The sequence below is a fragment of the Anomaloglossus baeobatrachus genome, chromosome 2, assembly GCF_048569485.1.
Source record: "Anomaloglossus baeobatrachus isolate aAnoBae1 chromosome 2, aAnoBae1.hap1, whole genome shotgun sequence".
Lineage (NCBI taxonomy): Eukaryota > Metazoa > Chordata > Amphibia > Anura > Aromobatidae > Anomaloglossus > Anomaloglossus baeobatrachus.
The window spans coordinates 380,917,470-380,989,558 of NC_134354.1; positions in this window are offsets into that span (position 1 = coordinate 380,917,470).

Here is a 72,089-nt window from a genome sequence, read left to right on the forward strand (position 1 = left end):
AACGGTCCCCAGTGGCTCCTCCCTGCCCACTGACAGAGAATGACAAGTTTCTGTATTTATTCTGTGGAATATGGCAGCTCTTGTATCTGTAGTACCAAGAGACTTATTAGCTCGGGTCTGCTTATCTACGTACCTCCACCTATGGGTGTGTCTGATATGTTTTAATGGTGTCTGTTTGTTTGACACCTGGTCAGTATGAAGGTTGTTATACCTCTAAAAGGAACCTCTGAGAGAGAGAAAGAGAGAGAGAGAGAGAGAAAGAGAGCATTCCCTTATTCTGAATGGGCAAGGTATCTGTGGAGGCTACTACATCTCCACTGGGATACTTTTGGGGAAAGGTTAAATCCAAATCCGTATGATCATACCCACACGTTAAGTGGACTGTGATACCATGTTTATCTTCCTTAAAGCCACAAGAGGGCTTGTGTCATGTTCCTGAAGAGTGTTTTATGTGTTGTGGAATAAGCCTACTGGACTGTTTTAGTAAAGGTCTTCCTGTTGTTACCTAGAGGAGCATGCTGAGTGAGTAACCCATGCTATATCTGTTATCAAACAGCCAGCGGGTTGGCAGCATGTATTAATTAACAGGTCCCCTTTAATGCCTAATTTGCAGATGAATGAAAATTACTTGGGAATGCAGCAACAGATAGAATATATAAAGGTGGATACACAGTTTAAAGACCTCCATGACCATTATGAGGAGTTGGCCACAGATTAAAGACTGTTGGACCAATGAACCTGAAACTGACTTTTTTCAGCATGTAGTGCTTGTTACATCAATCTTATTGTTGTTTTTGATTGGAGATTTGCTTGCTCTTAGTTTGCGATGCTCTTAACTAAGTGTCTCAGGGGCTTCTGCTTCTACCCATCCAGAGGGCTAATCACAGGAGAAGGAGAACAATAAGCAATATGTTTGGTCAGTGAGTTAGTGCTGTGACATGGAGGGGCGAGGATCTGTTGTTGCGGCCAGGTCCTGGTGCCCATGGATGGAATATAGTGATTGGAGCTGGATACACAAGCTACGGTCATGGTGTCCGTCGTGTGGATCTGAGGAACTTTCCTAAGAATTGTTGTTGCCAGCTGGAGCTGGATACGCATGCTATGGTCATGGTATGTGATGTCTGGAGGAGTATAATAACTATGGTTGCTGTAAGACTGTGTACTGAAGAAATAAAAATTGTTGAAACGTTACCTGCCTTGGTGATAAATACAACCCACAACCTCAGATCTTCACAACCATATATGTAGTTTGGGAAGGTTGATCTTACAGACAGATTCCCTTTACAGGGGTATTCCAGTTGGAAGAAGCTACTAATCACCAAAATGGGGCACCACTATTTCCATTACGATAGAGGAGCAGGGTTGATGCTCTACCTCCTCTCTATCTATTGCCTCTGCCATAACAAGCGAGTACAGCACTTTGACAGTCCCCACAGAAAATGAATGGAGCTGCAGTGAAGGATGTGCACTGCCACTCCATCATAACAGGTTAACCATTCTGGTGACTGTAAGGGTTCTGTCAGTTAGACCCCCATCAATGTAAACGTTATTGCATATTTTATTGCTGGGTGATAAATTCAGCCAACTATCATGATAGTTATGGGGAAATACCGAGCCAATGGCAAAAATGTAGGGAAGGGAAGAGTGAAACCTTATGAATAGAGGAGGGGGAGATTGTGACCCCTGATAAAACCTGTGCTTGCCCCTGGCTCGCTTGACATCCCTAGATAGGTTCTGCACCTATGCGTCGAGCAGGATACCTTGCCCTGGCTGACCCTGAATTGGGCAGTAGCTAATGAACGGTGGGATGAGCACTAGTAAGGCTGGGTTCACACATAGCAACAGCGACAACGACGTTGCTGTTACGTCACCATTTTCTGTGACGCAACAGCGACCTTGTAAGTCGCTGTTATGATCGCTGCTTAGCTGTTAAACACAGCGACGCAGCAGCGATCATAACGACACTACATGTGCAGAGAGCAGGGAGCCGCACACTGCTTAGCGCTGGCTCCCTGCTCTCCTAGCTACAGTACACATCGGGTTAATTAACCCGATGTGTACTGCAGCTACATGTGCAGAGAGCAGGGAGCCGGCACTGGCAGCATGAGAGCGGCGGAGGCTGGTAACGAAGGTAAATATCGGGTAACCACCTTGGTTACCCGATGTTTACCCTGGTTACAGCTTACCGCAGCTGCCAGATGCCGGCTCCTGCTGCCTGCTCGCTTCATTTCGTCGCTCTCTCGCTGTCACACACAGCGATCTGTGCGTCACAGCGGGAGAGCAACAATAAAAAAACGAACCAGGGCTGTGTGTAACGAGCAGCGATCTCACAGCAGGGGCCAGATCGCTGCTCAGTGTCACACACAGCGAGAACGCTAATGAGGTCACTGCTGCGTCACAAAAACCGTGACTCAGCAGCGATCTCAGCAGCAATCTCGCTGTGTGTGAAGCACCCCTAAGTCTTAAAGAAGACACAGGGAAAACAAACAGGAGAAAGCCAAAAAAACAACTTATCTCCATAGAGATTTAACTCTATCACCAGCAACATACCAATGGAGAATGCAAGTATATTAAGACACAAAGGGTGAAAGATAATGAATAGCAGCTGAAAGGAAAGCATCTCAGCAGGGTCCTAAAGGGGGAAGAGTAAACAATACCAGAGAAGACACAAAATTCATTTTACACCACAGAAGAAAGGATGGAAAATCAAGGAGCAGTGTGTGCAGCTAAATGCAGTGACCTTCTACAGCCGAACACCACAAGGTTGTCTGTCAACTAGGACAGACCCATGATATCAACTTGAATATTGCTTATGAATATTTCTTCATATTGTTGTACAGTGCCAGGTATTAACACTTCTTAAGACAGAAATCTGGGAGACTTCAGCTTTGCAACATGGCGTAATTGAAAATGTAGCTCTGGATTCTAATATAGGATGCAATGCATTACTATTAGTACGAGTTTGGAAATGCAATTTATTTACTCATATTACTGAAATATATATTCTACAGTATACATGAACTATGAAAAATGCTCAAAGATGGACAAATACATTCTATAGTCTTAAAGTAAACCCTGTATGGCTATTTGAGTTTGATACATGTTCACGTTTCTCACAATTCAATGAAACGGTCTCTATATAAAGACTTGTAGGTAGAATTGTCCATAATGGTGTTAGTTCGCTTGGCATCTGCTGCTGTTGATTAATTCAAATTGATCTTATTGATCAGTCGGTGGCCACTCTGCTTTAAATTGACGTTACCTGATTACTATCGATCAGATTGGATTGTTTTGGCTAATTATCAGAAATTGGATGTCCTGCCTTGTGTGTAATGAAGCACGCTGTACTGCTGTCAAAAAGAGACGCTGCTAGGTAATAGGTATCTTACTAAACCGTGTAAGAACCAGACTAATGTTGTTTATTGATTGGTGCAGAATTGTATTAGTTATGTCTGTCACTCACAGCCCAGGAATAACATATGGTGTAAAACTATGATGCCTCAATGCCCACACCAGCCCATATAGAAAACACAATAGGCACTGGAACAATATCATGAAGTGATGGAGACCACTGGAATAATGATGTGCAAGACGAAATATTAGTATTTTCAGTACAGTGCATACATAACTATGCATGTTCGCGAGGCAGAGCCAAATACACATATTAGACTGGGATTCACAAATGTAAGTATTTGCCAAATATGTGTCAAAATTTCTGAGCATTATTGTCATATTATGCAACTATTCATTTTTACAAGGCAGAAAGTGGCCTCTAGGAGTATGCTTGTCTGTAAGCTGTAATAAATAAAAAGAACATGCTTGAAGTCTGAATGCTCAGTGTACAAATGTGAGAACTCTCAGACATTACAAAGAATAAATAATCTAAAGTGGGAAGGCGTTAACACTAGCTGCGGAGCTCTTCTGTCATGGTGTCATATACAATGCCCTATTAGCCATTTAGACACTTGCAAAACACCAAGATTTTGTTCATGTAGCATTTTACAGGCATTTTACGCACATATTTTATTTTGTAACATCTCATAGATGTACTTGTTTCTGCCATTTGTCAAGTTCTATGAAAAAAAACACCAGAAAGAAATGCCAAACCCAAAACCAGCCAAAAAAATACACAAAACAAAAGCATGGATGTTTTAATAATGTGCTAGGCAAAGTGCCCATAATAAGTATTTGGTGAGTTTTTGATGTTGCAGACTTTCAGATTAGGTAAATTTAGTTCCTTGCCTGCTTTTTTTCAATGCATTTTAATGCGTTTTTATCATATTTTTGATATTTTTTCTCTCTTTTTGTTATACCATATATTAACTAAAACTGCTTTTTTATACTTCCCGGTATTTGTCTTTGACAAAACTTTATTGATACAGTCATGTGTAGTTTGCATGTATTTAGAATGTGTGTCCACAACGAGAACACACTAAAAAGGAATATTTGTTTTTAAGGCTGGTTTCACATTTGCGGTATTTTGCCGCACTGCCGGATCCGGCACAAATGCGGTACAGTTCTATACAGTTCACAGGCATCGCGGCAAGATCCGGTCACATGCTGTCTCATGCTCTGGTGCAGCGTCAAAAACTCAGCAAAAACAAGTCATTGGAACTTAAAGGGAGCCTTATTAAACAACCATATTTTTAGTGCTATCTGGTAAAAAATTCAGATCGCACTTGGACCAATGATATTCATTGAAGCAGTGCAAATGTCTCGAGAAAAAAACACAGCACACACAATTTGCCTTAGAGAATTCCATGGCACTCAACCATTTCAGTCTATGGGTCCGTAAAAAAAAAAATCGGACCACACTCAGATGACATCCGTGTTGTCCTATTTTCACAGACTGACATATTGGAGAAGGTGGAAAACCTTTTTTTTCCCTCAACCTCAGAGAAAAACAGATCCCACTCTCATCAAAGTCTGTTGACCTTAATCGGGCCATTTTTCATGGATGGAGAAAATACATTCTTGTGAATATAACCTCTGGTGGCATCTGGCTGCAGTGCTTTTAACTTAAAAAAATGTTATTAAAAACTCACAAAATATCATAGGGAAATTAGCTGTTATGTGCAAATCTCATTCTGTAGAAGTCTTGCAGAAACGTTTTGTGATTGTCACATTCATCTAAAACCACCCCCTTCAGTTGAATGCACTGAAATGTTTGCAACGTGTTACAGAAAGGTCAGTAATGATGTTTTTTGGAAAAACAAAATTATTTTTGTTAAAAGGACAATCCAGGAAAAACGTATAATTTGTGCTATAACCTGTATCCAAGGAGAGGTATAATAAGATTGAAGGGGTATTGTTTGACACAAGATCTCCATACTTGTCACTAATGATGAGCGAGCGCTACCATGCTCAGATGTTCAGTACTCATAATGAGCAGTTGGATGCTCAAATGGGTGCTACTTGAGTGCCTAAGTATAATGGAAGTCAGTGAGCTACTGGAGCATTTTTCTGGGAAATCTGTAAAAATGTTCAACTTCCCATTTGAGTGCCATTATAGTTGATGCTCAAGTCATGCCCATCTGAGCATCAGCTGCATGCAAGCATGTGGGTGCTCACTCATCACTGCTCGGTATGAGTAGTGAGCACCCGAGCATGGTAGGGCTTGCTCATCACTACTCGTTACGAGTACCGAGCACCCGAGCATGGTATTGCACACTCATGACTAGTGACAAGTATGAAGATCTTTGTATCAAATATTACCCCTTCAATCCTATTATATGAAGCTCTTCTATTATAGCTCTTCTTGTCATTATTGCATTTAGTGCATGATAATCACGCAAACTATACCTAAATAGGAACTCGTATAATACATATAAGTGTAAAAGTAGTCAGGTGAGAAGGACCTTAGCATGTCCCATGATTTGCAATTCAAACATTTCTTAGTATGGAGTCACTCTTTGATATTCTAAATATATGCACCCATATATTGCACTAGGCATAACAATGCATGGTTTACATGGAGTGCTCCTTGGCCATGTTCTGAAATCAAACTCCTTTGTGTGACTCTGACTTTTTGCTGTCTATGTTGCTCTTATGCATTAAAAGATGTACGGTAGTCTGGCTTCCTTTTGCCATGAATTACTGTTAGGCCTCATGCACATGGCACTGTTCATTTCTTTATGTAAGGAGCTATAGTAGGGCTGAATGAATGCATAGATATGCATGAAACGTCTACTGTTCACTTTCCAGTTTTGTGTAGAGGCATACAAGGTTTTCTTCTGTAGGGTTATGTATAAAGCATGACATAGAGGTATTTTGTCCTTGAAGTATAGAATATTTATCCCCAAAAAACAAGGTTTTTACAAGTCCATAGTAAGGTGCTGTAAAGTGTTTCGTACTGCTAAAGAGGCTTTGTGCCCTTGATGCTTTTATAAGGTGACTACTCTTAACCCCATGGTTTGTTTACCCCTTTTTTCTTCTGGTGAGTCTACGTTGAGGTTCATGACATCTTCACATCCTGTGAAGTAATAATAAAAGGATACCGATGATCTTCCAAACCTGTGACCTGCAAGGTTTATACAAATGATGCAATCAGTTGATTTTCAGAATATAGCAATATTATTATTTATTTTACCTATAGGAACTGCTATGAATCATTTCTGCATACAGTAGGCTAAGAGTTTGCTTTCTATCATGCCGGGAAACATCTTATGAATTTTCTTATTTCCCTCACCTAATGTCAAATTACTAAGAAAAGTATTTCGCCTTTTCAGCAGCAAGAAAAATATCTCCTTCTAGAAAATCTTGTTTACTGCTTTTTCCGACACCAAATGTTAATTGGTTTTTCATAGAAGAGTTTACGCATCCCTGTTTAATCCGAAAATGCTGCACGCACAACAATTTAAAGTCTTGCTTGTTTTCGGCGTGCTATTGAAGCTCCATCTGCAGGAAACACACAAATACTCTCCTTATTAATTTCTTTGTGATGATAAAAGAAGAGAAAGGCTGAGATAAGACGTAGTTCAGAAATCCTATCCACATGAAAAGCTACACAGATAAATGTAATTTTTCCAAAGGCAAGAGACTGCTTTGGTCTTCACTAAAAAGACTGCAGTGGAGATAATGCAATAAGGCATCACTATGAATTCTTCGCCAGCAGCTTTGCCTGAAATATGTTCAAAGAGGCGGCAGCATTATCACAATTCCCAGTATTAAGTGAGACAAAAGAGGTAGGATTTGAGGCCTGGGTAAATGGGTAAACATTTTGCTATTGTTTTTATTATTTTTCTTCTTTAATACGTTTTCTTAGGCATACTAATCAATGGCATTTAACCCCTTTTTATGGTAGCTGCATATTTACAGGAATATGTTAATTAATTTTCGCTCGCTAATTCCTAAGGATGCATTCATTTAGAGTCTGCTTTGTTTAAATTAAAATATATTTAATAAAACTTTTAGGGAACAAGTGGAAACGATTCCAGCACTACACCAGCACAGTGTCCCTTTTCATCTAATGAACTGTGGGGGTTACAGAGGACAATAGCAAGCCCCAACGAAATGCAAAAATAGTAAAATCCCTTTAGGGTCAACTGGCCATATTCCTTCAATAACTATTCTTCACATACATTCATATACATAAAGCAGTCTGGATGTCTTTAGATGTCCTTAGGCTATGTTTCCATGATGAGCATTAAGTGAATTTTTAATATAGCAGATTTTCTGCAGCATTTCTGCTCAAATTATGTAAATTAGGTTATACCCAAGCTTTGGCTGTCAAAGACAGGGCCAGTACCGCCTCTGGTTGTTTAACACCTTAAATGCAATGATCAATAGCAATCTTAGCATTTACGAGGCTAGGAGAAAGAGGGTGCAACACTCACATCCGGTGTAGATGTGGCGCCCCTGCGGCTTCAGGCCCCACATGGTACTGCACCTCACTTAAGGGGCAGTATTCATCTTGGATGCAGAGGAGGTCGTCCCCAGTACCAACCACAATCACACAACCAACACATAACACGGGGGTTCTGTCACTGGGACTGGGCTAAGGTAGGAGCTGGGCTAGCCCACTAGTCAGGAACCCGGCAGGCGGGGCTTCCACAAGGAGAAGTTAAGAGCCATCCGACACACAATAGGCAGTCAGCACCAGACAGTGTCCATGTGAGGTCGCACTTGGGAGGAGCAGTAGACAACCAACAGTCCGGGACCCGTGGTCTGGAGCGGGAGGCTCGACCCGGGTTCTAGGAAAGGAAGGGGAATCCCAGGGTTCATGGAGAGTGTAGCAGACACCCGTGACCCATTCCACGGCCCTGGAGCTGGGGTGGAGGGAGACCATTGAAAGGAAACTAACAGAAGGGATCGCAGGTCATGACCTCCGAAGTATCTGGGATCGGCTGGAGCCCATCACAGTGGGGATCGGCACTTTCCAACGGATGCATATGTGAGCAGTGAGTAAAGAGACCTTGAACTGCACTGCTTGTGTTGTTCCGTTACTGCCGGCGCCCCCACCATCGTGCCCCCAGCACTATCCGTGTCTGACAGACTACCACCATCATCATCCTCCCTGGGGCACAGCTCTTCCTGTGGAGAGCTGAACCATCCAAGGTGCATAGTCATCCACCCCAGCGGAGAATTCCCATAGCGTTGGCTCATATTGGCCGCACACCACAGGTGGCGTCACGAACAACTACCCCCATCGTCCCCATCCCCAGCCATTTTATTGACACCTGGGGTCCCAGGAGAGGCATCGTGGCCCGGAGAAGAGTAACCCCTGACCCCGTGGGTGCATCACAGAGGCAGCGAGCACGCTTAGCGAACCCACTGGGCCACAGGGAGACCACGGTCTTACCCCTTAGTGGGAGGGGTTTGTCTAAGTGCCCACCATGAGTTGGACGCCAGGTACCACTCCCAGGGAAGTGACTGGGACTGTAGCAGCTGACCCCCAGAACAGGTGACGGACTCAGGTATAGGTGTACTTACTGAGACAGGCTGGACAGGTGTGTACAGACAGGAATGGTGGATATAGCAGGGGTACACAGGTATGGGAAGGCAGGTACTGGAGGCAGACACAGGGATAACAGGGTAGGAGCTCAGGACCTGACAACTAGCTAGGTAGCAGACTGGTGACTGACTGAATAACTAGAGGCAGTGAGCAGACACCTCCCCTAATGGGAGGCAGCCTTAAATACACATTGCCTCTTAGCTATATGCCTTTAAGAGGAGGGCCGTTGTGCATGCGTCTTAGGTGTACAGGGCCCAGAAGAGGAAGGAGGCAGCAGAGCACATGGATGGCCATGCTACAGTTGGGGGAGGATGTGACCAGGTCATGTCGGTGACTAAGTCAGCTTCTCTGCAAAGATGCTGGTGCTGCAGAGGGAGCTCCCTCTCTCACCCTATTGAGGCCCCCACAACATGAACATGAAATTCCAATTATTTCCCTGGCAATCCAAGGTCAAATGACAACCTGGCTGCGATGGCCTATTTGACCATGCCAAGAGTATAGTTTAAAAGGCGTTCTGTCATTGTTACCCTGACAGGTGTAATGACTTGCCACGCTTGTACATAGCATTCAGACTAGGAAAAGTTAATGTCTCATATAATGACCAAGTAAAAAAGGAAAAAAAAAAATAAAATATTTAAAAATAATTTTAAAAAATCACCAACTAAATAACAAAAAAATAAAAAAAATGCAAATAAACACTATATGTATAGTTAAAAACAAACAAAAATGTACACGTTTGGAATTGCCGAGTCCAAAACGACATGGTCTATTAATTGGTCACACTAGTAAAACTAGTGAACACCATAAATAAAAAAAATTAGGCTTTTTCATCAAACCACCAGAAAAAAAGTGGAATAAAACGAGATCAAAAAGTCAAATATAAACAAATATGGTATCCATGAAAAGGACATCTTGTCCCGAAAAAAGAAGGCTACCAAAAAGCTCAATCAGCAGAAAAATAAAAAAACTATAGCTGTCAGAATATAGCCATGAAAGACAAAATCAGGGTTTTTTTATTATGTGAGGGAGGCAAATCATAAAAAAAATCTATATATATAATTGCCTTATTCTGTCTGTCTGTCTGTCTGTCTGTCTGTCTGTCATGCTCCGAAATTGTGTCCTTACGGTGACACAAAGCTGATTGGCCGCTGGGCTCGCCATGGCCCCGCCCCCCCACACGGATTGGCCTCTCGCCCCGGCTCTCTGCAGGCCCCGCCCCCCTCACGCAATCCACGCTCGCTCTGGCCCAACTGACACGGAGCCCCGATTCCCAGGTGAGTACACACACACACATCAGATCACACTCACTCTCACACACACCTCACACATCACAACATGCTGGGATATCGCTTGCTTCTACACCGGCTCCGTCAGGATCCCAGCAGCGCCAGACATAACCTTGCGATGCTGGGATCTTCACGGAGGCCGTGAAAGCTGGTAACCATTATACACATCGGGTAACTAAGGTCCCTTAGTTACCCGATGTGTATCATAGTTACCAGTGTACACCGGCTCCCACTCACTCTCATACACACCTCACACACACATCACATCGCATCCACACATCAAGGTCCTGCAGCTGCGGAAAATACAGACACATAACAGCACACACATAACAGCACACACATAACAGCACACACATACACACACAAATCAGATCACACTCACACACACACACACATCACATCGCATCCACATACTCACAACATCCTGGGATATCGCTTGCTTCTCGGCGGCGATACTGTGCTGTTGTGATCTTCCAGGACCTGCCGGAGGATCACATGGCCAGAAGCATGTGATGTCCCCGGATGTTGTGAGTATAAGCGCGTATGTGCGATATCGTCAGTGTCTGTGTGTGTGAGTGTATGCGATCGGGTGTGTGTGAGTGGATGCAATCGGGTGTGTGTGAGTGGATGCGATCGGGTGTGTGTGAGTGGATGCGATCGGGTGTGTGTGAGTGGATGCGATCGGGTGTGTGTGAGTGGATGCGATCGGGTGTGTGTGAGTGGATGCGATCGGGTGTGTGTGAGTGGATGCGATCGGGTGTGTGAGTGTCGGCAGAGGAGCACGGCGTGCTGGAGGAGGCTGGGAGCAGAGAGGCTGATCATGGGGAAGGCTGGGAGGAGAGAGGCTGATGCTGGGGGAGGCTGGGAGGGGGAGGCTGGGACGAGGGAGGCTGATGCTGGTGGAGGCTGATGCTTGGGGAGGCTGATGCTGGGGGAGGCTGGAAGGAGAGAGGCTAATGCTGGTGGAGGCTGATGCTTGGGGAGGCTGATGCTGGGGGAGACTGGGAGGGGAAGGCTGATGCTGAGGGAGGCTGGGAGGAAGGAGGCTGGGAGGAGAGAGGCTGATCCTGGGGAAGGCTGGGAACGGGAGGCTGATGCTGAGGGAGGCTGATGCTGAGGGAGGCTGGGAGGGGAAAGCTGATGCTGGGGAAGGCTGGGAGGACGGAGGCTGGGAGGAGAGAGGCTGATCCTGGGGAAGGCTGGGAACGGGAGGCTGATGCTGGGGAAGGCTGATGCTGAGGGAGGCTGGGAGGGGAAAGCTGATGCTGGGGAAGGCTGGGAGGACGGAGGCTGGGAGGAGAGAGGCTGATCCTGGGGAAGGCTGGGAGAGGGAGGCTGATGCTGGAGGAGGCTGGAAGGAGAGAGGCTAATGCTGGTGGAGGCTGATGCTTGGGGAGGCTGATGCTGGGGGAGACTGGGAGGGGAAGGCTGATGCTGAGGGAGGCTGGGAGGAAGGAGGCTGGGAGGAGAGAGGCTGATCCCTGGGGAAGGCTGGGAACGGGAGGCTGATGCTGAGGGAGGCTGATGCTGAGGGAGGCTGGGAGGGGAAAGCTGATGCTGGGGAAGGCTGGGAGGAAGGAGGCTGGGAGGAGAGAGGCTGATCCTGGGGAAGGCTGGGAACGGGAGGCTGATGCTGGGGAAGGCTGATGCTGAGGGAGGCTGGGAGGGGAAAGCTGATGTTGGGGAAGGCTGGGAGGACGGAGGCTGGGAGGAGAGAGGCTGATCCTGGGGAAGGCTGGGAGAGGGAGGCTGATGCTGGAGGAGGCTGGAAGGAGAGAGGCTGATGCTGGCGGAGGCTGATGCTGGGGAGGCTGGGAGAGGGAGGCTGATGCTGAGGGAGGCTGGGAGGAGGGAGGCTGGGAGAGGTAGGCTGAGAGAAGAGAGGCTGATGCACACACACACACACACACACACGCGCGCGCGCACTGCACAACACACCACACACACACACACACACACACTGGGAACCACAAACAACTGCCCTACACAGACACCCACACACACAGACAACGCTGCACACACACAACACCCAACACACAAACACCGCGGCACACACAAATATACGCACATATCGCACAACACACACATTGCACAAAACATACCTCCCCCCAAAACACACCACACACACACAAACCGCGCAACACACACACAACGCTACAGACACACAGCGCTCCACAAACAACGCAACACACGCAACACACATACAACACCGCTCTCACCCCCCGTCACACCCAGACAACACCCAGAACATGTACAGCGCCCTACACAAACACTTGGTAACTACAGACAACAACATCTCTCTCTCTATATATATATATATATATATATAACAAAAATCATACATGAACTACACAATACGTAAATTCTAGAATACCCGATGCGTAGAATCGGGCCACCTTCTAGTATATATATAAAAGTGGTATCTCTGTAATCGTACTGACCTGATGAAGAAAGCCATGTTATGACTTATCATACAGTGACCGACATAAAAAAATATAGTTTTGAATTGTTGTTTTTTGTTCATTCTGCCTCCCAAGTATTGTAATAAAAAGCAATTAAAAAATATTATATGACGGATAATGGTACTAATAAAAGAGTCAACTCTCCAGGAAAAAAAAACAAGGCCTCACAATTGTGTTGTCAGAAAAAGTAAAAAAAAATATAGCTCTGAAAATATGATGATGCAAAAACGTTTTTAAAGCATTGTTTTAGTGTTTGATGGTAGCCAAACATAAAAATCCAATATAAATCTGGTATCGCTGTTATTTCACTGACTTGAATAATAAAATTATCTTACCACTTATATCACACGGTCAATAGCATAAAAAAATTCTTAACCTGTTGTTGGTTTTTTTATTCTGCCTCCCAAAGATCACAGTAAGGCTTTGCTCACATTTATCCTGAGTGCTAAGCTGACCGCTTACACTGGGTTTTCCATGTAACTTAGAAATACATGATTCAGATAGAACCTCAGAACATTCACTATAATAATGGAGATGGAGACCCTGTGTATTGTCTCTGACCTACAATTTTTGTCCATTGTCCATCTTTTTAGACGTTCATAAATGACAGACACCACTGAACAGAGTCCAGACGGAGTCCAGAGTAATTAAATATAAATCCGTGTCCACCTTGTACATAGCCATTATGTCCCAGTGACCCTACATCCTTTTGGGTCCACTAATGCAGTCCGTGGCTGTTTCCCTTGTGGTCACTGTGTTGCCTGCACTAATGTCTCTCGCAGTAAGACTTTTTCCACTGCCGATGGTAGTCGGACCTTTGACATCAGGACTTTTATTTCATGCGCTACTTCTTACGTTATTTATTATGCGACATGCAGTTGCCCTAAAATATATATAGGATTAACATCCAGGGAGCTGCGAGTAAGAGTACACGAGCATGTGAGAGACATTGGTGCGGCCAAGACAGTGATCGACGTCTCTACCCTTAAGACCCTCCCAAGACACTTTCGAAATTATCACGATTGTAACACAAAATCATTACGGGTCACGGTGATAGACGTTGTCCAATGTGGCAACAGAGGTGGGAACCTTAAAAAAATCCTAGCTCAGAGGGAAACAAAATGGATTACGATACTGGGTACATTGGTTCCGTCTGGTTTAAATGAGTCCCTTAGCTTCGCCCCCTTCCTGTAGTTCCTCATTCTCCATGTTTCCCCCCCCCCTTTTTTTCGCTCAGTGGGTTGTTCCCATTTTTTATTTTCCTTTTTACCTTACTTTTGCTATTTTAATGCACTATAGCGGCATTGGTTTTTATGCTATCTTTGCCTTTCTGTTTGCAGCTTTCTTTTCCTGTTCTTTTGGACCCTTGCCATCTGTATGCCTGAACACGTCACTCAATTATACATGCGAACATATGAAGACTCCCTTCACTGCAGCTTCGACTGAGTATTGGACTACATGGGTCCGATTATGACTACTATTATGTGTTACTGATATTATGCCATTCAGTCCTTTATATGCCTCTGTGTATTTCTGTTGTATAGGGAGTTTCCGTTCCCATGTGTTAGCAGCTGATGTGCGCGCATGCGTGGTCCGCTCCCTTCTCCTGGCATGCCTTACGGTGTCTGGAGGGTGGGGTTGCGCTCGTGTGGGGGCGTTACCTGACACACTGGATTGCCCCCCCTCGAGCGCTCCTCTACCTGACGCCGCTTGCAGTGGCTGGGGAGTCTGATGTGAACTGCGCATGCGCCGATGTAAACATCACTGATTGGCTACTTTTACCCATGTGACACCTCACATGGTGTACACATTAGGTCCTTGAACAGAGGAGTCTTTACCCCTCCTTCGTTCTGATGAATAAAATTAGAAAAGCTCCATGATACCATAATGATCATAACTGCGGTCAAGGTACCACCCGTGGGTCACATGCCGCAAGCACAAATTCCATATAGACATGTAAAAGACAGGAGAAAAATGGAATAAATAGTGCAAATAAATTTTATTATCAAAAGGAAAGGGGACACACAAAAAGGGGGTTCAAGTGGATATACATAAAAACATTGAGTGATTAAGAACATTCAAAATGGGAGCTGGGTGCGGGCACGGATAATACATTAATCTGGTAGAAAAAATGGGTACATATAAGTAATAAATACCGATGAAGAGTGAACATAATCAACAAGCAGAATACTATATTAAAGTGTCAGTGCATACATTTTCACAACAAAACGCTTGTGTCTCAAATAATTTAAAATGTCACATACATCAGTAGCCTAATTTGCAGAGCATAATAGCCATTATAAGTACCCACCAATAAAGTGCAGTCGTGCCAATGATAGTAGCAAAAAAGGCCAAGCAGCCAGGTCCCAGAAGGAAAAGTTCCCCCAAACCCACCAACACGTGTTTCGCTACTGGTGGGGGCTTGTGCACCCCACTAGCTTCATCAGGGAGGGAAAAGAAGACATGAGCGCTTTACTGCGAAAGTGTTTTAAATATGCCGCCCTGTATGGTTTCCGCCTACGTCATCGCATTAGATGACGCATGCGCAGCCGCCCGCAGCATCACCGCAGGCAGGGAAGCCGTCAGACAAACACGACGCATGCGCGGGAGCAAAGACGCGTCATTCCGATCCCGCGCATGCGCCGGCGTCACCAAGACAGCACCCGGCCAGCGGCGACACAGAGGGCAGCAGCGCATGCGTACAGAGATGACGTGCAAGGTAAACACAAATAATGATAGTAATAGTACAAGATGACGTGCACAGCGGATGTAGAGGGTAGCATATAGAAATAGATCTGAACAACCGAAAAGAAAAGGAGAAACACAAAATAAGTAAATCTAAAAGTATTATTGCAGAGTAATAAGAGGAATTGCCACATTATACATTATTATGCAGATAGGGAAAGAAAATATTCTTTGTCTGTTCTAGACTGATGGCAGTATCCATCTCATCCTTTATTCATAATATCGAGAGGCAGAGTAGTTCGGAAAGTAAGGTCTTCAGTGGACCGCTCAATCACTGCAAAGATAGGTGGATCAGATCTAAATAAAAATAAAAGATGTAACACTTTTAATACAAAGCATAAAATACGCTCATGCCAAGGGGGACAAACAAGATAAGAAATTGTTTTTAAAATCGGGATCGGAATGACGCGTCTTTGCTCCCGCGCATGCGTCGTGTTTGTCTGACGGCTTCCCTGCCTGCGGTGATGCTGCGGGCGGCTGCGCATGCGTCATCTAATGCGATGACGTAGGCGGAAACCATACAGGGCGGCATATTTAAAACACTTTCGCAGTAAAGCGCTCATGTCTTCTTTTCCCTCCCTGATGAAGCTAGTGGGGTGCACAAGCCCCCACCAGTAGCGAAACACGTGTTGGTGGGTTTGGGGGAACTTTTCCTTCTGGGACCTGGCTGCTTGGCCTTTTTTGCTACTATCATTGGCACGACTGCACTTTATTGGTGGGTACTTATAATGGCTATTATGCTCTGCAAATTAGGCTACTGATGTATGTGACATTTTAAATTATTTGAGACACAAGCGTTTTGTTGTGAAAATGTATGCACTGACACTTTAATATAGTATTCTGCTTGTTGATTATGTTCACTCTTCATCGGTATTTATTACTTATATGTACCCATTTTTTCTACCAGATTAATGTATTATCCGTGCCCGCACCCAGCTCCCATTTTGAATGTTCTTAATCACTCAATGTTTTTATGTATATCCACTTGAACCCCCTTTTTGTGTGTCCCCTTTCCTTTTGATAATACAATTTATTTGCACTATTTATTCCATTTTTCTCCTGTCTTTTACATGTCTATATGGAATTTGTGCTTGCGGCATGTGACCCACGGGTGGTACCTTGACCGCAGTTATGATCATTATGGTATCATGGAGCTTTTCTAATTTAATTCTGTGTTTATCTGTGTTTTTCACAGTTTTCTCCATTACCGAAATGGACTTTAGAGCCAGAGACCGAGTATGGCTCGACAAATTTGAGGACTGTCTTAAAGAAACGGGTGGTTCTGGTGCTGTTAATGGTGGTTGCAGCTCTCATGAGACTTTAATACCCAAATATAAAGAACTTTTGAAAAAACGTTTACGCTTATCTTGGAATAAGGCATTACTCATTAAGTATATTGAAAGGGATATGATCCCACGCGGTCTGAGGATCCAGGTCTTCCCGTCATTCACTATTGATGATGAGGAGTTTGTGAACAAGTGGGAAGACCTGGCCCAGACCTGCTCTAAAGGGTTTTTATCCTTATTGAGGGATCATAACAGCCAATCTCTAGCTAAAATGGAGTCCGAGTTAGAAGATATTGAGAAGTCCTTAAAGGATAAATGCTCTTCTGAGTTTGTATCCAAACTTAATGAGGAAATAGAGCAGGAGTTGTCTAAACTTGAGAAGGACATAAAAGAGTATAAACTTAAAAAATTGAACAGGGACATTACAGATTATTCTACATCACGGGCATACAAGTGGCGGTCTGGACAGAATAGGGAACGTGGCAGGACCAGACCTGACCCCTCTTCACGTGAAAGATCCTCATCAACTCACTCTCATACTTCCGGAGACGATTCCTCTTCAGGGGCCTCTGGCGGGACACTGGATATGGACCAGAGTGTTGGGGCAAGAGTCAAAAATGGCCGTAAAAGACAACAATCATCTTGGAAGAACCCTCGTAGGTGTGTCTCTAACCAATTACAGGTCATTAATTTATCCACTCGTGTCCTTACAGGGGCCCAGTTGGAGGTACTGTCATTGGGTTTGTCCTTCTCACCAACTAACAACTTCAATTTATTTTCAGCGCAAAGAGATATTAATCTCTTTGCAAGAAAGGTGATGTTGAGAAGACTCCATCATAGGAACACAATGGACGTTGAGAGTGAGTTGGAAAAGGAGGCTCTACAGGCTCTAGAGGATCTCCTACAAGAACAGGAGACAACTAATTCAGGTGTGTTCCCTAAGGCACTTTTACCCAGATCGACCAGGTTCCCACCTTTGTCCCTCTGCCCAGCAATCGACATCTTTACCAAGCTCGTCACGAATGATTTCAAAAAAATCTCCACGAGAAGGAGATTTGATAATCTCACACATAGACATCGACGGGCTTTGGAGGAATTAAAATCGTATAAGGATTAGAGTTGAGCGCGGTTCGTGGTTCGTGGTTCTCCAGTTCGCGGCTCGAGTGATTTTGGGGCATGTTCTAGATCGAACTAGAACTCGAGCTTTTTGCAAAAGCTCGGTAGTTCTAGAAACGTTCGAGAACGGTTCTAGCAGCCAAAAAACAGCTAAATCATAGCTTGGTTTCTGCTGTAATAGTGTAAGTCACTCTGTGAATCAAACTATTATCACATTTCAGTGTATAGTGTGCGTGAACAGCGCCTTCAGATCACTGCTGTTTCTATAATGGCGATCGCCATTTTTTTTTTTTTTTCTTGTCTTCCTTCCCTAAGCGCGCGCGTCTTGTGGGGCGGGCCAGCATGTCAGCCAATCCCAGACACACACACAGCTAAGTGGACTTTGAGCCAGAGAAGCAACGGCATGTGTGATAGGATCTGCATGTCACATGTCCCTGCATTATAAAACCGGACATTTTCTTCACGGACGCCATTATCTGCCTTCTGCGTCTTTGGTGTCAGACATCACTGTCGCAGCTCCGTCTTCCTGAGTCCTATAGCCGATACAGCTGTATGCGCTGCATACACAGCGTTAGACAGCTTAGGGAGAGCACTTTATAGCAGTCCTTTTAAGGGCTCCAACCGGCAGGGTCAGAGAGCCATAGGTGACAGGTCCTGCAAACAGCAACAGCGTCTGTGTAGCCCAGGTCAGGGATTTCCTACCTGCATTTCACCATTAGGAGGGAATAGAAAGGCAGGCTTCCATTCCTCTACCCAGAGCACCACAATCCTGCCACTGTACCCTCTTGTCCTCTGCACACTCCAACTGATAACTAAGCCATTATACTAGCAAACACTCAGTGTACCTAGTGGCATCCTATACGTGGCTATTGGACTTTGCTATAGTCCCACTAGTGCAAAGACATTTGCAGAGCGCGTCTGCCTGCGTTGCACACTACAACTCATTCTAACCAAGCCATTATACTAGCAAACACTCAGTGTACCTAGTGGCATCCTATACGTGGCTATTGGACTTTGCTATAGTCCCACTAGTGCAAAGACATTTGCAGAGCGCGTCTGCCTGCGTTGCACACTACAACTCATTCTAACCAAGCCATTATACTAGCAAACACTCAGTGTACCTAGTGGCATCCTATACGTGGCTATTGGACTTTGCTATAGTCCCACTAGTGCAAAGACATTTGCAGAGCGCGTCTGCCTGCGTTGCACACTACAACTCATTCTAACCAAGCCATTATACTAGCAAACACTCAGTGTACCTAGTGGCATCCTATACGTGGCTATTGGACTTTGCTATAGTCCCACTAGTGCAAAGACATTTGCAGAGCGCGTCTGCCTGCGTTGCACACTACAACTCATTCTAACCAAGCCATTATACTAGCAAACACTCAGTGTACCTAGTGGCATCCTATACGTGGCTATTGGACTTTGCTATAGTCCCACTAGTGCAAAGACATTTGCAGAGCGCGTCTGCCTGCGTTGCACACTACAACTCATTCTAACCAAGCCATTATACTAGCAAACACTCAGTGTACCTAGTGGCATCCTATACGTGGCTATTGGACTTTGCTATAGTCCCACTAGTGCAAAGACATTTGCAGAGCGCGTCTGCCTGCGTTGCACACTACAACTCATTCTAACCAAGCCATTATACTAGCAAACACTAAGTGTACCTAGTGGCATCCTATACGTGGCTATTGGACTTTGCTATAGTCCCACTAGTGCAAAGACATTTGCAGAGCGCGTCTGCCTGCGTTGCACACTACAACTCATTCTAACCAAGCCATTATACTAGCAAACACTCAGTGTACCTAGTGGCATCCTATACGTGGCTATTGGACTTTGCTATAGTCCCACTAGTGCAAAGACATTTGCAGAGCGCGTCTGCCTGCGTTGCACACTACAACTCATTCTAACCAAGCCATTATACTAGCAAACACTCAGTGTACCTAGTGGCATCCTATACGTGGCTATTGGACTTTGCTATAGTCCCACTAGTGCAAAGACATTTGCAGAGCGCGTCTGCCTGCGTTGCACACTACAACTCATTCTAACCAAGCCATTATACTAGCAAACACTCAGTGTACCTAGTGGCATCCTATACGTGGCTATTGGACTTTGCTATAGTCCCACTAGTGCAAAGACATTTGCAGAGCGCGTCTGCCTGCGTTGCACACTACAACTCATTCTAACCAAGCCATTATACTAGCAAACACTCAGTGTACCTAGTGGCATCCTATACGTGGCTATTGGACTTTGCTATAGTCCCACTAGTGCAAAGACATTTGCAGAGCGCGTCTGCCTGCGTTGCACACTACAACTCATTCTAACCAAGCCATTATACTAGCAAACACTCAGTGTACCTAGTGGCATCCTATACGTGGCTATTGGACTTTGCTATAGTCCCACTAGTGCAAAGACATTTGCAGAGCGCGTCTGCCTGCGTTGCACACTACAACTCATTCTAACCAAGCCATTATACTAGCAAACACTCAGTGTACCTAGTGGCATCCTATACGTGGCTATTGGACTTTGCTATAGTCCCACTAGTGCAAAGACATTTGCAGAGCGCGTCTGCCTGCGTTGCACACTACAACTCATTCTAACCAAGCCATTATACTAGCAAACACTCAGTGTACCTAGTGGCATCCTATACGTGGCTATTGGACTTTGCTATAGTCCCACTAGTGCAAAGACATTTGCAGCACGTCTGCCTGCGTTGCACACTCCAACTAATTATAACTAAGTTGCATTGTCAGGGATATTTATTCTTTATTATTCTGCTGTTAATAAAGCTAGACCACCACTGCAATCTTCACCACCTCTCAATTTTTACTACCACATTTTCAGTCCACAATCTTGTCGCAATCAACATGAGTGGCAAAATGACAGATGCTGGTGGAAAGGGGAAGAGGCGTGGTGGAAAAGGCAAAAAAGGTTTTGTCCGTGGGGAAGGTGGCAAAGCTCCATTATCATCTGCTGAAGATAGACCATCTACCAGCAAAAGTAAGATGTCTACTACTTACCGTGGACAATCCGATGTGCTCCCTTTTTTACGGACACGAACAACAGGAAGAAAGGTAGATGATGGGCAAAAAAGGAAAATGCTTGAATGGATCTCAAGTGGTCCAACAAGTGCCCTCTCAGCCACTTCAAGTACCGCATCCAAAAAACACCAGTCCTCTGAGTTGTCATCCCAATCACACTTGATTTCTCCCAGCTCTGAAGTCTCCATCAGCCCTGCACAGTATGGTGGAACTGAGATGGCTGAGTCTGCAGAGCTGTTCAGTCACACTATAGCCTGGGAATCAGAGGTCTGCTCCCAAGCTACAGTGAGTACAGAACAGGAAATGGTCTGCAGTGATGCCCAGAACCTTTGTGACTCAGATTCAGGCCGTGAGGACCAAGTTTCTGAGCATAATGTTGACCCTTTGTCACAAACTGTAACACCTGTGGTTATAGACAATGAGGAACATACTGATGAAGATGAGACGCAGATACCCGATTGGGATGACAACTTAAATATTCCGTCAGGGCAAGAAGAGGCTCGGTCTGAGGGGGAGGGGAGTGCAAACACAACAATTGATGATGACGTTCTAGATCCCACCTACTGTCAACCCCCAGTCAGGCACTCGAGGAGGTCAACAGAGGCGGTGGAGGAGGATGCAACCGACGACGAAGTTACCTTGCGCCTTCCTGGACAGAGTCGGAGCACTGGTAGCACGTCTACAACTGCATCCTCAGCCACCACTCTGCCTATGAGCATTATTCGGGGTGGATCAACAGGTCGCATGGCCTCTAAGCCTTGCCTAGCCTGGTCCTTTTTTCACATCGAAAAAGATCGCCCAACTCATGTGATATGTAACATTTGTCATGATTCTCTTAGTAGAGGTCAAAAGCTCAGCAGTTTGACAACTTCTTCCATGAATCGTCACATGAATAAATATCATAAGTCCCGGTGGGAAGCTCACCGTGCTGCAATGCGGCCTAGCGGAGCGAACCATCCACCGCCCGCCCCTTCCACTGCATCCGCGCGCTCTTCATCTTCTAGGACTGTGGGGACAGCTGCCACACCTGTTTTTCCACGCAAAACTTCCACCACTGTAACCGCAACAGGCAGTTTGCTTGTAAGGTCGTCAGTTGGTTTGGAAGGGGAAACAAGTGAGTGTGTACAGCTCTCTCAGACATCGATAGCACCAACGTTGGATGAAGGCAACATCATGTCTCCGCCTGCACTTTCCTCACAAACCTGCATTTTTCCAGGGACACCCTACTCAACACCGTCTACACACAGCAGCCAGATCTCTGTCCCTCAGATGTGGTCAAATAAAAGGCCACTTCCTCCGACCCATGACAAAGCTAAGAGGTTGACTCTATCCCTCTGTAAGCTGTTGGCTACCGAAATGCTGCCTTTCCGCCTAGTGGACACACAGGATTTTAGAGACCTTATGTCTGTCGCTGTGCCCCAGTACCAGATGCCTAGTCGCCACTACTTCTCTAAGAAAGGTGTGCCCGCGCTACACCAGCATGTCGCACACAACATCACCGCTTCCTTGAGAAACTCTGTGTGTGAACGGGTGCATTTCACCACCGATACTTGGACCAGTAAGCATGGACAGGGACGTTACATGTCGCTGACTGGGCACTGGGTAACTATGGTGATAGATGGTGAAGGGTCTGCTGCACAAGTCTTGCCGTCCCCACGACTTGTGTGTCAATCCTCTGTCTGTCCAAGTTCCGCCACTGCTTCTGCATCCTCCACCTCATCTGGGTCCTCCACCTCCGCCCCAAGCCTGCCTGGTCAGGCCACCAGCGTTCTCACTGCGCAGAAGGAATCACGCACCCCTCATTACTATGCTGGCAGCAGAGCGCAACGGCATCAGGCGGTCTTTAGCTTGACATGTCTTGGTAATAAGAGTCACACAGCTGAGGAGTTGTGGTCAGCTTTGCGGTCCGAGTTTAATAAATGGTTGTCTCCACTCAAACTGCAGCCTGGTAAGGCCGTGTGCGACAATGCTGCAAACCTGGGTGCGGCACTTCGCCTGGGCAAGGTGACACACGTACCTTGTATGGCTCACGTGTTGAACCTTGTCGTGCAGCAATTTTTAACACACTATCCCGGCCTAGATGGCCTTCTGAACAGGGCACGAAAACTGTCAGCTCACTTCCGCCGTTCAAGCGCCGCAGCAGAGCGACTTGCATCGCTCCAGAAGTCTTTCGGCCTGCCGGTTCATCGCCTGAAATGCGATGTGGCGACACGCTGGAATTCAACTCTCCACATGTTACAGCGACTGTGGCAGCACCGCAGAGCCCTGGTGCAATACCTCATGACGTATAGCCTGGGCCAACGAGATGCAGAGGTGGGGCAGATCACCCTGATGGAGTGGTCTCAGATCAAGGACCTATGCACCCTTCTGCACAGTTTCGACATGGCGACGAATATGTTTAGCGCTGACAATGCCATTATCAGCATGACGATTCCAGTCATTTACATGCTGGAGCACACGCTAAACACTATTCGGAGTCAGGGGGTGGGACAACATGAAGGGGAGGAACTACAGGAGGATTCATATGCGCAAGGGACAACAACATCACCAAGGTCCAGACGTTCATCATCACCAACGCAGCAGGCATGGGACCATGGGGGACAGGGATCGACAAGGGCGCATAGTAGCAGGCGAAATGTTGAGCAAGGTGCAGGAGAACATGAAGAAATGGAGGACGAACTGTCCATGGACATGGAAGACTCAGCGGATGAGGGAGACCTTGGTCAAATTTCAGTTGAAAGAGGTTGGGGTCAGATGTCAGAGGAAGAAAGAACGGGTAGCACCTCTATGCCACAAACACAGCATGGACTTGGTCCGCATGGCTGCGCAAGACACATGAGTGCCTTTTTGTTGCACTACCTCCAACATGACAGTCGTATTGTCAAAATTAGAAGTGATGATGACTACTGGATTGCCACACTATTAGATCCCCGGTACAAGTCCAAATTTTGTGACATAATTCCAGCCATAGAAAGGGACGCACGTATGCAGGAGTATCAGCAGAAGCTGTTACTAGATCTTAGCTCGGCTTTTCCACCAAACAACCGTGCAGGTGCAGGGAGTGAATCTCCCAGTTGTAACTTGACAAACATGGGACGGTCTCGTCATCTTCAACAGTCTACCCGTACCAGTAGGACCTTTTCTGGTGCCGGTAACAGCAATTTTATGGAATCTTTTCATAATTTTTTTAGACCCTCTTTTGCAAGGCCACCAGAGACAACAAGTCTGACACATAGTCAACGGCTGGAGAGGATGATACAGGAGTATCTCCAAATGAACATCGATGCCATGACTGTGCAACTGGAGCCTTGCTCCTTTTGGGCTTCAAACCTAGAAAAATGGCCAGAGCTCGCAACTTACGCCTTGGAGATTTTGTCGTGTCCAGCTGCCAGCGTTGTCTCTGAACGTGTATTCAGTGCTGCTGGGTGTGTGCTGACAGATAAGCGCACGCGTCTGTCCAGTGACAATGTGGACAGACTGACGTTCATCAAAATGAACAAGTCATGGATCCAGAAGGAATTTACTACCCCTGTGTCATCCTGGGGAGAGTAAATGCTTGTGGATTTGGAATGTGCTTGATGCAAATCAAAACATCCTGTTTGCAACTAGGGCCCAAGTGCTGCCACTGATGGGGTGGGTGTCTGTGTGGCCCAATTTTTGGAAAAAAGGGAGACTCCGCTTGGAGTAACCCTTGCTTGCTGTGTTTTTAAAAGAAGCCAAGATGAACAGAGCTGGGATCAGGAAAGACTTTGCTACCTACCCCGGTGTCATCCTGTGGACGGCTAAGAATAGCGTATTTTTGAATGTGCTTGATGCAAATCAAAACATCCTGTTTGCAACTAGGGCCCAAGTGCTGCCACTGATGGGGTGGGTGTCTGTGTGGCCCAATTTTTGGAAAAAAGGGAGACTCCGCTTGGAGTAACCCTTGCTTACATTGTTTTTAAAAGAAGCCAAGATGAACAAGTCATGGGTCAGCAAAGACTTTGCTACCTACCCCGGTGTCATCCTGGGGACGGCTAAGAATAGCGTATTTTTGAATGTGCTTGATGCAAATCAAAACATCCTGTTTGCAACTAGGGCCCAAGTGCTGCCACTGATGGGGTGGGTGTCTGTGTGGCCCAATTTTTGGAAAAAAGGGAGACTCCGCTTGGAGTAACCCTTGCTTGCTGTGTTTTTAAAAGAAGCCAAGATGAACAGAGCTGGGATCAGGAAAGACTTTGCTACCTACCCCGGTGTCATCCTGTGGACGGCTAAGAATAGCGTATTTTTGAATGTGCTTGATGCAAATCAAAACATCCTGTTTGCAACTAGGGCCCAAGTGCTGCCACTGATGGGGTGGGTGTCTGTGTGGCCCAATTTTTGGAAAAAAGGGAGACTCCGCTTGGAGTAACCCTTGCTTACATTGTTTTTAAAAGAAGCCAAGATGAACAAGTCATGGGTCAGCAAAGACTTTGCTACCTACCCCGGTGTCATCCTGGGGACGGCTAAGAATAGCGTATTTTTGAATGTGCTTGATGCAAATCAAAACATCCTGTTTGCAACTAGGGCCCAAGTGCTGCCACTGATGGGGTGGGTGTCTGTGTGGCCCAATTTTTGGAAAAAAGGGAGACTCCGCTTGGAGTAACCCTTGCTTACATTGTTTTTAAAAGAAGCCAAGATGAACAAGTCATGGGTCAGCAAAGACTTTGCTACCTACCCCGGTGTCATCCTGGGGACGGCTAAGAATAGCGTATTTTTGAATGTGCTTGATGCAAATCAAAACATCCTGTTTGCAACTAGGGCCCAAGTGCTGCCACTGATGGGGTGGGTGTCTGTGTGGCCCAATTTTTGGAAAAAAGGGAGACTCCGCTTGGAGTAACCCTTGCTTGCTGTGTTTTTAAAAGAAGCCAAGATGAACAGAGCTGGGATCAGGAAAGACTTTGCTACCTACCCCGGTGTCATCCTGTGGACGGCTAAGAATAGCGTATTTTTGAATGTGCTTGATGCAAATCAAAACATCCTGTTTGCAACTAGGGCCCAAGTGCTGCCACTGATGGGGTGGGTGTCTGTGTGGCCCAATTTTTGGAAAAAAGGGAGACTCCGCTTGGAGTAACCCTTGCTTGCTGTGTTTTTAAAAGAAGCCAAGATGAACAGAGCTGGGATCAGGAAAGACTTTGCTACCTACCCCGGTGTCATCCTGGGGACGGCTAAGAATAGCGTATTTTTGAATGTGCTTGATGCAAATCAAAACATCCTGTTTGCAACTAGGGCCCAAGTGCTGCCACTGATGGGGTGGGTGTCTGTGTGGCCCAATTTTTGGAAAAAAGGGAGACTCCGCTTGGAGTAACCCTTGCTTGCTGTGTTTTTAAAAGAAGCCAAGATGAACAGAGCTGGGATCAGGAAAGACTTTGCTACCTACCCCGGTGTCATCCTGTGGACGGCTAAGAATAGCGTATTTTTGAATGTGCTTGATGCAAATCAAAACATCCTGTTTGCAACTAGGGCCCAAGTGCTGCCACTGATGGGGTGGGTGTCTGTGTGGCCCAATTTTTGGAAAAAAGGGAGACTCCGCTTGGAGTAACCCTTGCTTACATTGTTTTTAAAAGAAGCCAAGATGAACAAGTCATGGGTCAGCAAAGACTTTGCTACCTACCCCGGTGTCATCCTGGGGACGGCTAAGAATAGCGTATTTTTGAATGTGCTTGATGCAAATCAAAACATCCTGTTTGCAACTAGGGCCCAAGTGCTGCCACTGATGGGGTGGGTGTCTGTGTGGCCCAATTTTTGGAAAAAAGGGAGACTCCGCTTGGAGTAACCCTTGCTTACATTGTTTTTAAAAGAAGCCAAGATGAACAAGTCATGGGTCAGCAAAGACTTTGCTACCTACCCCGGTGTCATCCTGGGGACGGCTAAGAATAGCGTATTTTTGAATGTGCTTGATGCAAATCAAAACATCCTGTTTGCAACTAGGGCCCAAGTGCTGCCACTGATGGGGTGGGTGTCTGTGTGGCCCAATTTTTGGAAAAAAGGGAGACTCCGCTTGGAGTAACCCTTGCTTGCTGTGTTTTTAAAAGAAGCCAAGATGAACAGAGCTGGGATCAGGAAAGACTTTGCTACCTACCCCGGTGTCATCCTGTGGACGGCTAAGAATAGCGTATTTTTGAATGTGCTTGATGCAAATCAAAACATCCTGTTTGCAACTAGGGCCCAAGTGCTGCCACTGATGGGGTGGGTGTCTGTGTGGCCCAATTTTTGGAAAAAAGGGAGACTCCGCTTGGAGTAACCCTTGCTTGCTGTGTTTTTAAAAGAAGCCAAGATGAACAGAGCTGGGATCAGGAAAGACTTTGCTACCTACCCCGGTGTCATCCTGGGGACGGTTAAGAATAGCGTATTTTTGAATGGGCTTGATGCAAATCTAGCTGTGAAGTGTACAACTGGGGCCCAAGTGCTGCCACTGAAGGGGTGGGTGTGTGTGGGGCCCAATTTTTGGAAAAAAGGGAGACTCCGCTTGGAGTAACCCTTGCTTGCTGTGTTTTTAAAAGAAGCCAAGATGAACAGAGCTGGGATCAGGAAAGACTTTGCTACCTACCCCGGTGTCATCCTGGGGACGGATAAGAATGGCGTATTTTTGAATGTGCTTGATGCAAATCTAGCTGTGAAGTGTACAACTGGGGCACAACTGCTGCCACTGAAGGGGTGGGTGTGTGGGGCCCAATTTTTGGAAAAAAGGGAGACTCCGCTTGGAGTCACCTTGCGGTGTTTTACATGACTTTAGAAGGGCGTGCCATGCCTATATCTGTGTGTCCTCCTCTTTTTCCTTGTCCAGCTGTTTTGTTTTCGCATGAGTACATGTCCTTGTCACTTTCCCATGTGTTTGTGTTGTGTTGTGAGTTGTTTGTCACCTTTTGGACACCTTTGAGGGTGTTTTCTAGGTGTTTTACTGTGTTTGTGATTGCCTGCCATTGTTTCCTATGGGCTCGAGTTCGGTTCGTCGAACGTTCGACGAGCCGAACTCGAGCCAGACCCCCCGTTCGGCGAACCGCCTCGAGCCGAACCGGGACCGGTTCGCTCATCTCTAATAAGGATGTCGTTGTTAAGGCGGCGGACAAGGGAGGCAACGTGGTGATCTGGGCCACCGAAAAATACGAGAGGGAGGCTTTACGTCAGCTGAGGGACAGGGACACCTATACTAAGCTCTCACATAGCCCCTTGGTCTCCTTTACTGGGGAATTAGCACGTATCCTGGAGGCGGCGCTTGAGAAAGGTATCATCACTAAGAAGATGATGGAGGGGCTTCTCAATACATCCTCAAAAGTACCAACTTTATATTTTTTACCTAAGATCCACAAAGATGCTGTCAATCCTCCGGGACGTCCGATTGTGTCCGGCATAGAGGGGTTGTGTGAACCAATTTGTAAATTTATAGATCATTTTTTAAAACCTATTGTTGAGACACTCCCCTCTTATGTTAAGGACACTACGGATGTCCTCAACAGGATTGACGGCATCTTTGTGGAAGAGGATGTCCTCATAGTAACGGCAGACATTGAAAGCCTGTATACCAGCATTGGACATGAGGATGGCCTGGCAGCGGTTCGCTTCTTCCTTGGGATGGACAGTCGGTGTGGCAGGATGGGGGATTTGATCATCGAGTTGCTCCACTTTGCCCTCACTCACAATTTTTTTCTTTTTAAAGATCAATTTTATCTTCAGAGGCGAGGCACTGCGATGGGTGCGGCCTGTGCGCTTTCGTACGCCAACCTCTTCCTGGGTTTCTGGGAGAGGTTGGTTTTTGGTGACGGAGGCGCTGGGGCTAGCGCCCATGTGCAGTGCTGGCTAAGATATATTGACGATGTTTTAATTTTTTGGCAGGGCAGTGTGGAGCAACTCGAACTCTTTATGGGGCAACTGAATCATAATGATCTTAACATCAAACTTACTTACAAGCATAGCAGCAGTTGCGTTGATTTCTTGGATATTAAAATCGAAGTAGGTCCGGATCGTCTCATTCAAACGGACGTTTTCCGTAAAGATACCTCTGTCAACGCACTGCTGCATGCTTCATCTGCCCATACCCCCTCAACTATCCGAGCCATACCGACTGGACAATTCCTAAGGATAAGGCGGATTTGCTCGTCAGACCAAAAATTTGAAGCCCAATCCTCGGATCTCAAGCGCCGTTTCCACGACCGTGGTTATAGCAATAGAGCCATTAAAAGGGGTTATGTGAGAGCTAGGGGGACACCCAGACCTCAGCTCCTCTCGTACACGACTAAGAAAGAACCTCTGGAGCCTAATTTGAGATTTATCGGGACGTTTAATCATGAGTGGGGCACCATGAAGGAAATTTTGAACAGGCATTGGCCTGTCCTTTTATCAGATCCCATTCTATCGGATGTCCTAACTGATGCCCCACTCATGACGGCACGGCGTTCCCGGAATCTCAAAGATATTTTGGTGAATAGCCACTATGTCCCTCCTGCCATTAATCCTTTTAGCACGGGCCCCCCTTTAACAGGGTGCTATAAATGTGGACATTGTATGGCCTGTAGAAATATAATCCGGACCAGGACCTTCTCGTCCTCAGATGGAGTGAGACACTTTGATATAAGGAGATATATCAACTGTGGGACCACACATGTGATATATTACGCCACATGTCCGTGCTCTCTGATCTATGTGGGGCTCACTTCCCGTGAGCTCCGCATTAGGGTCAGGGAGCACGTACGTGAAATTGAGGCTGCCAGATCTGCTGATGATAACGTTTTTCTTAAAACTATCCCTCGACATTTTAAGGCGTTCCACTCCTGTGACTCCTCCAAGTTGGAAATAAGGGGTATTGACGTGGTGAGTGGTGGATCCAGAGGTGGTAACCTAAAAAAAGATTGGCCCAATGTGAGGCCCGATGGATCAGCACCCTCGACACGTTGGTCCCCAGGGGACTGAACGAAAATATTAGTTTTGCATCATTTTTGTAGCTGCCAACCATTACCAATTCTTTTTCATCATTTTAGGTATATCTGTTTTTAAAAAAATTTTTTAAAAACAATTTCTTATCTTGTTTGTCCCCCTTGGCATGAGCGTATTTTATGCTTTGTATTAAAAGTGTTACATCTTTTATTTTTATTTAGATCTGATCCACCTATCTTTGCAGTGATTGAGCGGTCCACTGAAGACCTTACTTTCCGAACTACTCTGCCTCTCGATATTATGAATAAAGGATGAGATGGATACTGCCATCAGTCTAGAACAGACAAAGAATATTTTCTTTCCCTATCTGCATAATAATGTATAATGTGGCAATTCCTCTTATTACTCTGCAATAATACTTTTAGATTTACTTATTTTGTGTTTCTCCTTTTCTTTTCGGTTGTTCAGATCTATTTCTATATGCTACCCTCTACATCCGCTGTGCACGTCATCTTGTACTATTACTATCATTATTTGTGTTTACCTTGCACGTCATCTCTGTACGCATGCGCTGCTGCCCTCTGTGTCGCCGCTGGCCGGGTGCTGTCTTGGTGACGCCGGCGCATGCGCGGGATCGGAATGACGCGTCTTTGCTCCCGCGCATGCGTCGTGTTTGTCTGACGGCTTCCCTGCCTGCGGTGATGCTGCGGGCGGCTGCGCATGCGTCATCTAATGCGATGACGTAGGCGGAAACCATACAGGGCGGCATATTTAAAACACTTTCGCAGTAAAGCGCTCATGTCTTCTTTTCCCTCCCTGATGAAGCTAGTGGGGTGCACAAGCCCCCACCAGTAGCGAAACACGTGTTGGTGGGTTTGGGGGAACTTTTCCTTCTGGGACCTGGCTGCTTGGCCTTTTTTGCTACTATCATTGGCACGACTGCACTTTATTGGTGGGTACTTATAATGGCTATTATGCTCTGCAAATTAGGCTACTGATGTATGTGACATTTTAAATTATTTGAGACACAAGCGTTTTGTTGTGAAAATGTATGCACTGACACTTTAATATAGTATTCTGCTTGTTGATTATGTTCACTCTTCATCGGTATTTATTACTTATATGTACCCATTTTTTCTACCAGATTAATGTATTATCCGTGCCCGCACCCAGCTCCCATTTTGAATGTTCTTAATCACTCAATGTTTTTATGTATATCCACTTGAACCCCCTTTTTGTGTGTCCCCTTTCCTTTTGATAATAAAATTTATTTGCACTATTTATTCCATTTCGTTCTGATGAAGCGTTCATTAAACACGTGAAACGCGCGTTACCATCTAGGGGGGACTTCTGGTCTTGCAGCCCTGCACTTGGCACCTTGATGTTACGCTGGTGACTGTTTTCCCGATTTGATACAGCATTGGTATGTTTCTGCATTGTACACTGTTCTATTTGGGCATTTGCTGTATGTTAACCTCAGTGTCACCAGCGACTACTCTGGATAATCACATGGTTTATACGTTCCTACCTTTAACAAGCTGACTTTCTGACTATTTATTGACATGTGATATCCCCTATTTTTATCGTGCCTTTTGCAACCTCTGTCTTCTGTATCCCTACTTTATTTATTTATGTGCTCCATTAAATTTGCATGTATTAAATTTTGACATATACCTTTGCATCTCAACCACTTTGTGCCCTCCTGTTTTTGTGGAGTCCAGAGTAAAGCTGGGTTCACACATAGCGACAGCGACAACGACGTCACTGTTACGTCACCATTTTCTGTGACGCAACAGCGACCTTGTATGTCGCTGTTATGATCGCTGCTTAGCTGTCAAACACAGCGACACAGCAGCGATCATAACGTCGCTACATGTGCAGAGAGCAGGGAGCCGCGCACACTGCTTAGCGCTGGTTCCCTGCACTCCTAGCTACAGTACACATCGGGTTAATTACCTGATGTGTACTGCAGCTACATGTGCTGAGAGCAGGGAGCCGCGCACACTGCTTAGCTCTGGCTCCCTGCACTCCTAGCTACAGTACACATCGGGTTAATGACCGATGTGTACTGCAGCCACATGCGCAGAGAGCTGGGAGCAGGCACTGGCAGCGTCAGAGCGGCGGAGGCTGGTAACAAAGGTAAATATCGGGTAACCACCTTGGTTACCCGATGTTTACCTTGGTTACAGCTTACCGCAGGCTGTCAGAAGCTGGCTCCTGCTCCCTGCACATTCAGGATTGTTGCTCTCTCGCTGTCACACACAGAGATGTGTGCTTATCAGCGGGAGAGCAACAATAAAAAAAACAAACCAGGGCTTGTGTAACGAGCAGCGATCTCACAGCAGGGGCCAAATCGCTGCTCAGTGTCACACACAGCGAGATCGCTAATGAGGTCACTGCTGCATCACAAAAACCGTGACTCAGCAGCGATCTCAGCAGCGATCTCGCTGTGTGTGAAGCACCCCTTACTCGGTATAGTGCTGCTTCAGTATAGTGAGTGAATCCCTCAGGGAGTGTTATCTGAGTCACTTCATTTGGAGATTTTGAGTAAGTGCTTAGTGTAGAGCACAGTATAAATATGATCCAAAATGTCATGAAAAATTTTCCCAATAAAAGTTTCAATTATTCTTCCCAAATAAAAACAAGCCTCCACTCAGGTGTGTCATTTGTGAATGGAAATACAGGTGACTTCCACATTACTAGCAGCACAAAAGCTCTGGAAAAGCACTTTGACTTCCCCCAAAAAGAAATCCAGCACAATCTACACACCCAAATCTAAATGCTCCCCTCCCTTCTGAGCCCCACAATGTGCCTAAACCACATCTAGTGCCAATATGCTTTGTATTTCTGTAGTGCGGAGAGCCCACTTTATTAACCAGGTGCTGGGGATCAGAAGATGGGATGAGGATCGGACATGTGATGGTGAAAACCGGAAGGGATCAGAGAGGTTAGGGGCCAGGTAAAGAGGGCATAAGGATTTTTTTACATATTAAATGTATTATATTTTGGGGTCTGGAGTGACCCAAGAGCATGATAAGGTTCATTAAATAGCGGAGCGGTCATTAAAATTTCCTAGGAAAACTGTTTTAACAGGAATTCAAATTTTGCAGATACATTCATCTCTGATTTTGATGCCACAATCAAATCAGACCAGTAATTTTTCTTTGATTGTGGGCTTCATTTCTCATAGCAGACCATGGACCCTTAAATATATGCATAAAAATAACAGACTTGTGTTATTCCAATTTCACGCTGAATATACATAATACTGGTCAGTGCAATGTAATACAGTGACATCTAAAAGGCTAAATCTACTAAAGTTCCCCAGTGTCATATGACCTTGTCACATAATATGTTCATAATGATACTATATCCATCACAGCCACACTCCTAATAATAGGTATTGCTTTATTATTATACTTTTTATCTACTAAATTATGGGTAGTTTTCTGAATCTCATTTTACAAGACAGACTAATTAATAGTGTAACAAAGACAGGCTTCTAGATGGTGGCTCTGACTGGTTTTCATAATGCCCAGAGCACACAAAGTACAGATGCTTATTTATCTATTTTTTATCATAAAAGTGGATGTGAGAAAAGGAAAATTATATGTAACCATTCTATTGAATACAAGTAGATTATTTAAGCAATATATTTGTTATCAACAACAATTTACTTACATTACCATAATAAAATAGTTAATTGTCTATTCAATGCTGAATACAACAAAAACACACTTATTCTTGTATGCATAGGTGGATTATGATGAGGGTAAACTGGGTTACCGCCTGAGATCCCGGGAAGGCCCATGGAAACACTACAGTACTATAATTCTTCAACGCCATCGGCTTTCTTGAACGTCTGCTCAATGGGACTGGCCTGCTCTGTGATGTGAATAAGTCGGCGCAATTATATCATCAGCCGGCGTGATGATGCCATAATGTTGTAAGGGTGGCAGGGGGCCGTAGTCGTGGACAGAGGTGAGCCCCTGCTTCCAGGCAGCATCTCTCTTAGGTGCTGAACTCCTGCCACCTCCACGGTGCAACCATGGACACCGCAGCTTCTCCTCCTCAGGACAAATTCAGACAAGAAGTCCAGAATAATGTTTAACACTTCTTTATTGATTAACTCGCAGTTTCTGTGAAGCATATCCACTGCAGGCACATAACTTGAATGTGACAGTCATGTTACGGTTTGGTTTCTTTACACTTTTTCCCGCACACTGCTCCCTCCTGCACGTCTCTTCAGTTTCTATATGACTGTCTGTTTCCTCCGGCAATACTACAGTCCCAGCTAATAAATTCATGGAGTCCCACATGGATCTAATCACATCCCCTCCCACAGGAATGTGATACACCACCGGATGGAGTTCCTTCACCACTGTCTCTGTGGCGACCCATTCGCCCAGGTCTATGTTACCTCACGCCTAGACCGGTCCTATTGGAGTCAGTTGCTTCCCGGAAAGTCCACTAGAATCAAGGCCCACAACTTCAGGACTGGTCTGTGCTTATTTCTGCACCCGGCTACTGAAGAGTTTCGTTTGCCAACTTGATCTGGGTTTCCTGGGGTTACCCTAGCCAAATTACTTTGACATCTCTTGTTATACCTCCCTCAGGTACAGATTCTTCTCTCTACCCAACAATGACCCTATCTGACTAATCCCAACTGTCAACTCATTGTTGCTGGGTAGATTTAACCTTTAACTGCTTCAGCCCAGTTCTCCATCCCAACCCCAAGCTAAGGGGCCAGGAAGCAATGACACGAAGTGGTGCCTGAAAACAGTGCACCCGAGAGCACACACATATAAACAATATTTCCCATATATAAATACACAAAATAACCATGACGTCTTCAGGGGGGCTGCATGGCACCGGTCTCCCTCCAACAAACGCTCCAGCATGTACACGCCAGCGTCAAGGAAAAGTAGATTTCCAGTTGGTCATATGGAGAGATGATTATGCAAAACTTTTTATTCAATAAGATGGGGGTAGGAGAGAGGAAATTAAAATGAATAGAAGGCGGGAGCGAGGACATTCTATTATAATGAACAGAAGGGGGGGTGAGAGAGGAAATTATAATAAATAGGGGTGGGGGTGATCACTGATGAGATTACAATGAATAGAGGGTGGGGGTGGGGGAGAGGAGATTATATTATAATTAATAGATGGTAGGGGGTTAGGATAGAGGGCATTCTAGTGAATTAAATGTGGGTGGGGGAATGTAATTATGAATTTGGGGGAACAGGAGGTGCACAGTGGAAGGGCATTGAGAACGCAATACAGTGACTGAAATTAAATTTGAGGAAAGAGTAAAGTGGCTTATTAATTTATATATTTTTTTCCGAGGGGGAAAATTGGATGGAGTTAGCAAGGGGCACAGAGTTGGATTAACATGTTATATTTGTAGTGGTGAGTTGCATAATAGCTAATTTATATTATTGGTGGGTGTGCATGTCTGTATTCAGCGGCAAAATGGAGAGATTTCTTATTCAGGGAACAAATGTGTAAAGTTACAATATGTGACTTTTTTCAGGGGAGCCATCATCAGTAGTGCTGTGCCACCACCCTGGTGTTCGAGTTCGGTTCGGTTCGATGAGCGGCAAATGTTCAGCGAACCCCAATGGAAAACAATGGCAGGCAAACAAAAACACATACAAACACATTATACATGTACACATACAGTTAATAAATATTGCCATTACACTTACAGGTCCCTGCGAAGCGTCCTGCACTCTGTCTCCCACCGCTTTTCCTTACGATCATCGCTGCGCCCTCCCGGTAACCAGCACTGATGATAGGACCTTCCGTGACGTCGTCATAGAGTGTGACCAGTCACATGTCTATTATCTCATTGGCTACAGACTGGTCACATGGCTAGACGTCATGCTAGGTCCTGACAGTGCATCTCTCCGGTTCCTGGTGCTCCTTTGAGCATCTCCGTGTACCGGTGTGATGCTTGGGCACATGGTCGACTCCCCGTCTGTGCATGTCAGCGCTCTTTACAGAGTCAGCCCACATGCAAGGACTGGATGCCACAGCCGACAGCAGTGACGTCACCGTTTACAACCCGCAGCCTCTGCTCACTCACTGAGTGATTGGACTGCACGGGAGCAGCAGCGTCTTCCTCCTATACAGTGCTGTCTGATGTAGCAGATCTGCATGGGTTGAAGGAGAAAGAAGACCAGGATCGTGGAGGGTTTAGAGGGAGTAATAAACATGGAGTCTCTAAGTGTGTCTGTGTATTTATTTCTATTAAAGTATTTTTTCTCTGTGTGGTGTCTTTATTTTAACCCTTTATTGGAGATTCTTAATGGCTGGGTCAAACTTGCCTGACATTAAGAATCTCTGGCATAATACTAGCTAGAAAAACAAAGCTAGTATTAACCCTTATTACCCAGCAAACCATCCGGCTTCAGGGCTGCTGGTAGAATTGGATACAGCGCCAGATGATGGTGTGACGCCCTGGACTAGTCAGGTCGTCCCAGGTAGTCCCATGCACACACACCCCCCTCCCTAAAAAGGTGACAGCAGCCAAACTTCAAAACCCTTGTCACCTCCCTCCAGGTTTGATGTCCACACAAGGGGGGGTGGAGCCAGGCTGTTGGCTCCACCCACCGAGGAGTTCACAGGCCTGGAGGCGGAAAAACAGTAGTTAGAGGTAGACTAGCCTTAACAATGGACGGCAGTAGTCAAGTTCAAGGGCAGACCTGTGACCAGGCCTGCCATAGTCTACCAGGTGTCTGGGTTGGAGCCCAATCACCTCTGGCAAGGAGGCAGACAGTGATGGCCACCTGCAGGAGCTGGGATTACAGCCAGTGGAACCGTAGGGACCGGGGTCGGGCGGTGGCCTGCCGATACCGAACTGGGAAACCGATTGGAAACTGGGGCATCAGGAGGGGTTCTCAGACCCAGTACGAGGCCCAGAAACAACTAGGCTAAGTCGAATCAACTGATTGAGGACTGGACTTTAGGACCTTTCCCACACAAGACCCGACTGAAGACAACAGCCCAACCATTAGGGTAAAGCCACCTCCAAGGCATAGAGACCCAAGAGGCCAGTGTCTGCGGGCAAACAGGGCTCTCCCGACACCCAGAAATCCGGGGAGCGGACTACCGTTGCTTAGGCATAGGAGTCATAACGTTCACATCAAAGAAGTGCAGGAGAAAGGCGGAAACCACCAGCCTGTTAAGGAGGAAGCTGCAGCCAGCTGCGGGCACCGTCCATCATCCCGTTTGGTTCACCAGAGACTCAAGTTTGTTGTATCATAGTGAGTACACCAGTGCCTTCAGGCTGTGCACCGCGACGCACCGCACCATCCATTCCCCCACCTCAGCGCCTCCCTCGGGCCCCCGGGACCATCACTCCCCTACCCACGGAGGGAGTCAACACCAAGCTGCGCAACATTATCCCCGGAAGGCTTAGTCAACGGCAGCGGTGGTGTCCATCCATTCAGCACAACCCGTGGGTGGCGTCAGAAACTTAAATCCCCTACAAGCCACCGCGGCTCCGGCCGTGGAACTCCCCACCGAAGTCCCTGCATGTAGCGCCAACCCGCTTTCAGAGCGACGTGACCCCCGGGTCTGTGGAGAGCTCGAGCCACCCACCGACGAGCACAGATCCGAGTGGCTCTACAGCCGGCCGAGCGCGTGGGGTGGTACAATGGCACTTCTATGAAAGCGCCATTTTCTGGGGTGGCTGCGGACTGCAATTCTCAGCAGAGGGGCCCAGAAATCTCGGGCCAACCTGTGCTGCGGATTCCAATCCCCAGCTGCCTAGTTGTACCTGGCTGGACACAAAAGTTGGGCGAAGCCCACGTCATTTTTTTTTTAATTATTTCAGGAAATTTGTGAAATAAAATAAAAAGGGCTTCCCTATATTTTTGGTTCCCAGCCGGGTACAAATAGGCAGCTGGGGGTTGTTGGCAGCCCGTAGGTGCCTGCTGTACCTGGCTAGCATACAAAAATATGGCTAAGCCCACGTAATTTTTTTGGGGGGCAAAAAACTCCTGCATACAGTCCTGGATGGAGTATGCTGAGTCTTGTCGTTCTGCAGCTGCATTAGAAATAAAACACAACACAATTAGTGACTTTTTCTTTATTGAAATAAAGAACCCCCTCCGCAGTAATCCTGGGTCAAGGGTCCCGCGCCATCCAATCCGGATCCAATATCATTTGATTGGTTTGCTGGAAGTCAAAGCGATCAGGTGATGTGTCAGGTTCAAGGGCCTGAATCCCATGACACAGTAGTTGATCTGTATAAACTACACACTTCTGTGCAGACTCCTGTCCAACAGCATATAGAAAAAACAAAATATGTCAGCTCACCGAACCATAGCACATGCAGCATCTGGAGGAGATCAATCAATCCTAGAAGGTGCAGGGAACTTGGATTCCGGATAATCTTGTAGACACAATTCTTTAAAGATATTCCAGCAACATCGACCAGGGGATTTATAAAATCAAAGACTTTTATTCCAAAAAATTAAAAACAGGTATGTATAAAATATTTTATACATGATACCTGTTTTTAATTTTTTGGAATAAAAGTCTTTGATTTTATAAATCCCCTGGTCGATGTTGCTGGAATATCTTTAAAGAATCCTGTCCGACAGCATCAGCTGATAGTTTCGCCGGCCGGGCGCTCGACTTATAGTGTCAGCTAATTCCGTCAGGTGACCGCATGAGCTGATCATTGCCAGGTCTGAGAGAGAGAAAAGAGAGAGAAAATAGAGAGAAAGATAAAGAAAAAAGAGAGAGAGAAAATAGAGAGAGAAAAAAGAGAGAAAAGAGAAGAGAGAGAGAGGGAGAGAGAGAGAAGAGAGTGAGAGAGAAGAGGAGAGAAGAGAGAGAGGAGAGTGAGAAGAGAGAGAGAGGAGATAGAGAAGAGAGAAGAGAGAGAGAAGAGAGAGAGGAGAAAGAGAGGAGAGAGAAAGGAGAGAGGGAATAGAGAGAGAGAGAGGAAAAGAGAGACTGAGAAAAAGAGAGAGAGGGAAGAAGAGAGAAAAGAGAGGTGAGGGAGAAAGAGAGAGAAAAAGAGAGAGAGAGAAGAGATAGGAGAGAGAGAGGAGAGAGGAGAGAGCAATGCTGCCTTATTTCGCGAACTGCCCCAATTTTAGAGGTGTGTCCTGTGGCTCACCGCTGATGTCCGGCTCCTCCCCTCAGTGCATAATTAAATTAAATTATAATTATAAATAAATAATAATTATAATTTAAAATAAATTAAATTCTTTACTGGGATGGCCGGGACTCGAACTCGTGAACTAATTCTTATTAGGTGGGAACTCTATCCATTGAGCCACTGCCTCTTATGAAAAGCATAGGAAGATTTGGTAATCTTGATCTCTATACTGCAGTAGAGAATCTAGAAGCAAATTGTTCAGCTGCAAGGATGGATGGATGAATGGTGAAAGGATGAAACACTGGCACCATTCAGCGAGCTAACCGCTCAATCTTCCTATTGCAGGTTTATACACGCATTATATGGCTTGTAAATTTCCTTGCATTCTGGCCACGGTGCCCATTCCAATGAAAGGCCACGCCTTTCCCCCTGACCAGATGGTCGAATAAAACAGCTTTTTTTACCGCATATTTGGTGAGTGCCTTCCGTCTCTTTTCACATGGACTGGATGGGCGGATGGATGGATGGGCGGATGGACGGGCGGATGGACGGGCGGATGGACGGGCGGATGGACGGGCGGATGGGCGGGCAAACACCGGCAGTACCGCACTCATCATCCTTGCACACACACAGGCACTACAACCCCCATCATCACCGCACACGCAGGCATTACCTCAGTGACGTCCCCGCTGACAGCGCGGCTCACTTCATTGCTCCGTGGATCTGACACAGAGCGCTCGTGTTCTATGTCGCTCCTGTCAGCTTCATGTATTAGAGCTGGATGCGTCATGGGACCTCTGTGGATTATGTCGGACTTGGAGGGGTATTTGGGGATTTTAATAAAATGGTAAAAGAGGGTGTCTTTTTGTCTTTTATTCCAAATAAAGGATTTTTCGTTGTGTGTGTTTATTTACTTTCACTTACAAGTTAATCATGAAAGGTATCTCGGGGAGACGCCTGCCATGATTAACCCCATTAATGTAAATATTTTTTCTATATATGGGTATTGTATAGGGGTACCGTGTAGGGTACATTTATATGAACCATTAAATATCAGCAGTTGTTTACTGTGGTCTATCTGTTTAAACAGCCTATAAAAGGTGTCGTCCAAAACAAAATTTTATTTTCATCTTAATCTTTATTTAAAGTCATTATTAGTGATGAGCGAGTACTAAAAAGCTCGGGTGCTCGAAGCTCGGGCCGAGCCTCCCAAGATACTCGTGTACTCGGGCCGAGCAACGAGCCCAATGTTATCCTATGGGAGACCCGAGTATTTTTGTGAAATGACCCCCCGGCAGCATGGAGAAACCCTAAAAATGGCACAAAAGTCTCAGAAGAGTGCTCAAATGACATGGCAACAGCATGGGGAAGACCCCTTGAAGCATTTATCACTCAAAAGTCACAGCTGTGAACAATTTTGTCCGCGTTTCACGCCATTTTTACGGACTCACCAGAAAACCTTCCAAAATGACCCCAAAATGATTTTGCATGGCAGAAATGTTAAGGGCACATATCCAATAGTGAGATAGAGCTGGTGTATGTTACTTTTTGAGATTAATACATGAAAGATTTTACGTGAAAACATTGTGTGGCACTCCGATGTCCCTGAGAAGAGACGTACATGAAGGCCTCTTGAGTCTAATGTGCCCATTTTGAGGAAGTGAGTCTTTGTAGTATTTTCCTTTGCCAGGGCAGTCCAAAATTGTGAGGTTCACCAATGCCCCTGCATAGAGACGTGCATGAGGGCCTGTAAACCTGAAGTGCCCATTGTAAGGAAGTGGGTGTATTATAGTATAGCCCTTTGGCAGGGCAGCCAAAAATTGAGAGGCTCCACATTGTCCCTGGATAGAGACGTGCATGAGGGCCTGTAAACTTGAAGTGCCCATTGTAAGGAAGTGGGTGTATTATAGTATAGCCCTTTGGCAGGGCAGCCAAAAATTGGGAGGCTCCACGTTGTCCCTGGGTAGAGACGTGCATGAGGGCCTGTAAACTTGAAGTGCCCATTGTAAGGAAGTGGGTGTATTATAGTATAGCCCTTTGGCAGGGCAGCCAAAAATTGGGAGGCTCCACGTTGTCCCTGGGTAGAGACGTGCATGAGGGCCTGTAAACTTGAAGTGCCCATTGTAAGGAAGTGGGTCTATTGTAGTATAGCCCTTTGGCAGGGCAGCCAAAAATTGGGAGGCTCCACGTTGTCCCTGGGTAGAGACGTGCATGAGGGCCTGTAAACTTGAAGTGCCCATTGTAAGGAAGTGGGTGTATTATAGTATAGCCCTTTCGCAGGGCAGCCAAAAATTGGGAGGCTCCACGTTGTCCCTGGGTAGAGACGTGCATGAGGGCCTGTAAACTTGAAGTGCCCATTGTAAGGAAGTGGGTCTATTGTAGTATAGCCCTTTGGCAGGGCAGCCAAAAATTGGGAGGCTCCACGTTGTCCCTGGGTAGAGACGTGCATGAGGGCCTGTAAACTTGAAGTGCCCATTGTAAGGAAGTGGGTGTATTATAGTATAGCCCTTTGGCAGGGCAGCCAAAAATTGGGAGGCTCCACGTTGTCCCTGGGTAGAGACGTGCATGAGGGCCTGTAAACTTGAAGTGCCCATTGTAAGGAAGTGGGTCTATTGTAGTATAGCCCTTTGGCAGGGCAGCCAAAAATTGAGAGGCTCCACATTGTCCCTGGATAGAGACGTGCATGAGGGCCTGTAAACTTGAAGTGCCCATTGTAAGGAAGTGGGTGTATTATAGTATAGCCCTTTGGCAGGGCAGCCAAAAATTGGGAGGCTCCACGTTGTCCCTGGGTAGAGATGTGCATGAGGGCCTGTAAACTTGAAGTGCCCATTGTAAGGAAGTGGGTCTATTGTAGTATAGCCCTTTGGCAGGGCAGCCAAAAATTGGGAGGCTCCACGTTGTCCCTGAGTAGAGACGTGCATGAGGGCCTGTAAACTTGAAGTGCCCATGTGTCACCCTGGGCAAGCCAGGGGACACAGGTCACACACCACCACACCCCACACTCCAGGTAGGCACATCACAGCTAACCACAAATCCTTGTTGCCTTCCTCCAGGGGTCTGATGATGCACACCAGGGGGTGGGCCAGGCGGTTGGCTCCGCCCACCGAGGAGCTCACAACTCTGGAGGCAGGAAGTAACCAGGCAGATTAGCCCAGGCAGGGCAAGAGTAAAGAGGAGAGTTCAGTTTAGGAGTTAAGTGAAAGTGAAAGTAGAAAAGGAGGAAAAGCAAGTAAAGTGACAGAAGAGAAAGACAGCCTGAAGGGTCCAGCTTTGTGAGGGCCAGAACAGCAAGGTCAGAAACGGCGGTGACTGTCTGGAGGGGGACCGTTTGGAAGTTCCTGGAAGGACCCCGTTGGCTGTGTGCCCGGTGGTCTGGAGCAGTGTTCCGAAGGACAGTCAGCACCAGGGCAGGGGCCTCTCGGACCCCGGCAAGGCTAGGAGTCGCCAGATTTGCCAAATCCGTCAGTGACGGGGACGCAGATCCCCCAACAACCAAGTCCCGATTGAAGGCAACAGCCCCAACCCGTATTGGAGAGACACCGCCACCGCCACGGCACCAGTTTCTCAGGGCCAGCGCCTGCGGGCAAAGTGTAGAGCTCCTCCGGCCCAGATTGCAGTCGGGGAGCGGGTAACCGGAGGGAATCCACCGCTACCATCAGTCAACACAGGTGCAAGGAAGAGGGACATCATCGTCACCTACCGGGAGTGCAGGTGCAGCCGTCTGAGGGACCGTCCTACCAGCCGTTTGGTTTACCGTACAAACTGTGTCCGTGTCTCAGGCTGAGTGAGTACCACAGTGCCGCAAGGCACAGCGCTGCCCCCGCGTCCCTGCGCCCACCAGGCCCCGCACCTACTTCTCCATCACCGGGCCCCGGGATCACAAACCCCTACCCACGGAGGGGCAACACAACAACTGGCTGCTCCGCATCACCATCCCCGGGAGCCCCATATTGAGCAGCGGTGGTGAAATCACCACAACCGTGGGTGGCGTCACGAACTATAACAATCCCCAACCACAAAACCCCCCTTTCACTCACGGGCGAGGAGTGTCGCTCGAGAAACCCCGGGATCCGGCCCACCGCTCGAGCCACCACTGAGCAGCTGCCGGACCCGAGCAGAAGGGGTGAGCGCGGTGTGCTGACACCCTCCTCCCCGCCCGCGACAACTTGGCGTCACGAACAGGATCTTACCGCTCTGCCGTCAGGTAGAGGTGCGCCTTGTTACCGCCGGAGGCATCCGGCAGAAAAATTTCAGAAGCCGCCATCTTTGGCGCGAAAAGTTCCCGCTCGAGCGTCTTCTCGAGCAGTAGAGGCACGAAGGCCAAAACCCCGCCCCGAGAGAGGAGGGGCCGGAAAGAGCTAAGGGGGACGGAAACAAGATGCCTGCGCCCGACGGAGCCGCTGGAGGAGTGGTGGTCGCAGCCGCAGCGGCACCCGCGGATGGGAATGGGCCTGCCCAGGTCCCGGTCGTACCGGCGGGAGGTGCCGCGGTCCCCGCGTTTGCTCAGGTCATGCCATTCTCCTTGCCCTATGCGCCCGGAGCTGCCTGGCTACCGCGGTATGACGGGAAACCGGATGCCCTACAGGCCTTCCGGAAAAAGCTTAACCCGTTGCTAGAGCTGTATCCCCTGACTGATAAGCAACGTGCAGCGATAGTGCTAGGCCAGTTAACCGGTGTGGCGGAGCAGGAGGCGGAGACCTGGGCCGAGGGGGACCGGCTCTCTGTAGCCACCATCTTCGAGAAGCTACAGACTGCCTTCGAGACCCGGACTGAAGCTGAGCTGAGGATGCAGTTTTACCAGTGCCGGCAACGAGCTGGAGATAGCATTCGGGACTATGCTCTATGTCTGCAGACCGCCCTCCGCACGCTGAAGCGGGTGAACTCTATTAACGAGGCGGATAGCAACAAGATGTTAGTGGAGCAATTTGCGCAGGGGATGAGGTCCCCTGAGGATCGTAAACAACTCCGGCTGTGGGCCCTGGAACACCCTGATGTGGACTTTGCTGTGTTAAAGGAGCGGGCTATCAAGGCACTACAGCCCCCAGCTGCTGAAGTCCTGGAACCCGTCCCGTGGCCCGTTGAGACAGCTCCCGTTGTGGCGGCCCCGGCCAAACCAACCTCCTTAATACCTGCAGCCCCGAGCAGCACCGTGGAAGAACTGGCAGCCCAGGTCCGTCGCCTGGACGGAGACCTTGCCAAGATCCTTGCTGCGCTACAACCTCTGACCAGATCTCAGCCTCCAGCGCAGATACAGCTTGCTGACAGTCCCGAAGATGTACCCTGGATGCAGCGGAGAAGCGCTAACAACCCGCGGAGCAGACCTCCAATCTGCTACAAGTGCCGTAAGCCGGGCCATTATTACCGACAGTGCCCGTTAAACGAGCAACCCCTGGGGCCCCGGGCCAATCCTCAGGAGTAGAACACCGTGGCCCCCCGGACTGGCGAGACCGATATGTCGGGGCCCGCCCTATCATCCCTGTGGCTGTGGACGGCATACCAGTGATGGCTCTCTTGGACACTGGATCACAGGTAACTACCATACCGTACACGTTGTATCGGCAGTATTGGGCCACAGACGAGCTGGCGCCTCCAGACAATAGTATAAATTTGATTGCCGCTAATGGACTTCCATTGACCCAGGTGGGGTATAAACAAGTGGCTATGACAGTGGGGCAAGCTGAACTGCAACACCAGGGTATGATTGTGATCATGAATGAACCCAGTGATCATAACCCGAAAATAGTGCTGGGAACCAATGTGATGGAACACTGCATGGCTGATGTGTTGTACCTATTGCAACAGCTAGCCGCCACAGCGGCGGGGAGCCGGCAGAGGGCTGTGCAGCGTGAGATCCGCGCCCTGATGTACCGCCAGCATGTAAGCTCAACAGGAGGGGAGATTGGTGGAGTGAGAGTGATGGATGTTGCTCCATTGACTGTGCCCCCTAGGAGTGAGATGATGATCTGGTGTAGGGCAGCAGTAGGGCCTCAGGGGCGTGACTACCCTGCGATTATGGAGCCCATGCCCTCCGAGCACTGGCCCACTGTAGTGGCCGCCCGAGGGGTGGTAGATGTGAAGAAAGGGAGAGTGCCTGTGAGAGTGTTGAACTGTGGGGAGGAAGAAGTCAGGCTCCCCCGGTATGCCACCATTGCCAAGCTGCTCACCCTGGACCCTCACACTATCCAGGAAGCCAGTCCATCCACACTCCCACCTACCCCCAGCACTTCCCCACCCCAGGGGGACACAAAGGAGTGGCACCAACAGCTACATGTAGGCACCGATGATACCCCTACACATCACAGGGCCGGGGTACACAGGGTGGTGCAGGAGTACGAACAGGTTTTCAGTAAGCACCCCCTAGACTTTGGGCGGATCAAGGGGGTTCAACACCACATTCCCACAGGTGAACATCCCCCTATCAAAGAGAGGTATAGACCTATTCCCCCTGCACATTACCAGTGTGCCAAAGATATGTTGAGGAATATGAAGGAGGCAGGGGTTATTCGGGACAGCTGTAGTCCCTGGGCCGCTCCGTTGGTACTGGTCAAGAAGAAGGATGGTACCATGCGGATGTGTGTGGACTACCGGAAGATCAACCAGATAACCCATAAAGATGCCTATCCCTTACCTCGTATTGAAGAGTCTTTGGCTGCACTGAGAACCGCAAACTACTTCTCGACCCTTGACCTCACCAGCGGATACTGGCAAGTGGCCGTGGCCCCAGAGGACCGGGAGAAGACCGCCTTCACCACCCCGATGGGACTCTGCGAATTCAATAGCATGCCGTTTGGGCTGTGCAATGCCCCTGGGACCTTCCAACGGTTGATGGAGTGCTGTCTGGGACATTTAAACTTCGAGACCGTCCTGCTGTATTTGGATGATGTGATTGTTTATTCCCAGACGTATGAAGCCCATCTGGAGCACCTGGCCGAGGTGTTCGCGTCCCTTGCCCAGTACGGGATGAAGTTGAAGCCCTCAAAATGCCACCTGCTGAAACCCAGAGTGCAGTATCTAGGGCATGTGGTGAGTGCGGATGGTGTCGCCCCCGACCCTGAGAAGATTACTGCCATCCAGAGCTGGCCGAGACCAACTACAGTGAGGGAAGTAAGGCAGTTCCTGGGTCTGGTGGGGTACTATCGGCGCTTTTATAAAGGGATACACGAAGATGGCTGCCCCCATGCAAGATCTCCTCGTGGGACAGACCAAAGGTGGTAGACCCATTGGGGCCCCCCTGTCGTGGGAGGACAAGCATGAGGAGTCCTTTTGCCAGTTGAAGGCGGCCTTGACCGGAGAAGAGGTCCTGGCGTACCCTGACTATGGGAGCCCGTTCATCCTCCACACGGACGCCAGTAATGTGGGGCTAGGAGCGGTCCTATCCCAGGTCCAGGATGGAAAGGAGAAGGTGATTGCCTACGCTAGCCGAAAACTCCGGCCGACCGAAAGGAACCCTGAGAACTATAGCTCCTTCAAGCTTGAGCTATTGGCGTTGGTGTGGGCTATCACGGAGCGGTTCCGCCACTACTTGGCGGCAGCCAAATTCACAGCGTTTACGGACAACAACCCGCTGACTCACCTGAACACGGCCAAGTTGGGCGCGCTGGAGCAGCGGTGGGTAGCCCGGCTAGCCAACTATGATTTCACCATAAAGTACCGAGCTGGTCGTGTCAACATAAATGCTGATGCACTCTCTCGGATGCCCCATTTGTCAGAAGAGGGGTGCGAGGATGACGACCTCGAGGAGATCGAGTTGCCTGCGTTTCACCAGCTGCCTACTGAGAGGGTACAAGTCTGTCAGCAAAGGGTGGATCTGGACCCGCGGCCCAGTCTAGAGTGGCAGGACACCCAGGACCAAGCGCCGGCTGTCCGCCTTGTCAAGACTCTGGTGGAACAAGGTGCTATGGGAATAGACCCTGCCGCTCCAGCCGAAGCTCAACGCTTGTGGAAAGAACGAAAACGGCTTTACCTACACCAAGGGAGGCTGTACCGTGAGCTGATCAACCCGAAGACCCATGAGAAGATATGCCAGTTGATCGTTCCTCAAGCTGAGGTCGCTACTGTCCTGCGGGCATACCATGATGGTGCTGGCCACTTCGGGTGGAAGAAGCTGGAGATGCTGTTGAGGGAGCGGTTCTATTGGAGTGGGATGCGTGAATCGGTGGAAGCCTGGTGTCGAGAGTGTGGTCCTTGTACACTGAGGAGAAAGGACGAGACTAGCCAGAGGGCACCGTTACATCCCAAAGTCACCCATCAGCGGCTGGAGCTGGTCGCCCTGGACCATGTCAAGCTCACCCCTAGCCGAAGTTGGTACACCTACGCATTGACCATGGTAGACCACTACTCAAGATTTATGGTGGTAGTCCCCGTTAAGGACCTAACTGGTCGGACCGCTGCTCGAGCGTTCCAGGCTTATTTCTGCCGACCCCATGGGTACCCCGAGAAGGTGCTGACTGACCAAGGCCCGGCTTTTGAAGCAGAGGTGTTTCACGAATTCTGCCAGTTGTACGGCTGCAAGAAGATCCGGACCACTCCGTACCACGCCCAAACCAACGGCATGTGCGAGAAAATGAATCACTTGGTCCTGGGGCTCCTCAAGACGCTACCGCTGGAAGAACGGAACATGTGGCCGGAAAAGCTACCTGACTTGGTCGACATGTATAATAATATCCCGTCCAGCTCGACGAAGTGCACCCCAGCGTATCTGATGAGGGCTCGGCCTGGCCGCCTGCCGGTGGATCTGGAGATGGGGTTGGAAGCCCCGGAAGCACTCCCCTCAACGGCAGAGTGGGAAAGTCGGAGGAGGGCACAGTACCGGCAAATCCAGGAGTATGTGGAGAAAAACCTCAGTCGAAGTCGAGAGCAGCAGGAGCACCGGTTCAACCAGAAGGCGCCCGCAGGTCCTTTCCAGCCAGGGGATGTGGTGCTGAAACGGAAGAGGAAAACCCACAAGCTGGATGATCAGTGGGAGCAAGTCCCTTATGTCATACAACCCACAGAATGGGGAGACGGGAAGACTTACCAGATCAGTCGTGACCAAGGGGACACCCTAGCCACAGTTTCCCGGGACCATCTAAAAAAATGCCCCCCAGCGCTGAAGGCAGAGGCTGAAGTACCGGTTCCTCCACCAGTGGAGAAGGCAGCAGAGGTAATCCACACTGTAATGGGTGACTTCCCAGCAGACTGGCCTACACAGGACGGCGCGGTGATTCTTCCAGTGATACTGTTCCCACAACCCGTGGATGAAGAAGTAGTGGAAGCGGTCAACCGTGAGCCAGAACCAGTTCCGGTGCCCAGGGATGAACCTGTACCCAGCCCCCCTGCACCTCCGCCTGCTCCACACTATAGCAGGGAGGAGGAACCGATTGTTCCCTCTACCCCACTGTCTAGCACCACTGACACCGGGCCCCGAAGGTCCACCCGTTCCAACCTAGGTAGACCCCCACTTAGGTACAGGGAGACCGTTCTATGAATGAAAGCCAGGGAAGGAGCCAGGGAAGGAGTCTTGCGAGGATAATTTGCATATTCCCAGTGCCTTCTGGGATAAGTGAAGAGTCACCGCGAGCTCAAGGAGAACCGGGTTTTGGCCGTTACAGCCGGAAGGAAGACTTCTGAAAGCCAGGGAAGGAGTCTTGCGAGGATAATTTGCATATTCCCAGTGCCTTCTGGGATAAGTGAAGAGTCACCGCGAGCTCAAGGAGAACCGGGTTTTGGCCGTTACAGCCGGAAGGAAGACTTCTGAAAGCCAGGGAAGGAGTCTTGCGAGGATAATTTGCATATTCCCAGTGCCTTCTGGGATAAGTGAAGAGTCACCGCGAGCTCAAGGAGAACCGGGTTTTGGCCGTTACAGCCGGAAGGAAGACTTCTGAAAGCCAGGGAAGGAGTCTTGCGAGGATAATTTGCATATTCCCAGTGCCTTCTGGGATAAGTGAAGAGTCACCGCGAGCTCAAGGAGAACCGGGTTTTGGCCGTTACAGCCGGAAGGAAGACTTCTGAAAGCCAGGGAAGGAGTCTTGCGAGGATAATTTGCATATTCCCAGTGCCTTCTGGGATAAGTGAAGAGTCACCGCGAGCTCAAGGAGAACCGGGTTTTGGCCGTTACAGCCGGAAGGAAGACTTCTGAAAGCCAGGGAAGGAGTCTTGCGAGGATAATTTGCATATTCCCAGTGCCTTCTGGGATAAGTGAAGAGTCACCGCGAGCTCAAGGAGAACCGGGTTTTGGCCGTTACAGCCGGAAGGAAGACTTCTGAAAACCGCGCGCCTAGCGGCGCGCGAGTTTTAGCCTGTCTTCTTCATTGTGAGCGTGAGTGAGCAAAGTGTGAGCAAAAGTAAGTGTGAGTAGAATTGTTTGTATTTAGTTGTTTAATTACTTAACATTTGTTTAGTGCTATCCCCATTAGAAAATGTGCTCCACTATTGCTAATGCGATCCAGTGTACATCTTGTCTCATGTATGCAGTCCTTGAATAGCCGTTCGAGGGTGCATACTGTTGTTCGAGATGTGAGCAAGTTGCACATTTGGAAGCCCAGATACTGGATCTAAATGAGCAGCTGGCAACTCTGAGATGCATTAGCAATATGGAAAGGAGTTTCCTGCTCACTGAGCAGCAGCTTGCTGGGTCAGATGTGGGGGAGGATCGTAGTAGGGAGCGGCAGGACGGTGAGGTAGGTAGCTGGGTGACAGTTAGAAAGGGGGGTAAAGGGAAAAGTGCTAGGAAGGCTAGTCCTGAACTGACACACCCCAATAGGTTTGCAAACTTGGCAGATGAGGGGGATGTCATTACAGGGGTAGCATTGCTGCAGCAAGGCATGACCTCTGAACGCCAGAGGAGTGTCTGCTCCAGTAAGGGGGGGAATAGGAGTGCAGGGCAGGCAAGACAGGTACTGGTAGTGGGGGACTCAATTATTAGGGGGACAGATAGGGCAATCTGTCACAAAGACAGGGATCGCCGAACAGTGTGTTGTCTTCCTGGCGCTCGAGTTCGGCACATCGCTGATCGGGTTGACAGATTACTGGGAGGGGCTGGGGAGGACCCAGCGGTCATTGTACACATTGGCACAAATGACAAAGTTAGAGGTAGGTGGAAGGTCCTTAAAGATGATTTCAGGGAATTAGGTTGTAAGCTTAAAGCATGGACCTCAAAGGTGGTATTTTCGGAAATACTACCTGTGCCACGAGCCACACTAGAGAGGCAAAGGGAGATCAGGGAGGTTAACAGGTGGCTCAGGAATTGGTGTAGGAAAGAGGGTTTTGGGTTCCTGGAGAATTGGGCCGACTTTTCAGTTGGCTACAGATTCTATGCTAGGGATGGGCTGCATCTTAATGGGGAAGGTGCAGCTCTGCTGGGGCAGAAAATGGCTAGAAGGTTGGAGGAGTGTTTAAACTAGGAATGGGGGGCGAGGGTATTCACTTTATAGAAGGGGAATGTAGTGCAGATAGTGACCAGGGCACAAGTAATGAAATTGGGGGTGGTACGGGGGGAAGGGTTAGGACAGTTAATACAGTAAGCAGGAATACAGGTACAGAGTCATACGTAACGTGCATGTACACTAATGCCCGAAGCCTCACAAATAAGGTGGAGGAATTAGAATTAATATTGTTGGAAGAAAATTATGATATAGTGGGGATATCAGAGACATGGCTGGATGAGAGCTATGACTGGGCTGTTAATTTACAGGGTTATAGCCTATTCAGGAATGACCGTACAAATAAGCGAGGGGGAGGTGTGTGTCTATATGTAAAATCATCCTTAAAACCCATCCTGCGTGACAACATATGTGAGGGTACTGAGAATGTAGAGTCCCTATGGGTGGAGATAAGGGGGGGGAGAATGAATAATAAAATACTGATAGGGGTGTGTTATAAGACGCCGAATATTATGGAAGAGGTAGAGAATCTCCTCATAAAGCAAATTGATAAAGCAGCGAGTCTCGGAGAGGTAATTATTATGGGGGACTTTAACTATCCTGATATAAATTGGGGAACAGAAACTTGCAGTTCCAGCAAAGGAAATAGATTTTTGATAACAATGAAAGATAATTACCTTTCACAAATGGTACAGGACCCCACAAGAGGGGGAGCACTACTAGACCTTGTACTAACCAATAGGCCAGACCGCATATCAAATATACAAGTTGGGGGTTACTTGGGGAATAGTGATCACAAAATAATAAGTTTTCATGTATTCTTTAGTAAGATGTCTAGTAGAGGTGCTACAAGGACACTAAACTTCAGGAAAGCAAATTTTAAACGGTTGAGAGATGATCTTAGTGCAATAAACTGGGATGATGTACTAAGTAATAAAAGTACACAAAGCAAATGGGAGACTTTTATGAGCATCCTGAATAGGGCTTGTGCAGAAAATATACCCTATGGGAACAAACATGCTAGAAATAGGAGGAAACCCCTATGGCTAAATAGAGCTGTAAGGGAAGCAATAAAAGAAAAACAGAAAGCCTTAAAAGAATTAAAGAGGGTAGGTAGTGATGAGGCATTATATAATTATAGAAAATTAAATAAAATATGTAAAAAGCAAATTAAGTTAGCTAAGTTTGAGACAGAGAGACTCATTGCGAGAGAAAGTAAAAATAATCCTAAAATATTCTTTAACTACATAAACAGTAAAAAACTGAAAAGCGATAGTGTTGGCCCCCTTAAAAATAGTCTTGGTGAAATGGTGGAAGGGGATGAGGGTAAAGCCAACCTGCTGAATGACTTTTTTTCTACGGTTTTTATACAAGAAAATGCCATGGCAGATGACATGACCAGTGATACCATAAATTCACACTTGAATATTACCTGCTTAACCCAGCAGGAAGTACGCCGCCGCCTCGAAATCACTAAGGTTGACAAATCTCCGGGCCCGGATGGCATACACCCCAGAGTACTACAGGAATTGAGTTCTGTGATAGATAGACCATTATTTTTAATCTTCTCAGATTCCTTAATAACAGGGTCGGTACCGCAGGACTGGCGCATAGCAAATGTGGTGCCAATATTCAAAAAGGGGACAAAAACTGAGCCGGGAAATTATAGGCCGGTAAGTTTAACCTCTACGGTTGGTAAAATCCTTGAGGGTTTCTTGAGAGATGCTATATTGGAGTATCTCAAGAAAAATAACCTTATGACAGAGTATCAACATGGGTTTATGAGGGATCGATCCTGTCAAACTAATTTGATCAGCTTCTATGAAGAGGTAAGTTCAAGTCTGGACCAGGGAAATGCAGTGGATGTTGTGTATATGGACTTTTCAAAAGCTTTTGATACGGTGCCACACAAAAGGTTGGTACATAAAATGAGAATAATGGGGATAGGGGAAAATATGTGTAACTGGGTTAAAAACTGGCTAAGTGATAGGAAACAAAGGGTGGTTATTAATGGTACGTACTCGGACTGGGTCTCAGTTCATAGTGGGGTACCACAGGGGTCAGTATTGGGCCCACTTCTTTTCAACATATTTATAAATGACCTTGTTGGGGGCATGCGGAGTAGAATTTCAATATTTGCAGATGATACTAAACTCTGCAGGGTAATCAATACAGAGGAGGATAATTTTATATTACAGGGAGATTTATGTAAATTGGAGGATTGGGCTGAGAAGTGGCAATTGAAGTTTAATGTAGATAAATGTAAGGTCATGCACTTGGGTAGAGGAAATAACATTTATGATTATGTACTTAATCGTAGAACACTGGGTAAAACAGACACAGAAAAAGACTTGGGTGTATTGGTGGATGGTAAACTTCACTTTAGTGGACAGTGTCAGGCAGCTGCTGCCAGGGCTAATAAAATAATGGGATGTATTAAAAGAGGTATAAGTGTTCATGAAAAAAATATAGTTCTACCTCTGTACAAGTCACTAGTGCGACCACACTTAGAATACTGTGTACAATTCTGGTCACCGATATATAAGAAGGACATAGCTGAACTAGAGAGGGTGCAGAGAAGAGCCACCAAGATTATTAGAGGAATGGGTGGGCTGCAATACCAAGACAGGTTATTAAACTTGGGGTTATTTAGTTTGGAAAAACGAAGGCTTAGGGGGGATCTAATCACAATGTATAAATATATGAGGGGACAGTACAGAGACCTTTCCAAAGATCTTTTTACACCAAGGCCTGCGACTGGAACACGGGGGCATCCACTACGTCTTGAGGAAAGAAGGTTTAATCATAATCACAGACGAGGATTCTTTACTGTACGAGCAGTGAGACTATGGAACTCTCTGCCACATGATGTTGTAATGAGTGATTCACTACTAACATTTAAGCAGAGCCTGGACGCCTTTCTTGAAAAATGTAATATTACCAGTTATGTATATTAGATTTTATGACAGGGTATTGATCCAGGGAACTAGTCTGATTGCCGGATGTGGAGTCAGGAAGGAAATTTTTTCCCCATTGGAACTTGTTTGCCACATTGGGGTTTTTTTGCCTTCCTCTGGATCAACATGTTAGGCTACAGGTTGAACTAGATGGACTTAGAGTCTCCCTTCAACCTTAAAAACTATGATACTATGATACTATGAAAGGGGTCCGCAAATGTAAGAGTGTTGCAGTTTGTTTGAAAAAGTTTTGAAAAAGTTGTTGAAAGAATGATAAGTGAAATTACCGAAGAAGTCACCTGATTTGTTTGTTGATTTGCTTTGTGATTGAACCGGCAGGAGCCGGCACCGTTGTCCCCGTGGGGACCGTTTAAAGTTTATATGCATGGGAACTATCCATGGACAAGCCCGTGAACTTGAAGGGCACCACAAACGTTAAGTGGCTTGTAAATATGTTGGGTACCGTTACCGTTTCCGCTATACCGCCTCCGGAGAGGCAGGTTGGAGGGAGGGCCGTGAGCAGAGCAGGCTAGGGCCCAGCCACCAAAGGAACCGGTGGCCACCCTCTGGAGGGGAAGGACAGATCCCGCTCGGGTAACTTGTGCTGGACTGTGGGTCAAGGGGTGCTGCCTGGGTTTTAGGGGCAGCATCAGGGCCAGGGTGCTTGGGTGGGAGAGAGCGGAAACCGTGACCGTATACCGTTGCAACGTTTAAGTAAATGTGCCTCCCGTCTTGGGAAGAGTTTTGATTAAAAATGTATTTATGTTTGCTTAACCCTGTTATCCCCTTTTTACAGAAAAATAAAACCGGTGTAGGACGGCAGCCCGCGGACGGTCTGCATTTTGCTAAGGGGGAATGTGTCGCCCTGGGCAAGCCAGGGGACACAGGTCACACACCACCACACCCCACACTCCAGGTAGGCACATCACAGCTAACCACAAATCCTTGTTGCCTTCCTCCAGGGGTCTGATGATGCACACCAGGGGGTGGGCCAGGCGGTTGGCTCCGCCCACCGAGGAGCTCACAACTCTGGAGGCAAGAAGTAACCAGGCAGATTAGCCCAGGCAGGACAAGAGTAAAGAGGAGAGTTCAGTTTAGGAGTTAAGTGAAAGTGAAAGTAGAAAAGGAGGAAAAGCAAGTAAAGTGACAGAAGAGAAAGACAGCCTGAAGGGTCCAGCTTTGTGAGGGCCAGAACAGCAAGGTCAGCAACGGCGGTGACTGTCTGGAGGGGGACCGTTTGGAAGTTCCTGGAAGGACCCCGTTGGCTGTGTGCCCGGTGGTCTGGAGCAGTGTTCCGAAGGACAGTCAGCACCAGGGCAGGGGCCTCTCGGACCCCGGCAAGGCTAGGAGTCGCCAGATTTGCCAAATCCGTCAGTGACGGGGACGCAGATCCCCCAACAACCAAGTCCCGATTGAAGGCAACAGCCCAACCCGTATTGGAGAGACACCGCCACCGCCACGGCACCAGTTTCTCAGGGCCAGCGCCTGCGGGCAAAGTGTAGAGCTCCTCCGGCCCAGATTGCAGTCGGGGAGCGGGTAACCGGAGGGAATCCACCGCTACCATCAGTCAACACAGGTGCAAGGAAGAGGGACATCACCGTCACCTACCGGGAGTGCAGGTGCAGCCGTCTGAGGGACCGTCCTACCAGCCGTTTGGTTTACCGTACAAACTGTGTCCGTGTCTCAGGCTGAGTGAGTACCACAGTGCCGCAAGGCACAGCGCTGCCCCCGCGTCCCTGCGCCCACCAGGCCCCGCACCTACTTCTCCATCACCGGGCCCCGGGATCACCAACCCCTACCCACGGAGGGGCAACACAACAACTGGCTGCTCCGCATCACCATCCCCGGGAGCCCCATATTGAGCAGCGGTGGTGAAATCACCACAACCGTGGGTGGCGTCACGAACTATAACAATCCCCAACCACAAAACCCCCCTTTCACTCACGGGCGAGGAGTGTCGCTCGAGAAACCCCGGGATCCGGCCCACCGCTCGAGCCACCACTGAGCAGCTGCCGGACCCGAGCAGAAGGGGTGAGCGCGGTGTGCTGACACCCTCCTCCCCGCCCGCGACACCCATTGTAAGGAAGTGGATCTATTGTAGTATAGCCCTTTGGCAGGGCAGCCAAAAATTGGGAGGCTCCACGTTGTCCCTGGGTAGAGACGTGCATGAGGGCCTGTAAACTTGAAGTGCCCATTGTAAGGAAGTGGGTGTATTATAGTATAGCCCTTTGGTAGGGCAGCCAAAAATTGGGAGGCTCCACGTTGTCCCTGGGTAGAGACGTGCATGAGGGCCTGTAAACTTGAAGTGCCCATTGTAAGGAAGTGGGTCTATTGTAGTATAGCCCTTTGGCAGGGCAGCCAAAAATTGAGAGGCTCCACATTGTCCCTGGATAGAGACGTGCATGAGGGCCTGTAAACTTGAAGTGCCCATTGTAAGGAAGTGGGTGTATTATAGTATAGCCCTTTGGCAGGGCAGCCAAAAATTGGGAGGCTCCACGTTGTCCCTGGGTAGAGACGTGCATGAGGGCCTGTAAACTTGAAGTGCCCATTGTAAGGAAGTGGGTCTATTGTAGTATAGCCCTTTGGCAGGGCAGCCAAAAATTGGGAGGCTCCACGTTGTCCCTGGGTAGAGACCTGCATGAGGGCCTGTAAACTTGAAGTGCCCATTGTAAGGAAGTGGGTGTATTATAGTATAGTCCTTTGGCAGGGCAGCCAAAAATTGGGAGGCTCCACGTTGTCCCTGGGTAGAGACGTGCATGAGGGCCTGTAAACTTGAAGTGCCCATTGTAAGGAAGTGGGTCTATTGTAGTATAGCCCTTTGGCAGGGCAGCCACAAATTGGGAGGCTCCACGTTGTCCCTGGGTAGAGACGTGCATGAGGGCCTGTAAACTTGAAGTGCCCATTGTAAGGAAGTGGGTGTATTATAGTATAGCCCTTTGGCAGGGCAGCCAAAAATTTGGAGGCTCCACGTTGTCCCTGGATAGAGACGTGCATGAGGGCCTCAAAACATTAAGTGTCCATTGTCAGGAAGTGGGTGTATTATAGTATAGCCCTTAGGCAAGGCAGCCAAAAATTGGGAGGCTCCACGTTGTCCCTGGGTAGAGACATGCATGAGGGCCTCAAAACATTGTTCCCATTGCAAAGGAGCGGGTCTCCTGTCGTTGTAATGTCCATTCTGCAAAGAATGGGCGAAAAAATTTACCACTGGGGGTATACCTTAAACAAAGGCCTAAGTATTGCAATTTGTAACGGTCAGCATGGTGGCGCATGAGGAGAAGGAGGAGCAGTCCAGCGATTATCCAAAGTCCAGAAGTGTGTACCCATGGGTGAGTGGAGGTACATGGCAAACTTTAAATTCCGCTCTCATTTGCTGGTGGTGTGGTGAAGTCTGGCCCAATCCAACCCTTGTTCATCTTGATCAGAGTCAGCCTGTCAGCATTTTCAGTTGACAGGCGGGTGCGTTTATCTGTAATGATTCCACCTGCGGCACTAAAAACACGCTCTGACAAAACGCTAGCGGCAGGGCAGGCCAGGACTTCCAAGGCGTAGAGAGCCAATTCATGCCACGTGTCCAGCTTGGATACCCAATAATTGTAAGGCACAGAGGAATGTCGGAGTACAGTTGTTCGATCTGCAAGGTACTCCTTCAGCATCTGGGCAAACTTAGGATTTCTTGTGGCACTACCCCGCACCTCAGGGGCTGTGGTACGTGAGGGGCTGAGAAAACTGTCCCACATCTTAAAGACTGTTCCCCTACCTCTGGCGGATTGGACTTGTGCCTCTCTCGGCTGTACGCCTCGGTTGTCCACTGATTCCTGACCTATGCCGCTAGCGTTTTGTGAGGGGAATGCTTTGCCTACTTCCGTGACTATGGCCTTCCGGAACTGCTGCATTTTGGTTGACCTCTCCTCCACGGGAATAAGAGACAAAAAGTTCTCCTTGTAGCGTGGGTCTAACAGTGTTACCAACCAGTAATGATTGTCGGCCAAGATGTTCTTAACGCAAGGGTCACGAGACAGGCAGCTTACCATAAAGTCAGCCATGTGCGCCAGACTCTTAACAGCCAGGACTTCAGTAGCCTGACCAACAAGATGACTGAACATGCTGTCCTCCTCCTCCTCCTCCTCCTCCTCATCTACCCTGTCCTCTGGCCAGCCACGCTGAACCGAGGATATGACTGGTGTGCATGTCATATCCTCAATTTGGCCGGAGAGTTGCTCCATGTCTTCATCCTCCTCCTCGTCATAGTCCTCCACTGCACATTGTGATGAGACGAGGCTGGGCTGTGTGTTATCACCCACACCCACTACTGTTTCTTGCTGCAACTCATCGCGCTCCGCCTGCAATGCATCATGTTTGTTTTTCAGCAGAGACCGTTTTAGAAGGCAGAGTAGCGGTATGGTGACGCTAATAATGGCATCATCACCACTCACCATCTTGGTGGAGTCCTCAAAGTTTTGGAGGATGGTACATAGGTCTGACATCCATCTCCACTCCTCAGGTGTTATGTGTGGAGTTTGACCCATTTCCCGACGGCTTAGGTGATGCAGGTACTCAACAACTGCCCTCTTCTGCTCACATATCCTGACCAACATGTGCAGAGTTGAATTCCAACGCGTGGGGACATCACACACCAGTCTGTGAGCCGGAAGATGCAAACGGCGCTGAAAGCCGGCAAGGCCGGCTGAAGCAGTAGGTGACTTTCGAAAATGTGCAGACAGGCGGCGAACTTTTACCAGCAGATCAGACAGCTCTGGGTATGACTTTATAAACCGCTGAACCACGAGGTTGAGCACATGGGCCACGCATGGAACATGTGTCAGCTGGCCTCGCCTCAAAGCCGCCACCAGGTTCCGGCCATTGTCACACACGACCTTTCCTGGCTTTAGGTTCAGAGGTGTGAGCCAGTGATCTGCCTGCTGTTTCAGAGCTGTCCACACCTCTTCTGCATTGTGGGGTTTGTCACCGATGCAGATTAGCTTCAGCACAGCCTGTTAACGCTTCGCCGAGGCAGTGCTGCAGTGCTTCCAGCTTGGGACTGGTGTGGAGGGTACAGTGGATGAGGATGCGCAGGAGGAGGAGGAGGCTGAAGAGCATGACATTCCTGAGCTGTAGAGTGTGGGTAAAACACTGACTGAGGTAGGGCCTGCAAACCTTGGTGTGGGAAGGACGTGTTCCGTCCCTCGCTCAGACTGGGTCCCAGCTTCCACAATATTAACCCAGTGTGCCGTCAATGAGATGTAGCGGCCTTGCCCACAAGCACTTGTCCACGTGTCTGTGGTTAGGTGGACCTTGGGTGAAACAGCGTTGTTCAGGGCACGTGTGATGTTTTGTGACACGTGGTTTAGCAACGCGGGGACGGCACACCGGGAGAAATAGTGGCGGCTGGGGACCGAGTAACGTGGGACAGCTGCCGCCATCAGGTCGCGGAATGCTTCTGTCTCCACCAGCCTAAAAGGCAACATTTCCAGCGCAAGCAGTCGCGAAATGTTAGCATTTAGAACTGTGGCATGTGGGGTGTTGGCAGTGTATTTGCGCCTGCGTTCAAAGGTTTGCTGAATGGATAACTGAATGCTGCGCTGGGACAAGGACGTGCTTGATGATGGTGTTCTTTCTGCGTAGGCAACTGCAGGTGCAGGAGTGGAGGAGGCTTGTTCGCAGGCAGCATGGACAGGGGATTGGCTCGCATGCACAACCAGCGAAGACGTAGCAGTGACATCAGCAAGCACTGCTCCTCGACTCTGTTGTACTTCCCACAAAGTCGGGTGCTTGGCTGACATGTGCCTGATCATGCTGGTGGTGGTCAGGCTGCTAGTTTTGGTACCCCTGCTGATGCTGGCACGGCAGGTGTTGCAAATGGCCTTTTTAGAATCATCTGGAGCCAACTTAAAAAACTGCCAGACTCGGGAAGACCTAACATTTGTACAGGCACCTTGTGTCGTCGTGTTGTTCCGGGGAACGGTTGCCTGACTTCTGCCTGGGGCCACCACCCTGCTTCTTACTGCCTGTTGTGATGCTACGCCTCCCTCCCCCTGTGCACTGCTGTCCTCGCTCTGCATATCCTCCTGCCAGGTTGGGTCAGTTACTGGATCATCCACCACGTCGTCTTCCTCTTCCGCACCCTGCTCCTCCTCCTGACTTCCTGACATATGTGTCTCATCATCGTCCACCACTTGTTGAGACACGTTGCCAACTTCGTGAGAACGTGGCTGCTCAAATATTTGGCCATCTGTACAGACGATCTCCTCATGACCCATTTCAATATGAGCTGGCGAGAGGCCAGAATGTGTGAATGGAAACGTGAACAGCTCTTCCGAGTGTCCAAGTGTGGGATCATTAATGTCCGAGGAGGACGTGTACTCAGCCTGGTGGTAGGAAGGAGGATCAGGTTCAGAAATGTGCGGTGCAGTATCACGGCTACTGACACTTGACCGTGTGGAAGACAGAGTGTTTGTGGTGGTGCCAATCTGACTGGAAGCATTATCTGCTATCCAACTAACAACCTGTTGACACTGGTCTTGGTTCAAGAGCGGTGTACTGCTGCGGTCCCCAAGAATTTGGGACAGGACGTGCGAGCGACTAGATGTGGCCCTTTGTTGTGGCGAAATTAGAGCTTGCCCACGACCTCGGCCTCTGCCTGCACCACCATCACGTCCACTTCCTTGTTCCTTGCCAATGCCCTTGCGCATTTTGCAATGCTGTGCTGACGTGTATTCACTACTTGTGCGTTATATCAAAGTTTGTGGAAATTGCACAGAAGTGCACCTGTACGCTGCCACCGACAGGCACACACGTGCGGTTTTAAAAACCAAGCACGGACGCACTAAGAACCTAACAGGTTTTTTTGGGGAGCGACAATTACAGACAAGTCAGACACTATCTGGACTGTTTTAGACTGTATACACCAGCCCCAGATATGATGAAGGCTGGTATACGGTCACCACTAGGAATGGCTATATATACCCTGCCTGCCTGCCTGCCTGTATACTGGTACAATAGTCCTGACAAGGACTCTTCTGGTCACTAGCCTGTATTCAGACCTGGCTATACCCTGCCTGTATATAGCAACAATAGTCCTGAGAAGGACTCTGCTACTGTACTCCGACCTCGCTATACCCTGCCTGCCTGTATACAACTAAAATAGTCCTGAGAAGGACTTTTGGTCACACTGTTTGCAGCCCTGCAACTGAAAAAGCTATAAAGGGCCGCAAAGCTTTCCCTGAATCAGCGACACTCTCCCTGCACTGACTGTCTGGATAGCTGTGAGCAGAGCACAGCGCGCCGGCTGGTATAAAGGCTCGGTCACGCTGTGCAGGCCGGCCAATCACTGCAATTCCACAACTAACAGGGCTGTGGCATTGCAGTGGTCTGCCAGCCAATCCCTGCATGACGGCTGGCTCTCAAAAGAGCGCCAACATGCAGAAATGAAGACCACGAGTACAGCACGAGTATCGCGAGATTACTCGGTCCCCGCCGAGTAGACCGAGTACAGTGATACTCGTGCGAGTACCGAGTAGTAACAAGCATGCTCGCTCATCACTAGTCATTATCTATCTTTTTTCTAATATCCTTTAACTAAAAATTCCCAATCCTTCCCTCACTATCTAACTACTTTATTTTTTTTTCTACTACTTCCTCTCCAATTGAGAATTTAAATTAAGTGTCATCAGGAGACAGAGGCTGTGTCTGCAGAAAATAGGGAAGACTTGTCCGATTTTTGATCTGAGGGTCAGGTCAAATTTAACAATGCAAAGGCAACAGTCCTTGGAAAAATCGGTACATCCAAGTTGTTACGGTTCGAGGTTCCTCTGAGCCTCGAACGCACTTGCCCCGTCCTCATCCACCAATGGTAATGACGCACATCCGGCGCCGTTAGCGACATCAGAGCGTGTGACACCAATGAGCGACGATCAACGAGCGCAAAAACGTGAAAAATCATTGCTCGTTGACACGTCGTTCATTTACTTAATATCGTTGCTGCTGCCCGTACGATGTTGTTCGTCGTTCCTGCGGTAGCACACATCGCTATGTGTGACACCGCAGGAACGACAAACATCTCCTTACCTGCGTCCACCGGCAATGAGGTAGGAAGTAGGTGGGCGGGATGTTCCGGCCGCTTATCTCCGCCCCTCCTCTGCTATTGGACGGCTGCCGTGTGACGTCGCTGTGCCGCCGCACAAACCGCCTCCTTAGAAAAGAGGCGGTTCGCCGGCTAGAGCAACGTCGCAGGGAAGGTAAGTTTGTGTGACGGGTGTTAGCGATGTTGTGCTCCACGGGCACCGATTTGCCCATGTCACACAACCGACGGGGGCGGGTACGCTCGCTAGCGATATTAGTACTAATATCGCAGTGTGTAAAGTCCCCCTAAGTCCCCGTTTTGCCCTATCGTGCATGCGCGGGTTTCCACTGCCACTCCAGGCTCTAAGTGCAGGATTCCCGCTACTGCGAATGCGCGTAATGTCACCAGTGACGCAGTAGTCGCTGATTGGCTATCGATGACATCATTGGTGTCGTAGCTAAAGATTCTGTATGGCGCGCACTCAGTCAGGATGGAGGTGCTGGTAGAGGGAATGAGAATCACACATAGTCAATAAATTCTAATCACTGCACACTCAGAAGTAGTTTGCAAAAAGTGTTCAAAGTTTATAAAGAAATGTGGTACAGGGCAGCCCTGTACCACATTTTTTAATAACCTTTGAACACTTTTTGCAAACTACTTCTAAGTGTGTGGTGATAAGAATTTATTGATCATTGTTGACATGGCGGCCGCTGATTGGCCGTGGCCGGTGCAATTTCCATCTGGCGTCTGGCTTGGGTCAGGGCTTAGGCTATAAAGGACCCTGGGCGACACCCATGGCTGCGCGAGCATCATTATTGCACTGGTGACAGGCTGTGCAGTGCAGTCATTGCAGCCATAGTGCCAAATAGCCCTGCAGTGTTTGTGCCAGGGTTGCACATGGTTAAAAGAGCGGTAGGCAGGGTTACATGTCCAGTGCCCATCACGCCAAGATTCGCAGCGAGGCACACTCAGGTTCAGCTAACCCGCTCCTGTCCTACTGATCCATCTCTACCCAGGCAGCTCAGTGACATCACCTGGGCTGCGTCCTCAGTCCGGCTGTGCTACTGTGACCCCAGGAGCGGTGATCCTGTTCGGGGATGCAACAGTGCTTCAGTCGCAGGCAACATGTATGTTGATTTTACTATTTCAGTCCTGACGCCACTCTCGGTATTTGCGGTCAGGGGTAGGTGACTGCCCCTACCGTTTAACAAGCGTCTGGGGGTGGTAGTATCGGCAGTAAGGTGGTATGGCCTCCCGAGAGTGAGGCTGGCCCCAGATGCTCGAGTGTATGGGTGTCGAACCACGGATTGCAAAATAATGCAGGCAGAGTCCAGAATGTCTTTCAACTGCTTTACTCACTTTTTGCTGGTCGGTGAGATACCCGGGCGATGCTGAGATTGTACCAGGAGGAACCAGGAACTCCTTCAAGACAGATTGAGGGTAGCCACTAGCTCGCCTTCCTAGCACTCCTTTTGTTTGGGAGGACCGCTTACTTGTAGTATGGTGGGATTCCTCCAGGGAAGATGCTTCTGACTTCACTCCCCTCCCCGGCCTGTCTGCCGGCATCATAGACCTTGGTGAGATGGCTTCTGGCACTGTCTCCTTATGGGTTCCCCTGTTGCTGCTTGGGCTCGGACTCTGTGTTTCTGGTGAGGTACCTCCAGTACCCTCACCGGCAGGTTCAGCAGCTAGTTACACTTGAGGCTACTCTGGGGACCTGTCTCCTCGTGCGTGCCTGGATACCAGTTGTCCCCGTACTTAGCCACCTCTCTGCAGGTGTCTTTCAGGCTGACACACAGGTACCCGTTCTCCCCTGCCAGCTGCTACCACACTTGCAGTGTCTCTCTCTTGCTTCCTCCCTTCAGACTCTCCTGCAAAAACTAACTCCCAGCTTCTCCACTCCACCCCCTGACAAAGAATTGTAAGCCTGCCCCCTGATTGGGGACTGCCCAAGGGTCCCATCTAGTGGTGTTGGAGACCTGGTTGCTATGTGTCTGTGTGTACACACCCCATTCTGGTCTTTGGAGTTTACCTGGAAGCACTGCCCCAGCATGTGTGCAGTAGTGATGGGCAGTCCGGCTCTTTTTGCTGATCCGGTTCCCCTGGCTCTGCTCACCAAAAGAGACGGATCTTTTAGATCGTTCTCGGCTCCTTATTAAATATTTTTTGACCCCAGGTGAACACATATTTAAGATTATAGTGACGCAGCTGAAACCCCACCCACCTGCGGCAAAACCCCGCCCACTTACAAGTGACCAATTAGATTGTTGAGTAGGCATAGTTTAGCCGCAGGTGGGCGGCGTTTCAGTGGCGAAAAGAGCCGTTTAGAGATTTTATTGGCTCACACTAGTGATCCAGCTCCTGTTGGTCACTGCATGGAGCCGGATCTTTGTGTCGGATCGTTCGCAACCGACACATCACTAGGGTGAAGTACTCAGTGGTGCTTGACCAGGTCAGGGGCGCCACACTACCTACGCACGCGGCCGATCCTCTCAGATCTCCCTGTGCTACTAACAGGGGAGGTCATAACCTGTGAACACCACCGATTGTGTTTGTTGTTTTTGTGTCTATATGAAGTTGTGCCGTCCAGCCGCCTGTCTCTCTGTGGCTTTGTCATCTGCCCAGTGGGACCTTGGGAGATGATTCAGCAATTACTAGTTTTGCTTCAATCGTCCCCCTGCATAACACAAGTGTTGTCTGATTTTCTCAAACTGTCAGAATGGAAGTGAAAAACCTATTTTTTAACTTGGCATATGAGTACAACTGATCCAAAAAATCGTTTTGTTTTTCTCATACATGGAAAAATTGGACATTTCGATGAGCCCATGGGTTGAAAGAGTGAATAAAGTTGCAGACAAAGTATTGCAAGGCTTTGCTGTCAGGAGAGGTTAAGGAGAGAGGAGCTAGAACAAGCAATGAAAGTGTGTCCTGTGAAAATAGAATATGTGCCTGAGTTTGATGGTGCTGGTAGAGAAAACTGTCAGAAAACCATCACAAGTGTCAGTAAAGGTGTTACAAGTGTTAGGTCTGCCACAAATGTCTACCTCTAAGTGAATATGCTGCCTTTTTGTTAATGCTTTAGCTTATCACCTCTTGCAAGCTAGCTTCCTCTCTGAGGGTAACGTTCTTCATCTGTTGACAATGTGAGCCTGTATTTTTCCACCATTCATGAGTAGGGAACCAATCAACCTTCAAGGGCTACTATAGCCTAATATAAATGTAAAGGGGACACAAACAAAAGGCTACAACTCTGTAAGCGCCAAGACATATGCAAACATAGAATATATGAAATGTAAAATGCATCAATGCTATAAAGAATATACTTAGAAAAATAAAAGTTCTTTAGTCAAAAATTAGGACAATTGTGCATAGAGAACCTTAATTTTTCTAAGTATATTCTATATAACATTAAAGCAGCTGGCAACTGTTCACACGTTTTATTTGGAGATTCAGTTTTTGGTTTCTGCAGTATACTGTGTGTCCACCCATATCCTGGCCACCGCCATTAACTTGAGAACGGCGGCAGCTATAGGCATAGAAGTGTAGTCTAAGTATAGTAAAGTAGCCATGCACTATGCAATGAAACCACCTATAGCGCCACCTGGTGGAAAATAACAGATTAGTATTTTTATCTCGAAAACGGAATGAGAGAGAGAAAAAAAAGTGAATTACAAATTGTAGGGCATCATAAATTCAATACGAATCAACACCTTGCATTCAGAAATGCTATGATTAGAACGTGTAAAACTCACAAGGCTGCGGGCGGGAAGCGATACCTCATGGAGACCTTCCTACAAGTCATTGGGTATGGTGGCTGCGTGGAGTGGCCTCCACGCTCACCTGACCTGACCCCATTGGACTTCTTTCTGTGAGTTCGCATCAAACAGCAGATGTATGCGACCCCTCCACCAACATTGCAGGACCTACAACGATGTATCACAGATGCTTGTGCAAACGTGTCACCTACCATATTGTGTAACGCCCCCGTGTCAGCGGCTGAGCCGCTCGGAACTGGAACCGCGGTTGCTCGAGGGGTCTCCGGACCTGGGAGGTCATGCGGACAAGTTAAAAGGGGGGGATATGTACAGGGGGGCTAGAAGTTTGTGACACCACCCACGGGGCGTGGTAAGATGGAGTACCACCACTGCTGTTGGGAGCGCCCGGTGGCGGTGGTATGGCAGCAAGGTGTTTAACCCCTCAATGGGTAAGGGGTTTGCCCCGGGGCCCGGTGATGGTAGTGAAGGGGTGCCATTGGGGAGGAAAGGGTTTTCTGTGTACTCACTCAGTCCAAGAATACTGACACCGACAACTTATAAACCAGAACTCAGAGCACCGCTGCAGCAGGGAGGGAGCACGTGTGGATCCGTGCCCCTTGGTGTTGCTTGTTAGCCTTTGACCTTTTCGGTGGCTCTTTCTTCATTATTTGAACCCTGTAGTGTGGAACTAGTCGGGTCCCGCTCACCCGTATGGCTAATGGAGTGAGCTTGCTCTCAGGGTTCACGCTTGGGATTTTCTGGACTATGTATTGGGAAAGTCCTATCCCCTCTGGAGTGGGTGGAGGATGAATCTTGAAGACTTCACCCTCGTCGGGTAAATTACCAGGATGCGTGAAGCTCTTTCCTGGCATAGGGTCCACGTACCCCGTCGTGCCCTGGCCCCTGCCCAGAGATGGCTCAAGGCCGCCGGCTGCCCTCCTCGGCAGATCCGTGCTTCTTGACACGATCCCTTGCGACCGGGGTTCCAGCTCCTACCAGGCCCAGACTAACCGCTCACTCTCCTGCTCTTAACACCTCTCACTCTCCCCTACCAACCCCCCAAGTGGGTGGCCCTATTCCCTTCAGGCCCCCCAATGGTGTGTCTGGTGGGTGTGGTGCAGAGTGTTCCTAGGGTTTTGACTAGCTCTGCTCTTAGCAACACCGAAGGCCAGGGATCCGTAACCAAGGAGGATTTGGATACTGTGCAGAAGGGCAGTTTGCACAATACCCTGTGAAGACCTGATAGTCCAGGGCATCACATATTGCACGACCCGCAGCAAGAAACAGTATGCTGCCTAGAGTCCAAATGTGCATTGCAGCTGACAGTGGCCACTTTGAGCATCAAAGTTAAATGAGCGCCATATGCGTTACCAGCATTCAATGTTTTGGGGGGTCATGGGCTTCATATCATAGCATTTCTGTATGCAAGGTGTCGATTCGTATTGAATTGATAATGCCCTACAACTTTGTAATTCACTTTTTTTCTCTCTCGTTCTGTTTCGAGATAAAAATGCTAACTCCGTTGTTTTCCACCAGGTGGCGCTATACGTGGTTTCATTGCGTAGCACATGGTTACTTTACTATACCTAGACACCACTTATATGCCTATAGCTGCCGCCGTTCTCAAGTTAATGGCGGTGGACAGGATATGGGTGGACACACTGTATATTGGAGATGTAGACAGCCTCCTATTCTGACTGTGGTCTTTGCCCATCAGCCACAGGGTGGTTTGAATTAGTGCTAGTGTTAAACCCCTGAGGCTTCAGTCGCCAGAGTATTGCACTCAAATTTGGGTGTAATGCTAAACTCGGATCCTGAGGAGGTCAGTCCCGGTTTCACCACTTACACACTCAAATACACACCAGGTTGCCCTGTTCCCACTGGGGACTGGGCTAGGGTCGGATAATAAAGGGGTTGCCTACAGAGTGGCATTTATAGGAGGCCCTCATACAGGGACTTCAGTCCCACTACCTTAGGACCTGAAAGGGGGGAGGAGCAGCCAGCAGGGGGAGTCAGGAGCCAACACAACAGGAGAGGAAAGGAGCAAATGTGTCTAAAGGGTGCTCCGGTGGGAGAAAGGAGAGTTAACACGGTTGCCATGGGGAGAGTGTATATGCTCCCCTCGGAATCAGCGCCACCCAGGGCGGCAGGACCCTAGTGAAGATCATACTCCACGTTGGTTTTCCAGAATCTGCCTGGAAGGGGAAAGTTTCATGCTTTCCTGGCCACACAGCGCTAAAGCACAGTGCCAGAGAGGATCCGGGGTCTTGGATAACACCAGAACCCATAGCAGAACCGCAACACCTGCATATAGCGACAAGAATACTACTCGTGAAAAACCGGGTCCCCAAGTAGCTTCAACCAGGGGATCCATTGCACAGGCGCTTCAAGGAGGGAAACCATAAAACACCACACCAAACTGATGTCTAAAGACTGCTTTACACCAGATAATCTATCGTGCGATAGATCGTCGGGGTCATGGTTTTTGTGACGCACATCCGGCATCGCTGGCGATGCTGGCCTGTGTGACACCTCCTAGCGACGCAGTATCGCTCACAAATCGTGAGTCGTGTACTGCTCGTTAGGTTCCATAATATCGTTTAATTTAGTTGTTCATCGTTTCCGGGGTAGCACACGTCGCTCCGTGTGACACCCCAGGAACGATGAACAGCAGCTCACCTGCGTCACGCGGCCGCCGCCGGCTATGTGAAGGAAGGAGGTGGCCGGGATGTTTACGTCCCGCTCATCTCCGCCCCTCCGCTTCCATTGGCTGGTGGCCGTATGACGTCGCTGTGACACCGAACGTCCCTCCCACTCCAGGAAGTGGACGTTCGCCGCCCACAGCGAGGTCGCACGAGAGGTAAGTATGTGTGACGGGGGTTACTGACTTTGTGCGACACGGGCAGCGATTTGCCCGTGACGCAAAAAAGACGGGGGCGGGTACGATCGATTGTGAAATCGCACAATCGGTCGTACCGTGTAAAGCAGCCTTAAAAGGATTCGGGTTCGACAGAGCCCATCACGGCTGGTATTACCCGGGTGAGCGGCACAGAACAAAAAGGGAGTAAACAACCTGGAACCACAGCCATAGACTCTGTCTCTTCATTCCCAGCACTGCCGCTCCATGCTTCGGCACCTGCTGTTACTACTCTCCTCATCATCCTCCCCGGGGCTCGCTCCACCTGTCGGGAGCGATACCATCCATAGCTGCTACTGTGATGTCCTGGTGCCGCCAGGTGGTCACAGAAGAATAATTCACCCGACATAACACCATCCCACACTAGGTACCATCAGCCACAAGAATCCTAGCCACCCTCCCTCAGGGTAGGAAGGACACACCAGTGAGCAGGACCAGGCAGATTGAGAGCGCCCACCTAGGGGTCTTGAGGATCCGGGGCCGGGAACAGAGTAGATCAGTCTGAGACCTCGAGTAGTGAGGTCCAAGATGGAGTTTGGAGTTTGAAGTGGAAAGAAGTCTGTGACAGTGACAGACTGTCAAGGGAAAGCTGAGCCTAGTGGAGAGTAGACAGGGTAGTGGCCCTGGTCTACTGGCTAGGTGGCAAGCAGTGGACTGTGTCCAAAGGCGACGGGAGTCCGGTCGCGAGAAATCGAGAATGGACTGGGACAGGGTTGGAGCCGCCGATACTGACCGTGGAGATCCGGTCCGGAAACCGTGCACAGGCGGGGTACCTGGACCCTAGTTAGAAGACGGTTGCAAGCCCCTTCTCTAATTCACCAGGCCAGGAGCAAGCTTCCAAACACCCACTGACATCCCAAGGGTCAGTTTTCACGGGCACGTCTCCCAACCAGAACATACCAAGAGTGGATTTCCCTGTTTCAGGCGGGGTTGTCCAGAATTGAGAAAGTAACAGAGTGCCGGAGGAAGGGACATCGGTACACCAGCCAGGTGTGGGACCCGAGTACATTTGGATGCGGCAGCCGGTCACTGACCCCATGGTTAACCAACAGACTCGTGTGCAATTATTCAACAGTGAGTACATCAACATCCCCCGGTCCAGCCCGGCAGGCTACTTCAAGCCTGCACCACCTCCTTGTGTTTTGGACACTGAGCCCTGGGGCATCCACCCCTACCCACAAATGGGTTAACATCCAGCTGCCATCCCATCGCCCCCGGGTGCTCCCGAATAGCAGCGGTGGTACCACATCTTACCACACACCGTGGGTGGCGTCACGAAATATCCACAGCAATCCCTGTATATATGCCCCTTTTTATTTGAGTGTCCGCGCGACCCCTGGGTCCGGAGACCCCTCGAGCCACTGAGGATCCGGATCCGAGCAGCCCGGCTGCTACTGACTTGGGGGCGGCACACTACCACCTTCCACCCCAGAGAACAGCGACAGCAGCTGCTGCCGATTCCCTGGCAGCATACCACAGGTGGCATCATGACATTCACCTCACTACTACCCCCTACATCTCTCCCCTGCCATCTTCTGTACGCCTCAGGGCAACGGAGCCAGGCTAGGCCGCCCGTGACAACGATAGTCGATGGCCCGAGTAGGTTAACCGCCTGCCCTGTGGGGTGCCACACTAATATCTGCCCATATATTTGCAGATTTTTAGTCCAGAAGAGGCATGACACTAGGATAGGGTCTCATCACAGAAAGGTCACCTTGCCGAGGTCTTTGCGCGCACAAAACTTGCCAAGTTTTGCACAAAGAACCATCATGTTTCAAAGTATATTCTATACAACATTGATGCAGTTTAAATCTCCTATACTCTATGTTTGCATATGTATCTGAATCTGGCATGCCTCAGTGTTCCTGATCTTCTCCTATGCTGCAGGGGCAAAGATGCCTTGGCTAGCAGCTTTGGAGGGTGCACAGTTTAGATCAGTAGCGCCACCATGCTGCGGGTTTGAATTGTCAATCTACAAGAGTGGACTAAAGAAGGAAGCCAGGGGTCGGGTGTGGTGTGCTCCAGAAGCATCAACTTGATCTCAACCCTTTAACAGACATGAGGGAAATAATTCCAAATTCCAATGGCATTAGAACTCTATTTTTTGTTAGATTTGTCTATTAGTGTGCCGCCCCCGTGTTAGCAGCCTGCCGCAACTGCTCGGATCCAGATCTGCGATGGCTCAATAAGAGTCCGGACCCGGGGGTCGGGGTCGCATGGCCACTCGGAATAAAGGGGGTTATTTAAAGGGGATTGTATAGACAGTTTGTGACGCCACCCATGGTGCGTGGTAAGATGGAGTACCACCGCTGCAATGGGGAGTACCCTATAGCGATGGTGTGGGCAGCCAGATGTTTAACCCCTCCACGGGTAGGGGGAATGCCCCATGACTCGGTGTAGGTGACAGGGAGGTGCCGTTGGGACGGTTAGGGATCACTTTAGTACTCACTCATTCCGATAACGCTAACACCGACAACCGTGGTAAACCAAAGTTCGTAGTACCGCTGCAGCAAGGAGGGAGCATGCCTGGATCCCGTGCCCTTTGGTGTTGCTTGTTAGCCTGTGGACTTTTTCGTGGCACCTCATTTCTAAATGGTCCCTATAGCATAGAACTATCGGGTCCCGCTCACTATTATGGCTAACTGGGTAAGCTTGCTCTCAGGGTTCACGCTTGGGATTTTCTGGACTATGTAGTGGGAAAGTCCTATCCCCCTCGTTGCACTAGTACCCCAATTTTGAAGCGGGTGGAGAACGGATCTTGAAGGCTCCATCCTCGTCGGGTAAATTGCCAAGACGCTTGAAGCCTCTTTCTCGACCAAGGGTCTACGTACCCCGTCGTGCCTTGGCCCCTGCTCAGTTCTGGCACAAGGCTGCCGGCTGTCCTCCTTTACAGTCCGTGCCCCTTGTCACAATCCCCCTGCGACCAGGGTCCAGCTCCTACCAGGCCCAGACCAACGTCTGCCACCTAGTAAACCAAGGAGCCCAGCTGCTGACCTCCTCTGACTTTCACTCCAACAGTACACTCTGACTCTCCTTTCCTAACACTCCAGACCTCCCCTTACCAATCCCCCAAGTGGGCAACTCTATTCCCTTCAGGTCAGCCACTGGTGTGTCTGGTGGGTGTAGTGCAGAGTGTTCCTAGGATTTTGATTAGCCTGTTCTTAGCAACACCAAACGTCAGGGACCCGTAACCAAGGAGGAGGTGGATATTGTGCAGAAGGGCAGATTGCACAATACCCTGTGACGACATGATAGGCCAGGGCGTCACATAAGCAACAAAAATACCTTCCATATGCCTCCAAAAAAAATTGGTTAATCCAGAGACAGACATACTATTGGTGCACCTTGTGAATACGGGACTTGAGAGTTAAGGGGGTCCCCTTCCACATCCAAAACAGGTGGAGTTGTACATTATGATGAGCTCTTGGATTGGAAAGGGTTCCTGTTTTGTTTTTGCACATTGGCCCTCTTCTGTCTATGTCAGCCCCTGTGTCTACCCTTATGGCTCTGTACAAAATACAGCTGTAATGTAGAGATGTGCATGAGTTCTAATGCTTTGGGATTAAAATGTTCTGCAATTGCCTTTGTACGTCATGTTTGAGTGTTCTGACTTCTTAGCATGCTACATCGGTGCCTATTACGATTATTTTTTGTATATTATAGTAATAGTTGATGTTCTAACCTAAGGATAAGATGAAATCTTTATTTTCAATATTGGAATTCCTCAAATCATATTTAATGTTGAAGCATATATTTGTAGACAGTAAATGGGTATGCTCATTTTATTAAGTACTGTGACTATATCAGAATGTAATCTATAGTGCAGCAGTGCCCCTTAGTGTACACATATAGGTACTGCATTGTGCTTCCTGGCCAGAATTCAGCCAATTGCTCTATTACTTGATTTCAATACTGTGACAACATCTATGTTGCTTTGATTGAAATGCAACTGGGACATAGATCTTTGGCTCTCCTAACAGGCACTGTTCTCTGTGGATAGGCAGTTTAATCAGATTATTCTTGCATTGACCCTCCAAATTTCTTTCAAGCAATGTTATATGTTATTGCTTCATTCCAAGATACGATACGATACGATACAGTTTATTGATCCCATGGGAAAATTAAAAATCATAACATGA